The sequence below is a fragment of the Cinclus cinclus genome, chromosome 17 (assembly GCF_963662255.1).
Source record: "Cinclus cinclus chromosome 17, bCinCin1.1, whole genome shotgun sequence".
NCBI classification, from domain to species: domain Eukaryota; kingdom Metazoa; phylum Chordata; class Aves; order Passeriformes; family Cinclidae; genus Cinclus; species Cinclus cinclus.
Genome location: NC_085062.1, coordinates 10,617,060 through 10,679,558, shown reverse-complemented (window position 1 = coordinate 10,679,558; position 62,499 = coordinate 10,617,060). Strand labels below are relative to the sequence as shown.

Genomic DNA, 62,499 nt, shown 5'->3' with positions numbered 1-62,499 from the left:
TAAGGATACCAGATCTTATGCTCAGTATGTGAGACTTGGCATGGCCTTGAACTCCTAGAAGCTGCATTTTGCTGTGAGTGGTAGATTCCTAGAAACTGTACGCAGCAGTCTCTAAGCTTAGGTAAGAGACAGATGTATGCAACACAGTCAGTACCTATATGATGTATTACTTAAGGAAAAAAAGGCTATCTACTTATGTAAATTTACATTCAATCCCAAGATTTTTTGTTTAGTATAGTTAGACTGTGAGCCCTGTCCTCATGTATATCTGCAAATCATTACCACAGTGCTGGAGCAGTGTGTGCAAGGAAGAGGAACTGATTCACCAGGTCCAGAGCATCACAGTGCCATGGCCATTGAATCTCTCAGAGTGTGTCTCCAGCAATGTGTCAGGATCCAAAAAGGGGATGCAGGCTGGATGGAAACTTAGTTGCAGAAAAGAGATCAGAAGCCTGAGAGAGCAGGCAAAAGGGAAGTGTTCAGCAGAGAAAGATGAAAACACTGTTCCCCTGGACTCAGTGGGAGCAGCCATCTATGCTTCCCAGGCTTTGCATTGCCAACAGGAGGTTTTCTACCAGGCTGCCAGGGAGGAGGATGTGAGGTCTGTGTGTGCTCTCCCTGTGACATCCCTGTTATTACTGTCACTTGCAGGTGGCTGACACCCACCATGACAGAGGCAACCAAGGGTCTGGTGTTGTGCTGTACACCAAAGACAACTTGTCTCATGTCTGATAGTCAGGCTGTCCTGCCTGTGGGAGGAGATTTAGAGAGCACTGCTGCATTTTAGTATGTATGTGGGTTTTCTCCTCCAAAAATAGCTACCTGCTGAAGTGGGAGTATTTCAGAAGGGTAAAGGATTAGCAGTGGTGACATGGATGGTCATATTTCAGGGCAAACACCTGTAAATCAGTCTAAGCCTGTAAGTAGCAACCTATTAAACTGAGTTCACCTCAGCAGCACTCACCCTGTGTCTGCTTGACAAGGCTGGATCCAGTTACCCAGCCCTCAGAGTACAGCTGCTGTTCCAAGCTCAGCTTTTTCCTGTCTTCTGTACCACTGCAAATGGAGCAGCTATGGATGTTAACAGCTGACAAGACAAAACACACTAAAGAGGTGATGACATCTTTTTAATACATCATCTGTATTTCTACTTCTCTCTTATCCCATTTCTGGCTCCTCTTGGAACTCTGAAATGTTTTTCCTTCTTGTTTTGTTTTTATGGGCTTTTTAGTAGAGAAATTCTTTTAACATTAGAGATGTTAGATCAAGTCTTCTGGTGCTGTCCCTTCTGTTCAGCAGAAAAGCTGCCAGCAGGGATGTGTTGCTTGGTTTTCTAGAGGGGAAGCACACAGCTGTTGTATTATCCCATGCCCTTTCCAACCTGCAGGTGTGCAATGAGAAATCAGAATATTAATTTGAATCTTCTGTTATTGCCACTGTCTTCTGGTCTTTTAAAAAGGACTTGACCATGTGGAATTTCTGAATGAACTGCTGCAAACTCCCTTTTAATGAACTTTGCAAAACAAAGTGCTAGGAACACATTTGCTATAGATATATGGCTTAACCACAAAGTATTAAAAATTACTTCGTGAACAAACATTCCATACCTGTGACCTGGCAGTGAAAATGCTACAGGGTCACAGAGCTCAGTCCAGTTCTCTCAGCAACTTCCAGGGTGATTTCTGATATTACAGTATTTTGTCCTTGGGTTCTATTGTTCCATTATCTTAGAAAAGAACAACCACCTCACCAAGGCTCTGAAGACATGTGAGATCTTTGTCTAGTTCCTGTGTGCAACTGAGATTGTATAAGGAAAGTATCTTTGGTTTTTTTCTGATATTTAAATATTCTGTTAGTCACTCTCCTTTTCATATCTTATGTGTGTGTGTATATATATATATATATATGCACTTTTATATAATTTACTTATTATAACTTACAATCTATGATGAACTTGCAAAGTTCTTAGGAGTCACTATTTCTTCAGGTCAGTTACATGCACCCTTCTCCTAAGAAAATTAAAAATCAGCATTCAAAAAATTTGCATCCAAATTATTCAAAGTGAATATCATCCCTTGTTTACAGATTCAGAAAGTAAAATTTCAGCAAGGATTTATACATGTGAGAGAAGAATAGGAGTCAAATGTTATATAAGGATATTTCTGTAAGTATGTGTCCTGTGTTTACAGCAAGTGTTCAGAGATCCTTCTGACTTTGAAGTTTGGGAATTACTGAGAACAGTCAGTGTGCCTCTGAGATGCTGCATTTGTCCCTTCAGGACTGTGCTGATAGTCACTTTCCTTACTGAAACACCTCGCCCTAGTTTCCTTCCAGGAACTAAGGGTGCTAATTTCTTAAGAAATTTTTGCTAATTGTAACATAAGCAGTCTGGGGAGAGTGGAAGACTCATCTGCATCAGACAGAAGATCCACTTCTGCTTGTGCAGAACAATGAAGGTTTGGCTGTGTCAAAACAATGTTCCCAAATTTTCTTTGGTGTTTTTGGGAAAGACTTCATGGCTTTGGGAAGCACTGTTGGCCTGGGTGAGTTGCTGGCATAAAGCTGTTGATAAAAAATGCACTCTGTGCCATTGCCTGGGTAAAGAACATTTCATTTTCTAGTGGGCATGAGGAGTTGTCAGTGTCATTGAAATTTTATAGCTCTGAATAGTTGCTGTAAATTTCATCTGGGCAATATCCCCAATTGTGTTAGATATAATTACATTCAAAGTTCTTTTTAATCATTTATTTGGAACATGTCCCAAGATTCAGCAGTTTTGGACTGGGACAGAAATTGAATTATTTATTATCAATTAGAGGTTGTCAGAGCCTTTGACACCACGTTGAGCTGGCATTGTTTGGTATCTGTATTAATGATCGTATAGATAAAAGCATGAAATTATTGGTTGGAAAGCTTTTATTCTAGGCTGAGAAGGCTAGTTAGCATACTTGGCTGGATGCTTCCCTACACTCACAGTCATTATGGCTCTGTTTAATCAAGTAAACGTTGCCTGTGGAATTGCTTGCCCATAAATTGATGAATTGAGTGTAAGAATAATTCCTCCTAGATTGAACCCAGTTGTGACTTCCCTTGCCATCCCAGCCCAGCACATTTAGACTCTTCTGCTTTGGCTGTGGTCTGCTACAGACCCTGGAACAATCTTTGTCACATCTGTTCTTTTCTTAGAAGAGCAATTTATTGATGGCTGCTGGTGCCATGGCAATGCTGGATGCTGAGCCTTTGTTCCCCCAGGTGAGGGGATGGAGCACGTAACCTCACATGTGTTCCTGAGCTCTCTCACAGCTCTCTTGTGCACCCTTCTTTCATCCATGTCAGTCTTAACAGTTATTTTTCTTACTGTGCTCTGGCACTTGCAAGAAACCTCAGCTTAAGAGGGAGATCACATTACAGAGGAGCATAGTGTGGTCCCAGAAACATCACTGCAGAAAGGGAAACTGTCATGGAGTCAGAGGAAAGGAGCATGGAGAAGATGCCACTTGTCTCCTTGAGTGACTGAGGAGAGAGGATGCTCGTGTGAAATTATCTCATCCCCATATCTTCTCAATTTTGTTGCCAAGGTTAGTATAGTCTTAGTGGGAAAAGAGGGGGGGGAACCTTCTGAGGACATACTTGCTCCATTTTTGTAGCAAATATATATTTTTTCTGCCTGTACTCCGAGCTGCTGGAAGCTGTGTGCATTAGCCCTGAACAGAAACTGATCCAGCATATTACAGGATGTGATTTGAACAAGGTTATAAGAAGTTACATGCTAGATCTGCAGAGAGAGTGGGAACTTTTAATGTGATAACAACAATAATTCATAATTCCCTCACCAGTTTTACTCCCCATTGGAGTCAGCTTCCAGTGTCTTCTGAGAATTCCAGTTTCTTGAAATGTATGTAAATTTCTCAGTGGGATCACTGATCTGGGGCTTTTCTTCTTCTGATTTTCCTCTTCCTGCTTCACAGCACACTTATCCAAAGCAGGGTTTTTTTACTGTCACAAGGAAATTTTTCACATACACAACTTTTCCATTTACTTCATTGCAGCAAAGGAAATTAGGACTAGAGAAAGAGAGAAGTTCACATTTTACTGGGAAATGTTGAGATTTCAAAACCTTTCGAGAGTGTATCACATATTAGATCAAGTTTTTTTTCAAAATTAAACTCTGAAAGCATTGTCTTCTTTTGATCAGAGCAGTTACTCTGATTTCAGTGTCTTTAAACTGAAAAAAATAATTATTTTATATAGCTTCCTCTAACTTTTTATATAATTGTATATATTTTTTTTGAAAGCTTTTCTCAGCTATGTGCAGTACATCAGAAATGCCAAAATAGGCCTTTTTGACATTATTTAAATACCTCATTAATTTGGTTAAACATATAAATCATAAAGTTTTTCAAAACAGTTGGGCTTCAACAAACATTTTTTCCTTTAGCATTCATCCACACACAAACACTCATTATCTAGACAAATATTTTAATACTATGTAACTCTCATTCTTTTCAAATTGGTGGCTGTGTGGTAAGAAGTACCTCCTCCAGTGATCTCACTTGGAAAAGCTGAGGCTGCATGTATCCAGCCTCTCAGGCTCAGTACTGACTTCCACAAAGGAAAGTATGCAACTGGAATTCCTGGAACAGACCTCTCTTGAAGTGCGTGCTTTGTATCAAAGATGCTATTTCTCAAGGTAAACCAAAACAAAACAAAAACCAAGCCAACCAAAGCCTAGCCCATAACAACAAATCAGCAAAAGTAAAGTCACTTTTGTTATAAATTAGCTTTTGTCTTGACTTGCAGAAGGTGCAATGGCCCCTTCATTTGCTCAAATCCTTGTAGTTAGGAAATAAAAAGAAAAATTGGGAATGTGGCCTGTCCAGCTGTAGTATAATGCACCTCAAACCCTGCAAGCGACCTTTCTTTCGGTCTGGTAGTGATGTTTCTGACTCCCAGCCTCCCTCTCCAGAAGCTGACAAGCAGCAGCAACTCTCAACCGAGGCAGACTTGGGAAATGACTAATTAAACAGTGATTGCAGGATTGCTTCCTGCCCTGGGTATCAGACCACAAGGGTGAAGCTTCATAAAGATGGAGTGACTTCAGGAAGCGGTGCTGTGCATACTTCCACAATGGGGGCATTATGGAGACATGCCCCGGAGGCTGCCGGAGACCTCGCTGAATGGATCCTGATACCATCGGGGAATGGAGTACCTGCTAGTTCAAAGCGAGCCTGAATGCAGGTTTTAATCCTTTCTGACAATTGTTGAGAGGAAATGGCCTTTCCTCTGACCTTATCGTTGTAAACAACAACTAGTCATCAGGTTTGTCCTGCCGAGGGAATAGTCAAGGTCTATGCAAGGATTTTACTTCATATTTTTTCTTCTCTGATTACAATGGTTTAATTCTCTAGATCTGAAATGTATTCTCATCCCTTAATATACTGACTTCATGTACATTCTTTCTTAATTATTGAGTCCATACAGCTCGGCCTGGTTCAAATTAGCTCCTTGGAGCTGTGGGCAGACATCCCATGGCCAGTTTCGGTACTCAGCCCTGTGGCTGTTTTTATGATGGGCTGTTGAGAGATGCCTTTTGCATACACCAGTATCCCCAGAGCTGGGTGTGAGACAAGCTGACAAACTCTTCTAGCACGACAGAACTATTTTCACACTGGCCAAGAGGCAGGATGGGGAATTGCTTCTAGGCACCATTAGTGTGGCAGTTTTAATATGATAGAAAGATGCAAACGCTTCCGGAATAGCAGAGGTGGGTGGATTTATGCCTGTGGATTCAGATGGCTTTTAGAGCTAAGGCAATACAGATGACAGAGGAAATGGGACAGTGGCTTTTGCTGCTTCTGGAGTTCAAGCAAACTGTCTGTTAACAGCTGGACAGAGTGACAGTGCAGAAGAGGGCTGACCTGCTGCACTGTAGGAGTGATGAAATCCACTTCCCCCCCAGATCTGTGCAGGACTTTGCCTCTGGCAGGGCCGCAGCATTGAGATGCACATCACGGTGGCCACCTCTAAACATCTCCTTCCGGGTTGCTGCTCATCAGGTGCTAAGTGCTGTAGCAGTGATCAGCTGTCAGTGCTTTTCTGAAAGGGAATTTGCAGAGCCATTAGGGGGACATTTCTGTGCCTGGTCATAGACCTTGGCAGGTAACCTTAGAAGGTTACTGATGGCTTTGTATGAATGGCTTTTGAATTCTAGTGGAGTTTATGGATAGTACTAGAATATCTGCCCTTTGGTGCCCTGTTCTAAGACAGAGAGCAAGCCTGAAGATTTCTCCCTGGCATTGCACAACCTGGCTGATCACTGCAAAATAAGGGATGGGCTACACAAGTCAGTGTGCCTAAGCTCTCTGCAGCTCACAGCTTTTTTTTTGCTGGAACTAAGGAACATTTCTTCCCTTTAATCTTTTCTTGTCTCGGTTGACCCAGCTTAATATCTGCTTCTCCAGCTTGTAAAGATTCTTGCCACATGCTTGACAACAGGAATGTGGTGTATTTGCAGCAGGCTAGAAGTCACAGTGTATAGGTCCAGATTTCTAGTGAAAATCCTGTAAGGATCTGCAAATAAGAACAGGTTAAAAACCACTTTCCTTGGGTTTGTAGGAATGTCTGAGCAGGCCGTGGCAGGCTAAAGGGGAGCTGGTGGATCTTCATAGAGAGGATGCCTGGTGTTCACAGCTATGAAAGCCTGTGGTAACTTTGGGCTGTGTTTTGTGTAACATACTTGTGAGCAAAGACAAAAGCCTGAACACTGCAGAGAGCAACCTCTGAACACCACATACATCTCTGCCAAGTGAATGATCAAGGTCAGGGTCTCAAGTGGTGAAGTAAACAGGGCTAGATCTGCCCTGTGCTTTGTCTCTGGCACCCACATGTGTTGTGGCCAAGAACAGGCTGTACCCAAGGCATGGGTTTCTCTGATTTTCATCAGGATGTGGGGCTGTGGGTGGAAAAGGGTATTATAGTAAACATTTGCAGTCTGTCCTGTAGCCATGTGAAGTTGTTTTTCTTCCTCCTACCAAAAGGAGTTGGAATCATTTTGCTTCCAGTTTTGCTCAGAAAACAACTATACAAGGCTGTGGCACATGTGTACCAGTGGGGCTGAGACTTGATTAAGTGGGAAGGATCTCAAGAAGCTCTCATACGATAAGCTCAAAGGAATTTCCTCTCCTGGGAGTTGAGCCCTGTGGCAAGGTTGTGTAAGTAGGCTGTTGGGAGGTCTGGTCACTGGGTATGGTGTGTACTCCGTAATTTGCAGGAGGACAGGAGGTTGGTGGGGGCAGTACCACGGTCCCAGGTGTCCTGTGTGTGCTCTCTCCATCACCGGTGCACTGTCTGCATAAGGGTCACATTGTCACAAAACTGAAAGAAAGCCTGTTAGAGGGAGTATTCCCCTTTCAATTGGGATGAACACAGTATTTTGTGAGAGAAATGCTCTCTTTCCATCCCACTCCTTCTCCCTTTGAGAATTACTTGTTTATATGGTTGCAGGAGTTAGCTCTTTGCCTTGTTGTGGTATTACCTGTGCTAAGGAGGATCATAAAAAGCTCAAGCACTTATTGATTCAGTTGTGGGAGCTGTTTCAACAGTGATAAAATGGTGCCTCTCCCTCAGTTATGGAATACCTGTCAGGTTTTCTCTTTCCACCCTGAGGTTCCCTTTAAGACTTTTTGAATTATCTCCTCTGCTTTATAGAGCTGTAACAAAGGATGAGTGGCTACATCACTGTGCCAGCTTTACCTGAGTAAAAGGGGCCACAGACAGGCTGAAAGGGCTCCTGTCAGCAGGCTACTAATTGCATGTGTCCATCAGCAGGTTGTCCTTCTACCAAAGAATGTTATCTTGAGATGAATCCATAGGCAGCACAGAAGGATCTTGTTGAGAGAGACAGAGCAGGGAGCTGTAGAGTGCTGCTACTTACTGGGATGGTGTCTTCACAGCAGGTGCAGGAGTGAGAGCAGCACCACCTCTGTGAGAACTGCTCTGCCTTATAGTGACTGTGTAAAGAGGGAGTACGCTTTGCTTTTCTTCTTCACATGGGACCATTTGCATTGTGTTTTGCACTGCTTTGCAATATTTCTGGAAGTCTGCAGTGACTGCTTGGAATTCTGTGGGGAATGAATGCTGCTTTTCCTGCTTGTTTTGTCCATGAACATTACACCATGCACTGTGTGTAAAGAAGAGCAATCTCTGTTTCAGAATTTAATGAATGCCATAATGGACTGTCTTGGCAGTCTGCATACCTGAGGATTTTTTTTTTTCTGCATAGGAGCAGCCCATTTTACTGTTCTGCACAACCCCAGTTCTGGACTTGTTTAAGTTTTCTTGTGCAGTTCAAATGTTACCTGTGGCCTGTCCTGGAAGCTTCTCACTGGGACCAGGGAAAAGGACAATTACTTAAAAATATTTGCTCGTGATTAGACTTTTTTCTGATCTACTGAGAAATAATCACAATCACTTCCAGATTATTTGACTCAAAGAAAGTATCACCAGAGCTGACAAGGTCTCATTCTCAATATGTTATATATTGTAATTAGGTTGTGTATGGCCATCAGCACCCTGAGACCTCAGGAGAACACGAGCTAAGGATTTTGTGAGCTAACCTCACTGAATGCATCTGAGTCTCATGAATATTTTTGAAGCAGGTCAAATACTTGCCACTGCAAATCTCTATAGGCAATGAAAGCAATCTCTTGGGCAGGAGTGAAGATGGATTCCTCCTTCCTTACAAAAATGCTCAAGGAACACCAGAATAAGTTTGAAGGGGTAGGTAATGTCTGTGGAGTTAGTTTTCTCTCTGAAGTTGTGGAGGGGAGGCTCCTATTCATTCAGCTGCAGATTGGCACTTAGCACATGTCTGGGGGCAGTAGAAGAGCCAGGCAGGTCTGGGACAACAGTGATATAGTCGATATGGAAATTGAGACACTTCCCCAAAGCAAATTTGCTGATAATATGGAAGCAAACACCTTGGTGTTAAGGGGTAGGGTAGAGTAGAATCCTCTTTTTTAGTAATTGTAATTATTATTATTTAGAGGCAATTGCATTCTTAAATGAACACATCATGAACATTATTAGCCATCAAAGCATGGTGCTATGATGCTGTGGGAAGGTGAGGAAAACAGTGAAACTGAGGTATGACACCCCCTTGATACCTCCAGAATGAGGCAGAAGAAACCCCAACACTGCTGAAATTCAGCTTTTGTACAAAATTGTTTGTGGGATCCTCTTTAACCTTCCTGTATGGATGTGCCTGAACCCCCAAAGGAGAGGGCTGCATAGAGAAGCAGGGTGTCAAGTGCAATTCAGGTGGAGTGATGTTGGAAGTGGATAAGGCTACAAGTCCTATCCTTATCACTTCAGATCCTGACTGCCAAAATGTCTGGTCCAATATTGGTCCCACTGATTGACTGAGACACCAGACTACTGAGGACCCAAGAGGTCCTGAGCTCAGTGTAAATCCTGGGAATAGAAGGAGATGTTGACAGAAGAACTTGCTGCCCTGCTGGACAGTCTGGAACATGTGTCCACGAGGAGCCTGTATTTAGCTATTAGTGTCTTTGGATTTTGAAAGTGGGCAGGAATTTTCCTGTGCTGTTGAACCAAGGCTACATCAATGATTAGGACCAAGGTTCATTCTATTTCCTTGAGCTCATGCTGCCATTCACTGACTTACACTGCTGGAGCTCCTTTTCTTGGTTTGGTTTCAGCTTGTCACTAACTCTGACCAAAAGCCTGGTGAGATCCCAAACGTTGCCATGATCACTAAAGAAGTTCCCTCCTCCTAAGACACATGCAGGATCATTAGTCTTTTTCCTGCACTCGTGTTTCTCAGGAGGCTGGAGCTGAGTTGCTGCAGTCCTGTCTGCTTGGGGATGGAGTTGTTTACAGGAAGGGGAAATGTGTTTTGGTGGAGGTGTGGAGAAGGCAGATGTCCTGCCTCCTGTTCTTCAGCAACCAGAAGGTTTCTCTGTTCTTCAGGGCTACATACATTCAGTTAGACTTCTTTCTAAAAAAGAGACCAAATGACCTCTCCTCTGGCCTCAGTGCAGGAAAGCTTACCCCCAGATTTCCTCTCCTGTTACTTTGCTTGGTGATGCCTTTGAGCCAGGGAGGACCTTTCCTGTAAACTCCTGCACAAGAGGCGGCCTGTCCCTGTGAACTCTTGCATAGTAATTAGAGGAAACAACTTTGGGCTCCCACCACTGGTTATGCAACAGGGCTGGATTGTTTGTCACCACACAGCACAGCACCAGCACGATGGTGCCTCTGTTCTGACACCCCTCCTTTGCTTCCATCTCCTCTCTAAGCATCTGCTTTGCAGATTGCAGGAGTTTCTGTCCCATGGTCAGTTCCCAGGTAAATCCTGTCTGGGACATTTCAAGGGAAACTGTAGCTCCACAGCAGAAATGGCCCCAGTTTCCAAGGCAACTGTCCCCTCACCCTGGCTGCCTTGTTCCCATAGAAAGTTGCCCGTTAGTCTCATCAGCAGCTGCTGCAGGAGCACGCCGCCTCCAGAGAAGCTGTCCTGGACTTTATTCCTGTAATGAGCGGGCAGGGGGCCACGGGTGGCCTGTGCTGCAGCCCCCGAGCAGGGCAGCGCGTCCAGCACAGAGCTGCTCTTGAGTGGGTGAGGGGGTGGTTGTGCCTTTCTACCTTCCCAGGGAGAACGTGGTGCTTGGGGCTCCTGGGAGGTGCATGGAGCAGGAGGCTGAAGTGCTGATGGGGCTGCTCTTGGGGGTTTTTTGGCGAGCGGGAAGGTGACAAGTGAATAAGAAGGACAGGGCATTTTATTTAATTAGAAAAACCAAACTCCCTAAAACTAGCCTCCGAAGGGCCTCCGTTGTCATCAGCCACACAAAGAGCTGTGACAAATGAAAGGAACTGAGCAGAGAAAAGGCTGCTTTCTCTTTGTGTCTCTTTCCCAGCTTCTGTTTGCTTTGCTGTCTCCCTTGCTCCCATTGATCAGGCATGTGGAAACATTCCTCCTCCTGCACTCCCATTGTGGCCGCCCGGTTGCCAGGCTGCCGTTGGCTTGAATAACTTCACTAAGCCAGGCCTCTCCAAAACCATGCCATCCGGCTCGCTGGATGCAGAGCCAGACACGGCCCTCCCATCCTCCTCCCCTCCCTCCCCCCTCCCCAGCAGCGCAGGGGTGCAGTGAGAAAATGTGCCAAAGAACGAGGGAGGTAACTCGGAGCCCCAGCTGTCCCTATGCGGAGGAGAAGCTTGCCCTAAGAAAATAGGGGCAAAAGGAGAGGACAATGGCCAGCCTGGGTTGCTGCCTTAAAAAGAAGGTGGGTGGCAGTGGTGGTGAGGGCTGTTAGCCCAAAGTTTCTGAGCAGAGAGGAGACAAAATGGTATGTTTCCCAGGGATACAAGCTAGTAAAGTGCAGTGAGGTAAACCCCAGCCTTGTTTCCCGTGGAGGGGAGAGGTGGAGAGAACAAAACGGGAGGCAGCAGGCAGCCGGCTGGGAGCAATTCATGGCCAACTCTCACTGGCTGTGCCACAAACATGTCCTTACAGCACACGGGGCACCTTGGGCCAAGCACGCCACTGCTGCTGGCTTGTTCAGCACCTCTTGTTGAGGTGACACCACTGTCTGGTGCAGGTGACAGCTCTGGCACACAGTGTGGCTGCATTCCTGGAGAGAGTTCGGGGCAGGCTGGGGGCTGTACCCCCAGGGGTTGCTCCAGGGATTAATTTGGGGTAGTTCCTGTTCGGAAGACAGTGAACTGGAGCAGTAGCCAATGGGCCAGGGACCTCGGGGGCTTGTGCTGCTGTTGCAGAGGGGCTGACACCGGTCTGCAGTCCTGCTGCCTACAGCCATTATTATGCCAAATAAGAATTTGGCCTGTTGTTCTTAACGCTATTTTTCATCGGTGAAATAGCAGTAAACAATCTGTTCTTTCAGACATGCTTTTGACTCAGCAGGGCTGGGGTTGGGCCCTCCGATGGTGTAAAGCAGCCCTGGCCCATCAGCTCACAGCATCACCTGTGACTCCCATTTAGTGCTCCCACAGCTGGCAGTTGTGTCCCGGCGCTCTGGATCAGAGGAGCTGTAGGAGCTGTATGACCACGGGCTCAGGCCGTGGCCAGCAGAGGATCCTTTCCAGGTGCTAGGCCTGTCCACAGCGGTGTCCCCTGCATCCCAGGAGGTGGAGGGAGATGTCCTGGGGCAGCTGAAGCCTGAGCTAGGCTGGGTTTGCTTTGCAGAGAGGTCCTGGGTTTGCACCGGGTTTGTGCTTGTTTGAAGGGCAGGGACTGCTGAGCTCAGGTGATTAACATAACAATCCAGGAGCTCTGCCTTCATCCTGCGGCTAAAGCCTGGTTTGCTCAATCCAATTTCCAGCCTCTGCCCTTTCTTTAGCAGGCTAATTACAGCGGCAGGACAGTGGAAATGACCTTCTTAAAGTCACAGTGCCCCTCATCTACTTACCTGTCAAAACACAGGAGACCGAGCACTGGTATAATTCAGAGAAATAACATGTTTAGATACAATGAGTGAGTGTACCAAAGTGCACTGAAGTTCCCTGAGGTTCCCAGTGGGAACTTGTGCGTTGTTACCAGTAGTGAAGTGCATTTGTAAAGCTCTTTCCAAGCAAGGTCCACTAATCAGCAGAGCAATGGCGGTGCAGGTTTGTTCAAATTTAAAGAAGAGTAAGTGTGCACTATTACACTGATAAATGTGGAAATGCTATCATCTCACACAAAAACCTGTGAGGGCACTGGGCTGGAAAGCTTCTGCAGTGCTGGCTTCTCTCATTAGTCATCCTAGCCTCATTCTGTCTGTAACACAGAGTGCCTGGCTCCAGTGCAGCTTTGGCCTCCTCCTGCACAAACTTGGATGTGGCCCGTGGGCCCAGAGAAGCTGCGGAGTGCCCTGGTGGTTGGTCCTGCAGGTGCTACAGCCCTGGCCTGGGCTGGAGCAGGAGCCTGTGTCCAGAGCCTGCCTGGGGGCTGGAGCTTCAGATGAAGTACCATGAGAAGCTGCAATCTGCAGGAAACCCTTGGGCTCAGCACACGATGCTGATGTGGCCATTGACAGAGCACAGTTCTTCCAAGGGCTTGTCCATTGGAGCAAAAACAAGTGATTTCCAAGGATGGCAGGGCTTCTTTCTGTTTGAACATTCTAACCAGCCTCGTAAAGACCTGTGCTGTAGGTGGCCTTCATATTCTTGAAATTATGTCAGCAGCCACACAAATCAGTCCCTTCCCAGAGGATAACAGAAAGTAAAAGTTTGTGCCTGACCAGTAGCTTGGCACAGGATATTTCTGTTGTGGTCCTGTTGAAATTGTCAGTGATACATTGTTAAAGCTAAGTTTTGCTTAAGATTGGCTTCATTTTGTGATTCTAGTACTCAAAAAGAAAGAGGTAATCTCCTGGTTGCAGGAGGACCTGTGAGGTGAAGCCAGTCTAATTGGTGGAGTAGCCGTAGCTAAGCTGCTTCTGGAGCTGAAAGGATGGTTTTGCTATATCTCCTGCTTGGAAAGAAGGAAATATGGTGAGCATCATGAGACTTAACATAATGAAACAGGCCAGGAATAAAATTAACTGGATAGCTGATACAGATGTGTCAGTCACATTTTGCCCCAAAGCCACTGCTGATTGCTGAGATACCTGTCCCATCAGGCTTTGAGAAGAGGTAGCAAAACAATTTTCAATTCATGGCAGTCTTGGAGACCTGCTGCACACAGCAAATTTGATGCTGTGATAACTGACACTGTTTGTGACAGACAAATCTGTGGCTTGTGTAGTGAAGCAGTTCAGAAGTGCCTGCTGTCGCATACCAAGAGGTTGTGGAAATAGTACTTGCTAGTAAATACATTGCAAGAGGATCCCAACTACCAAAGGCATCTACTGAAAGCCATAGGAGAGCAATGAGATATTTGAGAATACTGGGAGTTAGGGTTTTTTGTGCCCTGTTATTTTTCTTTCCAAAGGCATAAATGGTCTGATTCTATTGAAATCTACAAAATAGAGGATTCTTGAGAAACAAGGAGAAATCATGGAAACGAATACTCCAGCACTGAAGTATAAACTAAACATATCTTAAAGAGAAGAAAACAATTACAGGAAAGGCTGTTACTAGCAAACTGCTGGGAGGAGGACAAATGCATTCAGGGCAACAAGTCCAGGACAAATACAGGGACCAGTCTTGGAGGCATGACCTTGCCCATCCTTACTACAACAGCCTTTTCCTATGTTTTGCTGCTGGGAAGATAGTAACAGGAGTTGTTCTAGCTCTAGCGTGGGATGCAGGGTTGTAGGAAAACAGTACAATTGCTTAGTCCTGTGTAGAGCAATGTGGCTTTCCAACAGGGCAGGGATCCTGTTTAGAACTATGCACAATAAGATGGACTCACCATGTTACTGTTGCTGATGGAGAGCAGCTGGTTGCTTTAAGTGAGTCAGATATAATTTGAAATTATGCCTGGAATTATATGGAGTATTTAAAACCCTTAAGATAAAAACTGAAATAAATCTGTTACCCATAATGCAGGTGCACTCTGAGAAGAGACAAGCTGAAGCACACAGGAAACATTTATTGAAAAGAAAAAATAATGTCTCTCTAACAGGATCTTTTGTTGTTTGTATTTTCCTATGTGAGCTGTCCAGAGGAGACTTCCTTGTTGGAGGAAAGCCCTGCTGCTGCTGAAGGGCAGGGCTCTTGTGGGTTGTCACTGGTCAAGTGGTGACAGTAGGCAGCTTGGCAGAGTCTGCATGTAAACTTTGGAGTACTAAAAACCAAGGCAAGGGGTGTTAGCTCTTCTCCATGTGTGGTTAAATGCTTTCTCTGTAGCTGATGCCAGGCACTGTTGCAGCCCACTGCTCACAAATGCCTTTGCCAGGTGGAGACCACATCTGCTTTTAGCTGGAGTTAAGGACCAAATGAGGCTTTGTTTTCTGTGTCACTTCTAAATGATACTTAGGCTCCTGTGTCAGGTAGGAGGTTTAGAAAATTGAATCCTAGGACACTTTCAATGGGGGAATTCACCAATCTCTTCCCCTGTGCTCTGAAATACTTGAATAACCTAAGTATATGAGAGCTATCCTGTACTGCAGCTATGTCAGTGGAGGATCTTGTGTTTCCTTCAGATTTCACAACACAGAAAGTTACTTGGATCAGTCTCTCAGAGAGAAGCCACCATGGCAATGCTGTTTTCAACATCCCACACCATCCTCAAACAGAAGTCAGAGAGCTCCTATTTGAGTTTGTATAGTAATTGGTTGCAGTGCCACTGTTTTAGTGCCATGGTGTCTACAAGCAGAGATCGTGAAGTCTAATTTTGTAATGAAGAATTATAATAAAACAGTAGGCAGTGCTTCCTGCAAAAAATATCTCCCGTGTGTGGCTTTGTACAGGATAAACTGTCTGGCTTAAATATAGAAACAGTGTTCTGTCAGGAATTCTGAAAGAAAATGCATTTGAGTTGGTGTTTGCTGGCAGTGCATTTGGCATGTCATTCACTTACCTATCTAAATTCCAAGTGTAGTAGTTAAACCAACATTACTTCATTCTCCTGTGATGTATTGGACTGATGGAAATCATTACACATTTGTGAGATGTGTGTTCCACATCACAGCATAGCAGTTGTCTCTCAGGGTCTGCCTTGCAGGTACCCAGGGTCCCCTCCATACCCTAGGCAGCATGCTGAACTTACTGCAATGTTGGCTGTGCAATCTCCGTAGCTCCTGATTACTCCCTTACTTTTTCAAGGACCTTGAGTCACCTATGTCTGTGGCAGGCTCTTAGTAGCAAAAGTTCTGCTTGAAAAGTGCTATGTCTGGCAAAACAAGCAGCAGCTCTTGTGAGGTCCTTCCAAGCAGGTTTCTCTCACTGCTGTCATTCCCCTTGCACATGCACCATGCACCCCATACCCATCCCAGGGTTTGCTTGCTTCCTTCTGGTGATTGACTCTGTTATTTTGGAGCACAGGCTTACAGAGCCAAGATAGAGGATCTCTAAGGGAAGTTTTAAATGTTCAATAAAAGAAGGAATGCAGGGAGAAAAGAAAGCACCGACTCTAATGGCATCATTTTATTTTCCACATCCCTTTGAGATTCTCCTATCTTCCCTGCCTGCGTGTGACCTCCCTCCTCTTCCAACCAGCCTCTTTCTTTTTTCAGTCTTACTCCTGCCCCTCACCCTCCTTTTTCATTGATCTCCCTTTAGGCTTTATTAGTGACTCTCCCTCCCACCCTTTCTCTCCCTCAGTTTTTCTGATTCTCTAACATGAGACAATTGAATGAGGCCAGACTCCTAAGCCGAAGCTGGGGGTGAGAGGGAAGAGGCGTTAAGATTTAATGATATTGCCTCTTTAAGGAATCCCTAATTCCTCACACCCATCTCCTCCCCCACCTGAGAACCAATTAAAACTCAATGAATTCAAGTGGAGGCTTTTGTGCATCACATGTGCTTGACTAACAAAGCCTTCTCCATGCTGGAATAAAAGCTTCTATTCAGCAGCCAGTTTGTTCTAATTCAAATCACTTCCACTCCAGCATCCTCTCCTTCCTTGCTGCTCCTGAGTTCCCAGGCTGGGTTGCCACCCGCACAGCCCTGCCCAGAGCTTCATGCTCCACCTTGCAGAGTCCTACTTCGGTGGCACTGAAGCAGAGGATGGGAGATGACCTCCGTATGGTTAACTGGGCAGTCCATGCTCATTGTGTCCTTGTTCCCAGGAGCCTCCTAGGCTGGGGATGAGCCCACGTGGTGCCTTGCAGGAGCTCCAGCCTTGGCAGCTGTCTCGAAAGGATCTCTTGCTGTGCCCTTGGGAAACAGCTCCTGTGTCAGAGTCCTCTGTGTGTAGAGAGAAACTTACCTTATCTATGGACAGAGCTCAACCTTCCTTGAAATGAGTGAAACCCCTCTCCTTTTCCTGTTGCTGCAGGGGGTCATGCAGATGTAGTGACACCTGAAGTAGCAGGGGAGTCCAAAAGCACACGAAGTCTAAGTGAGTAGTTTGTACTTTCATCTTCCTTAGGGTATAAATTGCACTGCCTGGGAACCTGAGGGTAACTTCTGTCCTTTATTGTGCCCTGAAAATGAGCTTGGGTAAGGTCATCTGGGGGATAGAATACAGTTCATACTATTCAACACCCAAATTTAAAAACCTCACTCAAAAGCTTTGCAGCTGAAGATCTGGAGCTTGAGTGACTTTAAGTAGGGAGGCATTTCTCTGTCCAGATGTCAGTCAGGTAATCTTCCAGGTGTAAAACAGGCTCTGCTCAGAGCTTCTGCCTGTCCTTTAATGATCAGTGTTGCCTGAGCTGGTAGCAAAGCTGTGTGTATGACATTAACTAGGTTATCTTTTCTCTGTTCCTGCAGCCTCCTATTTGTAGAGATACTTTTGGAATTTTTTTGCTCTTGTGAGAAGTCTCTGGTAGAAGCAGGTTGAGCGCTTTGCTGTGATTGCAATGAGGTTTTTACTCCTCTAATCTCTCCTGGGAATGAGCTCCAACATTGCAGGCCAGCTGCCAAGGAAGCTATCTGCTCTGCTCCAGAGCCTTGTTCTGTGTATGGCAATTCCATTGCCCCTGAAACACATGGTTTTCTCAGGGAGTCATGAGGGAGATACCCAGCTCTTGGGTAGCTGGGACCTGTCCCACAAAGAGCTCTGGCAATTGTGATGAGCTCTTGGAAGTTGGCTTCATATTTCTAGAGGCACCAATGCTTAGAGGAGTGGTTTGGGTGTACAGGCAGTTAGGGAACTGGGATGTCTGACAGCAGGAATATTGCCTTTTGGACTCATCTGTAGTTTGTGGTGCTGGTAATTCTTCCTGCCATACTGCTTTGCAGCTGTCCAGCATGGCAGGGAACAAGTGTTAACACACCTCAGGGTGTGTTGCAGTCTTCTAGTCCACTTCTGTGGAAGAAAGATTTGAATATCCCTTAGAGGTGCTGTTCTTTGCTATGGCTGTGGTCTCTCACATCTTACCAGCAACCCCAACTCTGGCCATCAACTACAGCTGAATATATTTTACTGTTCCCAAAAAGTATGATTGGGTCTGGACTTGTCTGTCTCACTTGTGTGTTTATAGATTTGGACATGGAACCTTCCTTTGACATCAAAAACCTCTTACTATTTTGTAAATTGGCACCAATATTTCCATCCAGATGTTTTTTTCTTTAAGTTGCCTTCTTGTTGCAGTGATGTGCAGAGTTAAAAATTTTAAAAAAAAAGTGCTGTGGATGAATTTTCCCTTAGCAAACCAAATAATGTAAAAGAACAGGGACTCTGACAATATGCAAAATGCTTAGTGTGCTCAGATTAGCACATAAATTGTAAAGAACTGTTCATTAAAAGACAAGTTAATTTCAGGTAATGCCATGTGGCATCATGACAGTAGAATCTCTGTCCATCAATATGGTGAAGGGGAAGAAGGTCAGAATCAAAATGTGTTTTTCTGTTAAAAAGATACTACTTTCCTTTGAGTTAGGGCTGATTATTTGGGGAAGATAAAGCCTTGCCCTTTACAGCTTTGACTTATTTTCTGCAACATGTTCTCTCTGAAGATGTTGAAACTTTTTTGTTTTGTTTTGTTTTGAGATAGGGAGAAAACCCCTTGGTTTTTCAAGTAGTAAAAGAGAATTTTCTTGGCCCAAATCACCTGGCCAATTTGTGAGAAGGACAAACAACTTATGAAGCTCGCTCCTCTGGAGCCTCCTGTGAAACGCAGCAACCGTGTAGCAGTGCTCTATGGAGGGGCCTGACAGTGCTATTGCCTACTCAGGGCCTGGCACAGATTAGTTGGTCCCTAGGCCTGTCTGTAATAAACTTGCTTAATTGAACAGAGCAGAAGATCTGAGCTCCTGTGGTTGTGAGGCTCAGTGGGCAGAACAGCTCCTTCCTTCACGATGCAGCTGAACTCTCCCTGTGTCGAACACTGACCTTCGTCTCAGGGGCTCTGCACTTTGTTCCTGTTTCTTGTTAGTGAAATGAGTTTGATGGTCTCAGACTTACTAGTAAATGGTCTCTACTTCAAAACAAGATGCAGTTAGTTTGGCAGGAGGGTCCCAGGTCTGACCTGAAACTAAATTACAGCTGACCCTGAGACAGTGAGGCCCCTCCAGGTCAGGGACAAGGGCATTGTCAGGACACTGGCAGCTTGCACTCTAATTAGCAGCAAAGGTATCAAATACCTCTGTTTCCAGCATTCCTGTCCTTAAAGCAACACATGCATTAAATCTTGAAATTTCCTACTGCAACCTTACTAAAATCAAACCAAAAGGGAAGTAAGGCTGAACAAACTTTCATCGATTTGCTTTTTCTCTGTAAATCCCTCCCCATCTTACACTGTCTCCCACAATCCCTTGTTCTCCCAGCATCTGGGAGTGAGCTTACCAGCCACTACATTGCTTTCAAGGCTCCAGAATGACCAACACACTTGAGCATGCTTCGCCTGACAGCAGGAGTGTATAAGAGCAGCTTTCCTACTTCAAAAACTTGTTTTACTCCAGAGCTGCTCTACTAGCAGCTGTCTGTTCTATTCCCAGGTTTCTTCAAACACCAGAGAGGCCCTTTTAGATTCACCCTTAAAAATGTGATTTAAATACACTTTCTGTTACAGGAACATTTGAGAGAGGAAAAACATTCCTATTGGTTTCCTGGGTGTCCAGCAGAGTGCCAGTAAACAGAGGCCAGGATGCATTGCAGCTAAAAACATGGAGAAAGTATAAATCACTGAGCCTTATGCTTTCGACCTGGTCACCTGTGCTGCTAACAAACCCAGACCTTGTGTGTGCACCATGGGACACCACAAGCTTGTTTTGTAGAAAATGCGGTGTGCTGAGGGCTTTCCCAGGCCTTCTTTGGAATAGGAATGTTTACTCATTTCCAGCTTCTTGACTCAAACATCTAAAATCAGTGGGAAGTTTTGGAAGATGCCCCACTATTTCCATCCATCACAAGTGGGCAGTTTGCAAACTCTAAGGGTGTTTGTGAAGGAGTAAACCTGGCTGCCTCCAGAAGGGAAAGGTTCGAGTAAGGCAGGACATACTGCCCAGGGATTCCAAAACACCCGTATAATCAGATTACAAGTCCAGTGAGTCAAGATGTCTTAAACCAGAGTGTGATCCCTCTATTTCACGTGTAACTCATGCAAGTCCTTTCTTCTGATGTCTCTAAAAAGGTCATTCCTGCTAAAAGGAGTGCAGAATTACTCATTGAATAATTGGGAATATGGCAGGGAGATGAACCTAAAATCTTAAGCATATTTTTGCCTGAGCCTTAAGAGCTTTTTAATGTTACTAATGTTTACTTTAATGTTTAATGTTACTATTCCCCATTTTGATTCATGTATCTGACAGAAACTTTGAATTGTACAGGTTTCTGTTTCTTTCATACTTTTACTAAAGGGATGGTTTCAATATACATTTTGCACCTCCACTGTGGAAGAGGTTTCCTGCTGCTCCTCTGTGTTCCTCCTTTTGAAGGAATATCTCCATATTGTCTGTCTTAGCCTTATCCTAAATAATGCCTTGGGCAGCTACTGTGGATGGAGCTGGTCCTTAGCTGTTGCAGTGCCTTGGCCACCAGCCAGCTGGGAGCTCTGAGGAATAGTTTGTGAATCACTGCTTGCTCCTGGTGGGAAAACGGTCAGTGACTCGGTTTACTTCAGCTCATGGACATGAGGTAGGTTGAGAAATTTCTGCCTGGAACAAAAAAAAACAAAAAAATCAAAAAAAAAAACCAAAAAACCACCCACCAGTAAACCCCAAACCCCTAAGGTAGTAAAAATCCACATCAGGCAAAGGTGTGAAAAGATAAATGCTTAAAGGCTGTGAAAAGTGAGAAAAAGATGGGCAAGAATGGACAAGTAGCAGCATGAGCAAAGTATTTCCCACAAGAGTTTGAGCAGTGCAGAATGAGAGCTTCTCTTCAGTTAGAGGTCAGCTCACAGGGTGTGTGGGCAGGGGAATCGCTGTGTCTTGGGACCAAAGAACAGATTTTGAGCCTTTTCTAGCTCCAAACACATTTAAAAGCTGGTGAAGGTTGCTGAAACTAGAGTATTTAGTAACAGCCATCTCATTTCACATTCCCTAGACTTGGAAGGACTGGGAGCCTATAAGCCTGAGTGCAGATGTACCCTGGGGTGATGAAAGCCCTCCCTCTCTAGTGGACACCATTCTTGCTCCGGAGCATCTGTGCTGGGTGCACTGCTGGAGAAAAGCAGTTCTGAGTATAACACACACTGGGTGGGTTTGTACCTTGCAGTATCCTGTTTTACAGCAAACAGGAGAATGAGCAGATGTCTGACCACAAGGGCACCTGGACCCTGGCAGCCTCTCGCCTCCTCTCCCCTTCAGCAGGGAGGAGGCTCAGGCAGCAGTGACGTGTATGGAGCAGCTAAGCCTCTCCTGCAATCTGAGGATGGGAGCTTTGCCTGGGAAGACACTGGTGTCCGTCTTGATTAGGATGTGATGCCTGATGTAAGTCATGTGACAAGTACAAACAAAATACCTTGACAAAACCTTGAGGAACCAGGACAGGCTGAGCTGCTTAGGGAGATTTACAGTGTGTATTTCTGTCCTGTATACTTCCCTTGGTCTGAACCTTTCTCATCTCAGGAGCTCCAGCATGCACCCTGGATTTTAAAGATACTCTTCTGTTCTTTCCTCCAAATACTCGGCAAACCTTCTCAATGTTTTGCTATTAAGTTTAACAGTTACTTAGCCCCAGTTACTTTACAGCATCATAGTACCTGAATGCTATAATGTCATCCTCTGAGAAGTGCTGCTGGGATTTGTGGACCAGAGGTCCCATCATCTTAGATTAGAAAATAAGTCTTGAAGAAATGGGAGTTAAAAGCCAGTGCGAGTGCTATAGTAGAGGTAGGAAATGGATTATGTCCTGAAAGAGAAGGGATGAAGAAGCAGTTTCTGCTTGCTCAGCTCCTGTTCATGTGTTGAGCCAAAAGTTCTCTGTTTGCTCCTCTGAGTGCTTCCTTCTGGTGTTGCTCTGGGACAGTGCCAGGACCCAGATTTCTGCCTCCTGCAAGCATCTCAGCAGGGAATCCAGTCTTTCCTCTGAGTCCTGTTCTGCCCTTGTTCCTCTGTTCTCTTGGACTCTACCTTCTTTAAGACAGATTTTAGAGGTCGTTGACATGGTGCTGACTTCATCCCTAGATTAATAATTCACACATGCATCAGACGTGCAGAGGATGTGCAGGTCCACAGATAGTGCAGCATCACTGCCTGAGGAGCTGGTGCTAGAGACCCAGCACACTGGGCAGCCAGGCACCAGCAGTGTCACTGCAAGGAGACATTGGAAGTGCTGTGTTGGCTGTGGTGGTGTAGTTTGGGGTTCACCTTGCCTCTTTTCCACTGGGATACAGGATTTTATTTTACATTCAGAACTTTAATACTTTTTAAAAATGTTAGTACAGAAATCCCTTTTGTATAAGGGTCTTGAGGCTCTCAAACCTGACCCAGAACTTTTTCTGTTACCCCTCTTCACCCAGCTCATTCCCAGGTGTCTTCTCAGTCTGGTGGTATTTGGTCAGCCCAGACCCATGCTGCGCTGTTTCTTGCCCTGATATGAACCCATGGACCAAAGCCTTTAAATTTCTCTGTTATTTCTATTCTCTGGGCTCCATCTATGCATATGGGATATTCTTGCACACATGCATAACACATATTATAATATATATATAATATTATGTAATATAATGTGCAAGAACAAAAGAGGATGTAATCACCATACTGACATTTATTTAATTTATTCTTAAAAATTTTCATGAGTGGGAGTTCCCTGGCCTTCCTGGCTCCCCTGTCCCATTTTTAGCCAGCCTTATAGTTGCTAGTTTCTCCTGATATCTAACATTTATCTCTTGCTGTGTCAACTAAACCTATTGCTTTACCTTCAGTGAGCACAAGAAACAATTCAATCAATCTTCTTTAAAAGAGTCCAGCACATCTGATGGATTTTAGTTGCATTCTTCCTTATCTCTCTTTTCTAATGGTGGGGAAATGAGTCCCTCTGTATCCCACCATGGGAAGCTCTGAGCTTCCAGGTGAGGAGGGGAAGAACAGGAGGCAATGCTCTGCTTCTCAGCTAGGGAACATGGATGCTCTAAGAAAGGTTCCTTTTCCATAGGAAGACTGGGAAGGGGTTACATAGGAGAAAGGGCAGTGACTGATGGAAGGGTGGGACAAATAAGAGGTTAGAGGCAAGGTGGAGCTCAGGGCACTTTCAAGGAGAGAGGTCTCATTTTACATCTGTTATTGCTTTCTGTCTCTTTATTTGCAATCTTTGGAGTATTAAAAAAAAAAGGTATTGGGAAATTAAAATGTTTCCATCTCCTCTTTGGGGAGGGGGATCCTTTGCAGGTTGCTGTGGAGAGGTGGCACCTGGGCTGGGCTGCTGTGGTGCTGGGCACACTCCGTGAATGGAACAGCTCCTGTGTTAAGAGCTGAACAGCCAGGGCTTCCTCCCTCGTTTGCTGGGCTGATTTAGATAGGATCATGGAGACTAGATGCCACGTAGTAGTTTTTAGAGTTTGTAGACTGGGAGAATAGCAGGCAGGGCTCTCTGATTTTTCCCTTAGCCATCATTTCCAGGACAGCGGGTGGAAGCCTTCAATCTCCTACTGTCCTTCAGAGATCTCTCTGGTTTTGCTATTTTATGCTGAACCTCTGCACTGAATTTACTATGCTGCAAGTTCTCTTGATGCTTTATTTTTCATTGCCTGCAGACTTCTTTCCCTTTTTTGTCCCCATGAGGCTCCAATCTCTCTTGCTGCTTTGTGGTAATTGGGGTAGTCTCCTCCTCTTTCCTCCCTCACTCCTTTTTCAGTTATCCCAGTTGTCTCTATTTACTCTTCCTGCAGCTTTCTCCTGCTCTTTATTAACACCTATGTTTCTCTTGCATGCCACCCTGCTCCTCTTCTGTATTCCCATCCATCCTGTTCCTCAGTGCTCTGCACCATGTAAACAGTTTTACCCCCCATGAATCTTGCTCCCTGAGGTTTTTTACATGAAGTAAAGAAATCCTTGGTGCATTTGCAGTAATTTGTCTCTTTCCTATTGCTGAGTCTGTCCCTCTACCCCCTCCCCACCCCCCCACCTGAGTGGAATCTAAATAATTTAGTTTCCCTAAATAGTTCCTCTCTGCCTGTGTGCCTGACTCTTGCCCCAAGCCAGGTCCTGCCAGGCTGATGGTTGCTTGGGCAGTGGGTTCCCTTCGAGGTAGCCACCCCTGGCTGCCTCACACATGGGCTAGCAGGGTTTTGCCATCAGCCTTTCTAGAGGGTCAGCATTCTTCCTAAAGCAGGCGTGAGAACCACCAGAAGCCCCTGCCAGAGCCAGGCAACGTCCCCAGGCTGCTTATGGAGTCACAGCTAATACCTTTTGGGTTTGCATCTTCAGCATTGTAATGCAAATGTTACAAAAATTATTTTAATTCCTGCTCAAATTTGTTTATTAACTGTCTCAACAAAAAGTGAAACTTTTCGTAGTTCCTGACTGTCAAAACCTCCCAGCTAGAGACGGGTCTCCAAGACAATCTCTCCTTAAGCTTTATATGATGAGGGAGGAAAAGAGGCGGCTGCTTTCCCTGACCCTCCCCTAACCTCCACTTTTTGGAACCTCCCTCTCACCATGAATAACTCCAGTGTCTGCCACTGGTGCTGGGCAGAGTTTTGCCAATCATCCTCCTCAGCAGGAAGTGGACATGATTTTGATAGTGTCACTCTACCACACATGAGGCCCTGAATAGCAGCAAGAAAACTGAGCAGTTTTGTTAATCTCGCTGGTGTTTGGCAACCTCTCAGCAGCAGCCACAGAAGCACTACAGCTGTCTGTCTGCAGCCACAGGAATACAATGCTGCATTATTTTATATTCGGCAGATCATCTTTCCAATCATAAGGTCTGGAATGTTTTATATATTTACTTCTCTGTGAGGAAAGCTTCCTACTGTCACTAATCAGCAGATTTTTCAAGACCCAATGTCCTGTGCATAAGGGAGAGAAATGAATTGATACTTTCAAAGCACTTTGGGGTCCTAAGGTGGAAATACAAAATATCATGGGTATGTTTCGGAAACAACCTCGGAATAAGTTACATGGTAGCTTACTGTGTCATTGCCAGTGATGCAAGTCCAACCACATCCTCCATGCAAATCTTCCTGAAGGCTCATTTTTTTTCCTCTGATCTTCACAGATGTTAACTCACATTGATCCTGTTCTCCCCTCTTCAGTATTATTTTGATGGAGAAAAAGTGAATAAAATAATAAACATAAAAAAGACACAGTGAAGCATTTTAACAGTGTCCCTCAGAGTGCTCAACTTGTACTGTCTTAAAAAGAACACGTTTAAAATTATAGTAATGCATTGGTAGCAAACCAAGAGATGTTATCCTTTAGTGAATCCAGCACTGAGCTCTTGTTTCTTTTTTTCCTCTTTCTTGTTTTTAATTGGCATTGCTAGTGAGCCTAGGTTGGGCAATTATGGAACATAAAACCTGTGCCAGGTGACTTGAAACTGTTAGTTGGTACTCCTCTTAAAGTATTTGCCCTCCAAATGGGAGAGAGTGGGCGCTGGGAAGGAACAAAACATCAGTGAGTTTGGGCAGTGTGGCAGATGGCTGTGGTGGCCCTTGTAGCCCAGCTTTCTCAGGATGTGCAAGGGGAGATGACTGGGATGCTGCCTCAGCACCACTACTTCCACTGGCTCTGCACTCCTGCCCATCACTGCCAGCTGCAGTACCACCTCTGCATGTCATTATTTATATTTCCCTGCTGCACCAGCCCTGCTGCTTCTCAGGGCACCTCCACCCAAAGTGATGACTTCAGCCCCGTGGAATGAAGAATGGGTTATTCTGGAGAAGCAGCTCAGCCTGGACCAGTGGCAGCAGGAACTGGGATGCTGTGTAGCTCAGTGCCCAGGACCAGATACCAAGTCTCTGGTGTTGAGTGTGTTGCTGTGCCCAAGCACAGGGCCAGGACACAGGAGAGGATCCTGAACCAGCTCAGGAAATGGGATGGGTAAAGAGTGGTTTGGCAGAGCTAATGGGCAGAGGATTAATTTAACTCAGAGTTGCAGCCCATGTAACAAAAGACACTACCACAAAATATTGTCAAAACAAAGGTGTAGTGGTTCCTCTCCAGGAAAGAGAGGATGTGTATTGGGATATGGCAAAACAGTCATGAGAGAAGGGGAAGAAAGGTCAAATGAGGATGGCACTGACCTGAGCTGTCAATACCTTGCTTAGGCAAGAGAGGGTACAAGGGGGAACGCATGCTGGAAGGAGTAGAGTCAGGGATGCCTGTGGGGAGTATTTGGCAGCACAGCAGCATATGCCTGGAATCCAGTGATACCCTCTTGCCATGAGAAGGGATCACAGCACTGTCACCAGAAGTTTTGAGCACCGCTCTGTTCTGATATGCCATAGATGTAAACAAGTGCCTTCTCCCAGACAGATGCTTGGTGCAGTCATGCAAGGTTTCAGCTCTCCTCTTGACTCCAACTTTACAGGTATTTCATTTGTTTCTCGCTGAGCTCCTCCAGCCACCCGGGCTAGGTTGCCCAAGAGCAGAGACAGAGTACGCTGACCTGCTCGAGAAGCAGCATGTGAATGAACTTGTGTGGCAGTGGAACTCGAATGGAGCCCGGCACGAGTCTGTCAGCCTGAGTGAGCAAGAAACTGCACGGTGCCTTGGGGACCAGCCTGCCCTCTTCCCAGTGAGCCGCGGGGAGACGAGAGCGGCTGGGATGTGCATACCTGGTGCTGCGGGGCTCTACGGGGCTCCGCGGTGCCCGGCAGCAGCTCTGCCCCGCGTCCTGCAGCCTGGGCATTGCCGTGCGGGGCAGCAAACAGCGAGGCCGAGAAGCCCCTGACCCCCGCAGGGTCCCCGTGGGCTGCCAGGGGGCACAGAGGTACCAAGGCTCTGGGAAGGCGCCTCGACTCCCCGCTGCCCGGTCGGGGTCCCGGGGTGAGCAGGGCAGTCCTGGTCCCGACCTGGAAGCGCCCTCGGCGGCGGCGAAACACTGGGAGGAACAGGGCCGGGGTGTCCAGGGTCCGCCGCAGCGAGCCCGAGCGCCCCGGGCTGGGCTCCGTCGCCCTTTGTCCACCGCCCCGGGGCAGGTGCGGACGGCGCGGCCGGGGACAAAGCGGCCTCGAGCTCCCGGGCTGCTCTCGTCGCCACCGCGTTCGGAGTCGGGCGCTCTCCCCCAGCGCGGTGCGGGCGCGGCTCCCAACGCTCGGCCCCGGTGCCGCCGGCGGGTTTTATGCGCAGGGCGGCCGGCGGGCCGGCGGGGGTGGGAGGAGCCGGGCAGGTTGTGCCCGCCGGGCCCTCCTCCCTCGCTCCCTCCCCGCCCGGCGGAGAGGGGTCGGGGGAGGGGGCAGCATGGCCTGTCCGTCCGGCCCCTTTTCCAGCGCTCATCTGCCCCGGGAGTGCGGCGCCGCTCCTCGCAGGGAGAAGAGGTCCGAATGGAGACAGACGGCAGCCAGCCCGGCCTCGCCTCCCCGGACTCCCCACACGACCCTTGGTACCTCCGCGGCGGCCGCCGCTGGCCGCCCCCACCGCCCCCCCGGGTCCGGCCGTGGCCGCCCCCTCCCCCGGCCCCGGCCGGGCGGCCCGGGCAGGCGCGGCGGCGGCGGCAGCGGCGGCGGTGCCGCTGCCAACATGGCCGATCCGCGCCCTCCCCTCCCCGCGCGGCCCCGCCGCCGCCGCCACCCCCGCGGGGTGCCGCGGCCCCCCGGCGCGGCCCCGCTCACGGCTCTCCTCTTCCTCCCGCAGCAAAATGTTCATCGGAGGACTGAGCTGGCAGACCACGCAAGGTGAGCGCCGCGGGGCCCCGCACCTGCCGCCGGGGCCGGGGGTGGCGGAGCTGGGGCTGAGCCCGGGGGGGGGGGGGGGGGGGGGGGTGGTGGTGGGGCCGGGCCGGACTGGGCCGGGCCGGGACACCCACGGTGGGTGATGTGCTTGCAGAGGGCTTGCGGGAGTACTTCAGCCAGTTCGGCGAGGTGAAGGAGTGCCTGGTGATGCGGGACCCGCTGACAAAGAGATCCAGGTGAGAGGCCGGGCCCGCGCCTCCCTTCGCTCCCGCCGCGGCCCGACCGCCACTTTAACCAACTTTCTCTCTTCTCTCTGCATTCCCTCTTCTGCCTGGGCTGCGGGGCTCAGGGGCTTCGGGTTCGTCACGTTCATGGACCAGGCTGGCGTCGACAAGGTCCTGGCCCAATCCAGACATGAACTGGACTCCAAGACGGTGAGATGACTTCTCTCATCTCAGGGGTGTATTTGCCAGCAGAACGGCTGTGCTCGGAACAGCTGTCGATTGTAGTGTTTGATTTCCAGTTAGAGGTTGTAAACTATTGATTCCTGATATGGATCGATAGTTCCCTTTTCTGTCCCACTTGCCGGTAACCTAGCTGCCGCCCAAGCAGCGGGCTCACCGTGTGCCGATTCCTGGTGTGGGGTCTGTGGATCCTGGTGATGATTTTCGTCTCGCCCGTTGGTTGTAAGGCCGATCCGGGCAGTGACCGTAGCCCTCTTGAAGCCGGGACAGCTGAACGCGTTTGGGATGAGGATTTACCCCGGGGAATAAGATGTGGCTGCGTTTGGAGAGAGGGAGGCCGCCCTTTCATCCTGTGTGCTGCCGAGTACCGATCCCTCCTCAGGGCTGCTGTTCCCCAGCGCCCAGGCCCTGCTTCCCTGGCCCTGGTGGCCTGTGCATCCCTTCTTCCTGGTAGGGAGCTCTCGATCTGTGCACCCCAGACTCTGTTGTGGCTTCCCAGGTGAAGTTTTTGTAACGGTCACGGAGGTTCAGGACTTTATTGTCTCCGAATGTGGCCAGTGCCTGCCCATGTGAGCCATCATCGGCCTCTTAGAGTGGCTGTGGCTCTAGCCCTCACTCTGCAAGTCTGGGTGATGAGGAGCCCCAGGCGGGCCAGCAGAAAGATTTGGTGGCTCACTGGACTAGTGGCATAATATGGTGGGTCCTGTTTTGTGAATCAGGAGATGTGCAGTCTGTTTTGAGGTGTGGGGGTGAGATGTCTGAGTGGGAGGTCCCTTCTCTTCAGTTTTAGTGACTTGCCTTCCCCTGAATTCCTTTCTCTTATTGCTGCCCTGGGGTGAAGGTGAGGGTAGGGATGGGGGAGTGGCGGGGACTGCAAGGGGATGGCATGGTGAAGGGGGTATGTTCTGGCTCCAGGCAAGGGCTGCTGAGGAGTCCAAATGCAGAGTTTTATTTCTTGCAGCGCGTGGCCCAGGCGTCCTAGTCTTTATCTTGGTAGAAGGAGAGGGCGGGAGAGCGAGACCCTCTTTCTTAGGGTTTACGGCATGAGTTGCAGCAAGATTTATGTCTGTTCCTGTTTAACTGCCTGGATCACTCCCTTTGATGTGCACAGGTCCTTCCTCCCCACGGGAGCTCCTGGTTAAACCCACCCCAGCCTACCATGCTGAGGCTGGGTCCCCATGACTCCCAGCCCTCCTCCTTCGTGTGTTACAGTAATGACTTTTGAGCAGGGCCCAGGGTTTTCTTTTTTTTTTTTTTTTTTTTTTTTTTCTTAACTAGTCTGTGTAAACACAGCATCTGATCAGCTACTCTTGTCATGAGTCTGTGGGCTGGCATAGACCCCTCTTGAAAAGGCAAGTGATGGATGTCTGTTGTAGCACTAATCCTGGAAGTGTTTCAGGGCTAGGAGCGAACTGAAATCCATGTTGTCCATTCTTCTCTGCGAGCCGCCGCTGCCGGCCGTGTGAAGGTGCTGTGAAGGTGCTGTGCAGCCCACGGTGCAGCCCACGCAGGCAGGGAGGGACAGTGGGTACTGCAGGAGAACAGAGGAGCCTCGTGCTCTTGGTGCAGGGCGTGTGGGGACCGGCCAGCCCTTCAAATTCTCTGCTGCATCTGCTCTGCTCGTCCCGCCGGCACGGCACGAATGGGGATAGTTTCACCAGGGCTTTCTTTGTTAGGAACTTTGATCCTCTTCCCCATTCCTTCTTGTTTTTTGTTTGGTGCAGTTTTCAGCTGGGTGGGCTGTTTTGGGGTGTTTTTACCTTGTGAGAGGTTGGTCTTGTGGGAGCACATGGAACCTCCATATGCCTTTTCTCTGCTGAAGTTAAAGGCTCTGCTGTGAGTCATGGGTTAAATGACACAAAGTCATCTAAATCTTAATTTAGGGTTTTATGGAACTTTGCAGGAAAAGGCCTGGTGTCCTGTAAGGACAGCCTTCTCACAGGGCTTGGTGTCTCCTGGAAAACAGTATTTGATAGACAGTCTCTCCTCAACTTGTTGCTTCATTGTTTTCTGATTCTTCCTACCCTAATGAAGGCAGTTGGCCCAATTCTTTGGGGCAGTCTTGTTCTTTTCAGACTCCTCTTTGTTTGTAAGCTAGATAGCAGCAGACTACAGGGTTATCTTTGGAAATACTTGATATGAGAATTGGCTTTACAGTCTCAAGGTAAAAGATTTGCATGACTTTGTAAAGCTGCAGCTGGCTGCTGCCTTGAGCTGCTTCTTTACACACTCTGGGATGAGCACTTGGCAGTGCTGGGTCGTCCCATCATTTCTTTGTTGCCGTTTTTGAGTTTTTGCTAGGTTTGTCTGTTGTGGTGAGGCACTGGTCTGCAGCTCCCCAGCAGTGCAGACCAGCAGGGCTGAGGTAGGGACAGAGGTACAATGAAGGAGCAAACCTGGACCTAATGCCTCACCAGTCCTTCCTAGCCCTCCCTGTGCTTTGGGACACTGATACCAGCTAGGCTAACACAGGAGTTATGTGACCTGAGCTATGAAATGGGGCTGTAGGTGACCTGAAGAGTGTTACTAAGGACCTGGCTGGCCTGTTGGTCCACCTGCAAGTTCAGTGGGATTCCTTATCCCCAAAGCCTTGTGGGCTGAACTGGAAGCAGTTTTGAGTTCAGGTGACTTCCATTCACTGCAGCCTGATCTGGGGTTTTGTTTTTTGGATACAATCTGAGCAGTTCTGAATGCTCTTAGCAGATTTTTATCTGGGTTTGTAAAAAGGATCCATTACGTCAGTGGGTGACACTGAAACACAAATCCTCCGTAGCTATGTGTTTTAACACCAGAAATGAGGGAATAAGGTACCAGTGCCTTTGCTTTAATTAGGAAAGACTCCAGCCACCAAGGAGCAGTCCAGTTTGAGTAACTTGAGTCCGGCACCGAACTCTCTCCCCTCTGCATGTTCCCAGGGCTGCGCCTGCAGTCGGTCACCCCAGCCTCTCTCTACCTGCAACAATAGCTGGTTGTGCAGAAGAATTTGTGAAATGACTGCCTGCTCTCTCCAGCCAGGAGGACACGTTATCTCTGCCCAGTTGATCACACTCAGGGTAATGAGAAAATGAGGCTGAGCTTAGCATTGCTGAGTATGAAAGCATCTTATTGGCAGGAGCTGAATGACACTGGCTGAGAAGTAAGAGACAGTAGATTATTGTTTTTGCTTATTATCTGCCATCAACCTCCTGGTCTCCTGCCGTCCCCTGTCCTCAGAATTCGCTGTGGGTGTCTGCACTAGCCAGGAAGCAGTGGCGGGAGGGGGGGGGGGGGCTGTGCCCGGAGAGGGGAGGTCCTGGATGGTTCCTATGCCCCAGGGAGGCACTGGAGGGTATGCTAATCTGCTGGCACTTGGAGCTTGGGGAGTGAGGTTTATTTTTGAATTTATTTGTGCTCTTCAGTTTTGCCTGTGTTTACCTACGTGCTGAGTTTATTTATGTTGTAAGCTGTGAGTCAGGGTGGAGGTGGGAAGGCAGGCAGAGGAGCTGGTAGAAGGGCACACAGGGGGGCCAAGCTCCAAGGCTGTGAGACAAGTAAAGGGATGTGGGACAGGAGGGCAGCCAGGCTGGAAAGCTGAACAAAGCAGTGAGAGGAGCTGGAGAAACACAGCTTCTTTTTGGGCTGTTGGAGCTGCTGGGCTGATGGGACAACACTCCAGGCTGCCCTCCCAGCTGCAGCCTGTCCAAGTGTGGGGATGAGCCAAACTTGCCTTTACCACAGGTCTTTCTAAGCTGATTTGCAGGTCTGGATCATCCCCGATGTGATGTAACTTTACAGGAGTTGCTGTAAAAATAGGCTGTAAAGAAAGAGGTGGTGGCTGAGGAGGAGAGAAGGCTTTGTGGGTGTTTGGCTTGCAGCAGCTGCATTAGTGTTGTCCCAGCTTTTGTGGTGGTATTGGTGATGGTGTGAGGCCAATGTAGGAACGCGCTCATCCGTGCTGAGCCCGGCACAACACGCGGCACCTGGATGGCGGCGTGGGGCCGGCTGCTCCGGCCAGCAGCAGGTTTATAGGGAAGCTGAACAGGCACAATGGAGGCTCAGCCTGCGGAGGGAGGGAGGGAGGGAGGGAGGCATCACGGCTTTGTGTGCATTGCGGCCTGGGGAGAGGGGCAGCACGATCCCTGCGGCCGCAGCCTCCGCAGCCAGGGGGCCTGGGCTCCTCGGGTTAATTTGTGCCATCCTGTCTGCTCTTTTATTGCTTCTTTTTGTCTGCTCTTCAGTCTGTGTTTGAAGGGATGAAATGTTTGGGGATTTGTGTGCTGCTTCTTTTCTGTCTTGTTACTACCCAGATGAACCCTATACTTGTAGGCAGAGTGAAGGGTGAGAGCAGAAAAGGCAAAAGAAACCACTTTTCATATGAGGCTGGTGATGCAAGGCACCCAGGGGCTGGCCAAGCGGGAGGGCACAGCCCAGCCTGTTAATCCCAGCAAATGATGGGCTCTCAGTGCATCTGCCCAGCACTCAGCTGGAGATGGACCACTGCATGCTGGGACTTGTAGTCTCCCTGGTTTACACCTTACCAAGAGGGAAAGATGTCTGCTGCCAGCTTCATTTTATGTACCTCAGGTAGATTCTTTGGGTTTTTAGCAAGGTGCCACGTGGGCAGAGAGAGCCACACATAATGAGAAAACCGTGTGTCTTTAAATAGGTAGGAAAAGTGTGTTCACCTGTTCTTCCCCACATCTCTTTCAGATTGACCCGAAGGTAGCGTTCCCTCGCCGAGCACAGCCCAAGGTAAGCACTGTGGGCAGCCCTTGTGGCACAAAGGGCAAAATTTGTGGTGGTGAACCTTGTCCTTCTGTGCAAGGTGGCCAGTGCATGCAACAGATTTGATCACTGGGGTTTGCTCAGGACTCACCTGGACTGCAGTGCTGGGAGTTTGCATGGCACTGAAGGAACCAGGAAGCTCCTTGGTACTTTTGGATGCACTAGATAGAGCTGGTGGATAAAACGCGGTCCAGGGTGAACTTAGTCCTTCCGAGGTTGCAGACAATGGTTGGAAGTTCCAGGCCTTAGGACATACGGAACAGCTCCATGCTGTGATGTGACGCAGGTGGTGCAGTATGTGCGTACCTGTGTGTGATGAATGGGTGTATGGCAGGGAAGGGGAGAAGGACTTCACTTTGTGAAATGCCCTTGTGTGCTTCAGCACTGGAAAAGGCAAAAGGAATTTGGTGTTGGATCTTATCTACAAGAGGCTCTGGCATTAAAATGCACAGTGGCAGGAACTTTTTCCAGGTTTGCAACTAGAAACTTTTAGCTGAGGAGCCAGCAGCATGCTGGAGACTGCCTTTAGACTTTGGGTCTTCCTTTAACTTGGCTCTCTGATGTGAGTTTTAAAGTTTTAGAGTCTCTATTCCAAGTGCTGTTAGGGGTGAAAGAGCTGGGGAGAAGCTGTGTTGGGAAGCAGAGAGCAAAGAGGAGACTGGTGCTGGGAGGGAAGTAAGGGGTTCAGGCCCTGAGAACAATTGGTGAGCAGGTATCCCAAGTAACTGGAGCCAGGAAGCACATGGTAGGAATTGGGTTAATTCCATTAAGCAGTTTGGTGACAGAAGGTGCTTTAGTGTTAGAACGGGCTGCTCTCCAAGCCAGGGAATTGCTGCGGATTAGCCCTATGCTCCTTGGGGTAATTAGGACCATGTGTTCCTCTGAGAGCAGGGGTGTAACCAAGCAGCTAAGGGGAGGATGCAGCTGGAGAGCTGGTTCAAAGGATGTCGGTGTGCCTCAGCCTGGCAGCCATGGCTCCTCTCAGGGTAGTTGGGTTTCTTCCTTGTCCCAGCTGTATCAGTGACAAGTGGCAGAGAGATCTTGTGTTTACTTCCTTGCAGAGGCAAAAGCAATTTAACTGGGTGTTGAATGGGCTCCATTTAAGTGACTGGTGAATGGTAGTGAAATGAAGCTTATTCCATTTCAGACTGGAATGCTGTGCAATTTGTGGGGTGGGAGGGCAAAGCCTGGGAAACCTGCCTGTGCTGGCAGGCCTCCTGCCCCCCTGGAAGTAGAGCAGGTACCTCTGGGGTTGCCTGGAGGAGACTGGCTGTGCAAAGTGGCAGGACAGGGGAAGGAAGAGCTGTGCCCCACACATTTGGGGTGGTGTCACAGTGCCAAGGGAGGGGTGGCAGGTTGGTGAGGGGAGAGTTGGTAGTTGTTTGATGAGGAAGTGGTGGCTGGTTGCTGGCACGTGTGTTGGGGTGTGTGAAGGCAAGAGCATGAATCTGGTGTGGGACAGATCTGCCAGCTGTTTTTGGCCAGAGGGCTTCAAGAAGTTAAAGCTCAGCTGCAGCAAAGGGAAAAGCACTTCCTGGCAGCAGAGGGGAGTTAGTGGCCTTTTGAGTCTTGTTCTCTGCTCACTCTGGGTTTATTTGGTGAATTCCTGTCCTTCCCTTTTCCAGATGGTGACCCGAACGAAGAAGATATTTGTGGGTGGTCTGTCTGTGAACACTACTGTGGAGGATGTGAAACAATATTTTGAGCAGTTCGGGAAGGTAAGTCTCTTGAGTGATGTTGGATCAAAGCTGTTGCTTGTGGGGCAAAAAGAGTTTTCTGAACTTTTGTGGGGGCGGGATTAGAAGCTTGAGTCTTTTGCAAGGGTTAAGTAGATTAAAGGTCAGTTACAGATGCTGGTTGGCTGTAATGTCCTTGTAGGGGCTACAGCCAGTGACTCCTGCCCTGTGGTGATTTGAAACAGAGTTTATCCTTGTTCCCAGTGTTGCTAGGACCTCAGCTGTGGGAAATGGTTTTCCAATTTTTCCCTATCCAGTAGCCTCTTGTGGCTCACAGATTTGCAGTTTGTTCAAATGCTGGGGGAATATTTGTAGACACTCCTAACAGAGCGGCTGCTTTATCAAACCTCTGATTTTGGCCTGTTTCTAACTCAAAATCTTGTGTTTTGTTTTTCAATAATCCTTCATTAAAAACAAGGCTTTTAGTCACAAAATCTCTCCTGTTATGTCTTGGGCAAGTGGTGGTGTAAGTTTTGTATAGTTGAAGAAAGTTCGGCACCAAGGCTGTCACTTGTGTTGGTCTGGCTCTTCTGTGGCTGGTGATGGCTCAGGGAAGGAAGGGTGGGCTGCTATGGTTGGAAGTCACTTGTGCCATGGTCCATGACAGCCAGGTGTGTGAACTGTGAGACTGGACCAAGTCTGAGGATTGAAGGGAGCTTGGTTGTGACCTTTCAGCTGAGGAGGTTGTCAGCATCCCCAGGAGTGATATCAGCAGGATTAGACTGAAGGATCCCAAGATTTTTAATGGGATTAGGAGCTGAAGGGGATCATCGTACCCAAGTGCCGAGTGTGGCCACCTCTGTGGCAGGACATTGTGACTGTTTCACTGTTGTTCAGTGGTGTTGTGCATAGATTTGCTCTTTGGGGCAGCAAGTGTTGGATTCTGCAGCTCTTGGAACTTTCCTGCCCAGATAGGAGGGAAGAACATGGTGGGTGATGACCCAGCCAGAACGCTGCTGTTAGAATCATGGTGGGGAGGGAAGTACCATGGGAACTGCAGTGTGGGGTTGGTGGGTTGGTATTAATTTTCTTTTGAAATTTCCTGCAAAAGGGTGATGTTAAGGCACACTAATTAATGAAAGGAAAGGGAGTTTTGTAACCAGATTTGCCATATTGCTGAAACTTTTGGGCAGAAAGTTTGGGACAAATATCTGCTCAGAACCTTTGTTCTGCTTCTGAAGTCAAACTTGCATCTCCTGGTGTGCAACGTGGGACTCTGTTCACTCCTAAGAGAAAGTGGTCAGATTTCCTTGTATTTGCCAGTTGGTAGCTCTGTGTGGTTTCATTTTCTATAAGAAATAGGAAAACTCTGTTGTGTCTCCAAGAGCTTTTACATGGTATTCTCAAGGGTACCACCACTAAGGATGGTGGTGTCCACGTGTCTGTACAGTCTGAAGACTGTTTGACCTGCAAGTTCTGTGATGCTGATGGATGTGTTTGATAGGAAAACAAATTGTCTTTGGCATAATCCCCTTTTAACCTTGACTGTATCCCTACTAATTCAAAGAAGCATGTCACAGAGCACTCAGTTCACAGGCAGTTACAGTTGCTCTAGTCTTTTGAGCAGTCCTTTCCAGCTCTTTTGGGGTGCTGTTATGTTTTTCTTGTTTAATGGTCGTGTGCTGAGAGGTGTTGTGACATCAGGCAAGGACTGGTTGTGTGAGACTGTTTTCTGGAGTGGGCAGGAGAGTTCTGCATAGCTTGGTGCGATTCATTTCTGAAGAACCAGTGTCCTAGACAACATCCAGTGCTCCAAATCTGTGTGAGGCTGGAGTAGCTGTCCCCTTGGTTCTGGGGTGTTTCCATGGGGAGATGTTAGGGCTGGTTAGATTGACTTGCTGTTTTCAGGGCAGCGTTCTGACTCATCTGTTCACTTCAGATGAGAGACTCCTCAGAGCTCTTGTGTAAAGCATTGTTCCTGGCCTGTAACCATCTTTCAGACTAAGCCTCAAATCATTCACCCATGGCCAGGAGAACTGTAGAGAGATTCTCCACAGCAGATAGCTTGGTTATGGCTGGCTTTCCCGGGATCAGTGGGAAAGTGCATTTCAGAAGAAAGCCTTGTGGCCTTCAGCTCTGGAGTTCTGAGCTCTGAATGTGCTGTTGTATGGTTTGTAGGGCTAAGAAAAGCCTGTTGCCTTCAATTTCAGCTGTGACTCATGAAAAGCATGATTTTGATACAGTCTTTTTTGGTGGTTCTTTATGATGTGCTGGGGCCTCCCAGGTTTCAGAGGTCTCCTAGAATCTCATCTTTATGGGTGTCCCAGACACCATGAGTGGTCGTCATCTCTGATTTATGGAATCTTTAAGTGAGAGGTGCTGAAGCTCCAGTCATGGCATCCACATCTCAGAAAATGTTTTTTTATTCAGATTTTTCAAGTCATTTGGGTCCAGTATTGCTTCTGGAATTGTATCAGGACTGTGTGAAAAGGAACTCTTAAGGATGCTCTTTGAAAGCATTTCTTTAGAGGACTTACCCTTTTAGGAAAGAGCTTTGTAACTACTCCCTTTTCTTTGAAGTGGCCCCACAGTTTCTTAGGATGTGGAAGGGGAAAAATTGTTCCTCCTTTCCTCCTGCCTGTCCAGGAAAGGCATGGGAACACTTAGGACCTAGAGAGGAGAGAGCCAAGAGCACCAAGTTATCCTGTCCTGATTCTTCAAGCTCAAGGTGCCGTGTTCCCAGCAGTGATTTTTAGTCAGTTCTTGACAATCCAGTGGCAAGATCATTTTGGATTGTGGCTTCAGGAGGAGATCATGCTCTGCTTCTGAGGACAGGGGAGTCCAGGCTGCTGGATGGCTTTTGCATGAAGGTTTGTACTTAACCCTCAGGCCACCAGCCTGAGTGTGTCTTAGATTTGCCACCACTTAAGGTCTTTAAATTAGGATAGATGCTTTTGAAAAATACATTTTAGCCCAGACAGAAAGCATGTACATGCTGAAGGAATTACAAGAGGAAGTGCTATGGCCTGCAGAACAGATGAGGTCAAATTAGATTATCATAATGTTCTCTCCAGTTCAAATCTGTGAACTGCAGCTCACAAGTCTACCAAGGTGGTTCATGTTGGTGCATCTCAGGTCAGAAGCAGCACACCTCCTACGTCCATTAACAGGAAAAAAGTGGAAGTTTAATTGGGCTGCAAAGGAAATGATTTTCTGTTTCATTAGACAAAATTCCCAAATGTGATTTTTCCATTTTTGGCATTTCTGCTTGTACTCCTATTTTTGTTTTGTTTTCTTTTCTTTCCTTGCTGTGTCCAAAACCTCCTCTCACCTTTGTAAATGGAAGTGGCAAAAGATAGGTGAAAATATGTGAAAAGGATACCCATGAGTAGTAATTAGCAATAAAGCAAGAGAGGGAGAGGCTGGCACCCCAGTTCTTCATATCAAAATGCTTGGTTTTAAGAGGCACAAAAGGTGAAGCTTCAAAGAGGATCCCAAATACAGTGTGAGTGTCTATGCTTCTAAGAGGAATCACTTTGGGGATTTTTTCCCTTCCAAAACTCTGACTAAAATATATGGGCTGCTGTTTTCCTGAGAAAGAAAATACAAAGGCTTTTTTTTTTTTTTTTTTTAATACAGAGAGAGAGACTGAGAAGTGATCTCAAGCTTGCTGTGGTTTGTCAGGTGCAGCTGTGAGGGCTTTGAGCATAGCGGGATCTCTAGGAAACACTTCTCTTGTTCCAAAACTTGAATCTCTCTGAGATCCAAGCTCAGGCTATGCACATGCTTTCTAAAGGAGATTATTTTTTCAACTGTAGGACAGAAGTCCTGGAAAGACTTTCATTCACAGAATGTGTAGCCAAGTAGTTTGGCTTAAGTTGGATGGTGTTGAAGATCTTCAGACAGCACAAGGAATCATTTCAACAGCTTCTCTAGATTCAGGCTACCACCCTCACTGAAACCTGCGACAGAAAGAGAGGAGGAAGGTGTCTTGCACCTACCACCTCAGGCACAGCTAGTCCTCTGTCTAATTCAACACATATGAGAATGCCAGAGGAGCTCAAGTTGCAACTTCCTCCTTTTCTACTTCTACCTGTGGGAACGTGTTGCTCTGTACTATTTCTGGGGAGGAAAAGGGGTTGTCCATCAGAGTAATTTCTTTGGACTGTTGGGTCTCTGATCTTGTAAGCAAGGTTATTTGTGTCAAATCAAAACTGAAAAAACTCAGATCATCTTTCTAAAGAAGAGTTGATCTGATGAAGTCTTGTGGTAGAGAAAGTCATATAAGTTGCAAGATAGGAGGAGGCTTAGAACAAATAAAGTCATTTCATCATGGAGCATATCTAAACTGTGAAATCTTTGCCTCAGGATGTTGTTGCTAAAATTTACATAGGCTCCAAAATGATTGGGCAAATTCATGGAAGGTCTTTTAACAAACACAGACAGCCCTTTAATTCAGAAAATGTCCAAGTCACAAATAGCTTGGGTGGGGATGTAGTGTTCTGGGCTCTGTCGTAATACCCTTACTTTATGTTCTTCCAAAGTTGTCTGTTGGTTGATATCTTGGGAGGTTTTGGGCAAGGCAGAGCTCTGCTCTAACTTGCTGCAGCTGGTCTTTTGTTTATCATCAGGAGAGAAGCTGTTCTTAACAGAAAATGGAAGTGCAGAGGTCCTGGAAGAAATGGGGGCCTGTACCTGAATCAGGTGTTTGAACTCATGGTTTTGTTGTGTGCTTTTGCTTTTGGTGAAGCAGCAGTGGAGGAAATACATTCACAATGACGTCTTTGCATGACTCACTAATCAGTTGCAGCACCAAGGGTGCTTGCAAAGTGCTTAAACCCAGTCTGCATCTCTCACTGGGCCTGAGGTAATTGTGTGTGGATGAGTCGGTCATGAAAGCTCTGCCTCTCTGTGAGGCAGCTCTTGCCCAGAGAGAGAGAGATCTCCTCTCTAAAAATACCCTGGAAGCAAACAAAAAAAAAGATCTGAGGTCTGAGGAGGGTTCTGACCTTTAGGCTGCCATATAATACTCCATCCAAATTCTGGACCTGAGAGGTCCTGAGATCTCACTGGGGTGATGGCTGTTACTGTTGTGATGAGGGAAAATCACAGTATCTGAGGTGCTGGATCGGATAATGGTTTGTAGGTCTGTCACAAATGCATATTCATGTACTCCTGCCAGAAGAATGGGGTTGTTGACTTGGGTGTATGAAATTAGTTTTCCCTGCTGACTATTGGGAGAACCTTCAGATACTGGTGGCAAGTATCTTTAAAGGAAGACTTGTTTCTGTGCTTACAGTGGCCATGATTTTCCTTTGGACTGGGAGAATGTTAATTAATTAATCCTTAATCTGCTGCTCTCTGGAAATTTCAGGGATCAAAGCTACTTGTCAACCTGCTGTGGATTTCTAAACTGGATTTTGGATTTTCTTCCACAGATCAGAGGGCAATTTATGTAAATTCTCACACATAACGTGGTTGCCATGAACAGATGGGGAGGGGAGGAGAAGGGGAATCTGATCACCTCTCTTGTGGCAGTAGGCAGTTTGGCCTGTGGTAACAATGCCTCTGGAACAAAGGGTTCTCTGTGCTCTGCATCTGGTAGGCACATAGCCAAAAACACTCTAGCAGTAATGGTCATTCAGGACTTTAGGGGTTCATCTGATATTTGCCAGGTGCCTGCGTGAGAGCGGGCAAGGACACCTGGACAGGCTGTTCTGCTCTCCTGTGGCATGAAACAGGCTCTGTCCCCTTGGCCAAGTCTCATTTCCAGAGTTCTGAGAGTGGGTCTGCAGAGTGGTATAAGAAGGGTCTTAATGGTACAGCACACCTGTTCTCTGGAGCCAGGCTCTCTGCCCATGCCTTGTCCTCCCTGGAAATGGCCTGTCCTGTTTGTGCAGCTGGGAGAAAGAACCTCACAGGGCTGTTAATGTTGTCTTTCTCTTGACAGGATGGCCAAGTGGTTCCTAGATAGTTTGGTTTCTATTTTCCATATGGAAGCTGTCTCAACAGTTACTATTTTTCTTCCTGACTTTACTACAAATATGTTGCTGTGATTCATTCTAAGACCAGCACAGACATTTATATTTGCAGTTAAGGTGGAAGATGTCCATTTCCACAAACCATTTGCTTTATTATTTAGAACTTTCAACACCTCCCTTTGGGAAAGTGCATTCAACATTTCCTGTCAAACTGGTATTAGAAATTATTATTTTTTAAATCTTCATGAGGATGTCATTGGCTTTCCCATAGCAGATAACTAGGAATGAAACAGGAAAATTGAAAGATATTAGAGTGGGATTAAACCTCTGGAAACCCCAGGTATTTTAACCAAGGCTGGATGGATCATTTGCGATTATGGCACCTTTAAGTGAGAGGTGCTGAAGCTTCAGTCATGGTATCCTCATCTCAGAAAATGGTTTTTCAGACAGGCTTTTTCTAAGTAATTTGGGTCTAGTACTACTTCTGGAATTGCACTGGGACTGTGTGAAAAGGAACTGTTGAGGATGCTCTTTTAAAGCATTTCTTTAAGGGAACTTAAACCCTCTGAGGAAAGGGCTTTATTTGAGTGAACCCTGATCACTCTTTTTCCAAGTTGCCTCACAGTTTTTTTAGCACCTGCCAAGACAAAAATTGCTCTTCTTCCCTCCTGCCTGTCCAGGAAAGGCATGGGAACACTTAGGATCTAGAGAGAAGACAGCAGATTCCTTAAGATCAAGGTGCCAGGTTGCTAGTGGAGATTTTTAGTCAGTTGTTGAGAGTCCATTGGCAAGCTCATTTTTGCATCGTGGCTTTAGGAGGAGATCATGCTCTGCTTCTGAGGACAGGGGAGTCCAGGCTGCTGGATGGCTTTTGCATGAAGGTTTGTACATAACCCTCAGGTCACAAGCCAGAGTGTGTCTTAGATTTGCCACCACTTAAGGTCTTTAAATTAGGATAGATGCTTTTGAAAAATACATTTTAGCCCAGACAGAAAGCATGCAAAGAAATCACTCCTCTTCCCCTCCCCCCCCCCCCCTTCTTATTTAGGGGAGGCATAAGAACACTTAGGATCTAGAAAGAAGGGAGCACCAAGTCATTCCTCCAGCTTAAGGCGCCAGGTTCCTGGGGTGATCATTTACATGAGCACGTAGTAACAGGACAGGGAGGAATGGCTTCAAACCGAAGGGGAGAGAGTAGGTTTAGATGAGCTCTTAGAATAAAGTTCTTCCCTGTGAGGCTGGCGAGGCCGTGGCACAGGTTACCCGGAGAGCCCGCGGCTGCCCCATGCAGGAGCAGGTTCAAGGCCAGGCTGGACGGGGTTTGCAGCAACCTCTGGTGGGAGGCGTCCGTGCGCGGAGCAGCGGGGCTGGAAGGAGGTGATGAATCCCTCGGGAATGCCGGTTCGCCTGTGGCGGGGTGCCGGAGGCCCCCGTTGGGTGCCCTCCCGCAGCCCGTCACAGGCCGCGGGCACCGAGCGCTGCGGGGCGGCTTTGTGAGCCGCTAATCCGGGCCCCAGCTGCCATGGCGGCCGCGTTGCCATCGCGACGGCCCCGCCGGCGGCCGCCTTTGTTGGGGCCCGGCGCGGCCCAGCCGGGAAAGGCCCGGCGCGGCGGGGGTGGGGGGCTGCGGTGGTTCACCGCCACAATAGCTGCCCAGCGATGGCTGGTGGTGGCTGTAGAGTCGGTGCAGGAACAGCTTTGTGGGTGCTGCACGTGGCGCCTCGGTGTGGGGCTCTGCCCGAGTCATGGAGATGTATGGGATGTGGGAGATACATCCGCTACAGCAGGGGTCAGGGGGATCTGGGCCCTGCTTTACCTCACAGGTGTGTGCTGAGGGCACCCACCTCAGCTCACAGGCTGCCTTGAAAGGAGACATAGAGATGGTCATGTGTAGGTTTAGATTAATAAAATATATCAGTTACACCGTACACAGAGTTGAAGCCCTGGAGTTGTATGCGTGTACACCTATATATATATATATGTATATATGCACTTACCTACTGTATAAGATTTAGTTTTTAGCAGGAAACAGCTATTGACTAGAGTACGTGTAATAAATACGTTTTTGTAAGGCAAGTACATTTTGGAGGGCTGGGTAGACACATCAAAGCAGAGCCATTGGAAAAAGCACAGAAGGAGGAAGGCTGCAGCTCTCCTCATAGTATACAGCGTGGTCTGGGATGAAGTGGTTGCACATCTTCTGTCTGAGTGCTTGAGCGCCATGCCAGTGCCCAACCATTGCCTGGGATACTGTTGTACCAGGGGTTTGTGTTGAAATGCTCTGGAATCTGCCGCTTGCTCCTGCTTCCCAGGCTCTGCAGAGAGGAGGGCTGGTCAGGCAGAATAAGTCAGCAGTGGGCCTGTGCTCATTGACACTAGTTCACTAGTTTTTTTTTTGTTTTGTTTTGTTTTTTTTTTGGTTTTTTTTTTTTTTGTTTCTCATGGCTATCTCTCATGGTGATGGGTTTGTGGTCTCCAGCTACCTGAGCTGGGAGTGGCACTGCTCAGAGTGCCTTTGACACAGCTTTCTCCCAGTGTTTACTGGGGTGGAGAACAACTATTTCTCCCATCTTCTTATGAACTGAATGGGGGAATGGATCTGCATTTTAAAATGAGCAAAACCAAATAATGAAACCTGTTGAACTATTTTTAAGCAACGTTGGGTCTCCCTCCAGTACATTGCAGTTGTGCTGTACCATGAAGAGAAATGGTGCAGATGTGGGAACAAGTGGTGATAGGAATGACAGTGTGAGGAGCTGCCCTCAGTGCCCATCTCCCTAACTGTGTGTTCTGGGAAGCTGCTGAGGAGTTGCTTCATGTCTGTGTTAAGTCTTATGTCCCCTGTGGCTCCAGGCTGGATGCTTGGCATGTTTCTCAGGTGTTTGTTTACTTGGCTGAGGGAGGCTGAGCCAGGATGGTAAGTTGTGAGATGAGCAGGAGCCAGGTTGTCTGTTGTCACCTGGAGTGGATGTGTTAGACAAGGCTAAGGGCATCAAATATGATCAGTCTGCTTATGATGGTACTGGAAATGTCAGCAAGGATTCCTTCCATCCACCTGGCCCTGGGTGTCCTGTGTAGTCCTGGGGGCCTGAGAGTAGGAGCCTCACCCTTTCCTGTCTGGAGTTGTGGGGTCTCCATGGGTAAAGCCTGTGGCTGCCTGTGCCTGGGCAGGGGCAGCGATCTACCCTCTCCAATGACTGTTCAGGAGGAGGCAGCAATGCAGGTTCGTCCCGGGGCGAGGCAAGGGAGTAATCCTGTAGAGTTGGGGGGTGTGCAGGGCTTGCTGCTCAGGGAGCGGCTGTCTCACATGGAGAAGGAGGAGGGCCGGGGCAGCTGCTGGCCGGAGACTGCTGCCACCTCCCCTGAGCACTTGCACGTCCAGTTTCATAATCGGATTAAGGCAGTGGTATTAGAGGAGGGATGGGTCAGTGGGACAGGTTTACACTGGGGCTTACACGGAGGGGATTGAAGTGTATTTTTTAACCCTGCTCGGGCTGACCTGTGGAGCGGATGCGGCTCCACAAGGCAACACCCGCGGGAAGATGGGGGGAAAAGTGGCACCAGGCGGTGATGTGCAGGGGAGGAGAGCAGCCCCAGGCCGGCTGGGGGATGGGATCCGGCTGCCCCTCCCCCCCGGGAAGGCAGCCCTGCTCAGGCCTTGCAGTAAATTTGCTCTAATTACAGCCTCCAGCAGTGGGAAACCTCACTTAGAGGAAAGGCTCCTCTGGTGTGGGGGTGGGGGCGCTTCCCCAGCTTTCCCAGGCAGGCTCTGTTGTCTGAGGCCTCCGCTTCCCCCGCCGCTGGGAGGCCCCTTATTCCTCTCCCCTCTCCAGCTTTGCTTCTCTGCCCCCCTTTGATTCTCTTCTCCTTTGAGGCCAGGATTTGGGAACAATGCTCTCCCTGCTCCTTGGCCCCTGGCTGGAGCTGCAGGCAAACAATCGGGGTCGATTGCTGCCAGGGGCTGGGTGAGGGGGCTCAGCTCAGCAGCACCTGCCCCAGGGCTGGTGGTGGGACCAGGACCATGCTGGTTGTGGCTTGGGGAAGTGCCTGGTGTGATAGCTTATGTGTAATGCATATGTGTGCACACCCTGTTTCCTTCTTGGGGACAGGATGTCTCATCTTTACCCACTCAGGTTTGGGGAGGCCAGGGAAGCTCTGAACAATTGTGTTGGAGGATGCTTGTTGCAGCAGTAATATCTGACTGCAGCCATTCTCTTTGCAGGTGGATGATGCGATGCTGATGTTTGACAAGACAACCAACCGACACCGAGGTGAGAGCTGTCTTCTGGCCCTAGCAGAGGTTACTGCAGAGGGTTTGCCTCCTGCTTTGCCTAGGGAGGGGTCAGTATTCCAGCAGCAGGGGATGCGGGTCGCAGCTGCTCTTTATCTTGCCTCCAGTTGCCCCATTCTTTTGCATCTGCATCCTTTACCAGTGGCCCTCGCAGCACAGAGAGCTTTTGTCCAGTGTGTTTCCTGTGCTGTAAACTTGTCGAGTTGCAGATATGTGAGAGGAGACGGCCCCCTCCTCTGTGTGCTCACCTCCGTGGCTCCAGCCTGCAGTGTGTGTCTTACCTTGTCCCGAGTAATCTGAGCTCTGGGAAAGCTGACACGAGAGCCTGAAAAGTGCCTGCTTCTCACCCCTTCCTCGGCCTGGAGCCCACTTGTGCTCCCAGGTCACCTTTTCTTACCAAGTCCTGCTGGTGGAGTCTGGTTACAGGATGGGAGCAAGGCTGTACTGTTTGTGCTATACAGACCCAGCCCATCCATGGGTGTCCCTGTCTTCCTGGTGAGTTCTCAGTCCGACTGCCTGGTGGTGTGGCAGGGCTTGACACTTGCATCCAACTCAGAGATTTAATGGCAACAATTTGACCTGCAAATTTAGCTTCAGCTTCTTCCCAGTCAGGGTCAGTAATAGCCCTGTGCTGGCTGCTCTCCTGTGTGTTGTTTGAAGCACTTCCAAGCACTCCTACCCCCAGAGCAGTGAGGGAACTCTCCCTTCTGCTCTTGCTACATTCTGTGCCCTTCAGATTTTTACTCTTTTGTAAAGTTATTAAATTTGCTCTGACTGCCAGGCCTCAGCAGTCTTAGGATGTCGTTCCAGCTTCATCTTGAAAGGGAAGAAGTGTTAACCCCTGTTCCTTCATGGGTGCCTTCCAGTCACTGGTCCAGTTGGAGCTATTGGGCATTTTGGGAGGCAGCCGGGAGAGCTGCCAGCCACTGTGTCAACAGAGGGGCTCAGCCAGGGCATAGCAGGCCTAGTGGGGGTCTGATGGGGCTCAGGACTGCTTTTGACATGAGGGTTTTTCTGCTGAATTCCTGAGCTCATCTGCTTGTGGGTGTTGAGGTGAGTGGTGTGAATCTACCTGGGCACAGACAGATGGAGGAGTTTATAGTGATGTGTTTCTGGCAGTGTGGAGAAAAGGTGGGGTTCTGGGCAGCGGATTCCCATCTGCTTTTAAATGTTATTTTACAGTGCCATGGAATTGGCCAGCTCTGGAAAGCGGAAAGTTCTGCTTAATCCCAGCTTGCTTGCACAGCAAGCTTTAAGACATCCTCCCACCTGCCTCAGTTCTCCGGAAACGGTTGCAGTCAGCTTAGAGGAGTTCAGTCTGCCCACCCGAGCTGGGCTTTGCCAAAACTGTCAGCAAAGGGGTTGGTGAGAGAAAGGAGGTGTGAGCGTGGGCCAGGGGCCAGGAACACGCTGTCCTGTCTTACCCCAGATACAAACCTTACTTTGGTGAAACTCTGCAAATCACTGTGCCTGTATCTGCCTTGCTGTGTGCAGCTGCACTGCTGATATGTGCCTGTTCACACGAGGCTTTATAGCCAGTGCCTGCAAGGGAGCTGCAGGGTGTTCCTGCTGGTGTGGTGCATTTAGTGAGGATGGTGATGTCCTGGTAAGCAGCTGTTGGTTTCCCCACTGATTCTTTGTGTGAGCATCTGCCCAGATCCTCCCCAGTGTTACCAGCCATGTGGTCTGCCTTGGAAATAACAAAGTTAAAAAAATACAAAACAAAACAAAAACAAAAAAAACCAACCAAAAAAAAAAAAAAAAACCAGACAAAAAAAAAAAAAAAACAGACCTGGGTTTGAGACCAGTTGGGTTCAGAGTGGGTGGGAAGTATGGGATGAGTAGGAGAGGAGAATCTATAAGAGGACAGTCCTATTCTTGTGCATAAAAGTAGAATTTACTGGAGAGGGAAGATGAGTGACAGCTGTTTTCGAAAGGGCTGATTGTACTCTCCTTTTCTCCTGCCAATAAAAGGCTGTGAGTAGAGGGTTCAAACTGTGAGAGGTCTGACCTGATAAGGGAGTTTTGCTTTTTCTGCAGGATTTGGATTTGTCACATTTGAAAGCGAAGACATTGTGGAAAAAGTGTGTGAAATCCACTTCCATGAGATCAACAACAAAATGGTGAGTGCATGGGGGAGAACCTGGGGGAGCAGGGATAGAGGTGTAGGAGAGAGCAGGGCAGTGGCACAGAGGCAGAGTGCAAGGCACTTGGGTCCTGATGCATCTTCTCTGCAGTGGGGAATCAGATTGAGTTTTTCCCCAAAAATCACAGAAGTCGGTCTGGGGAAGAAACTCATGGTATGGAGGTGAACAGACATAATACTGAGCTCTCAAGGAGGAGAGCTAACTAAACAAGGAATTGTGCTGTGCTTGGAGGTTTTGAAGTTACACAAAACCTTTGTATCGGCCTGGGAGGGGACGGGTTTTACTTTTATTCAGAAATGAGGAAAATTAGGCTTTGAGGCTCTGGTGCAGGATCAAGTAGAATATCAAGGGCAGCACCAGGAAGAGAGCTCAATGTTTGAGCTCCCCATTGCCTGTGGGGGCTGCAGAGCAAGAGGGAAGGCTGGCACCGTGTGGGCTGGCGGCAGCGATGCCAGGGAAGGGCAGCGGAGCGGGCAGATGGAGGTGCTGGAGCAGGGACGTGCTGTCACGCAGGCAGCCTTGCCCGGCCTGCCCGTGCTCTGTGGCCGTGTCCTGTGACAGCCTGTGATCCAGCCTGTGACAGCCGAGCCTGATCCTTACTTCCTTGTGGCAGGTGGAGTGTAAAAAAGCTCAGCCGAAGGAGGTGATGTCCCCAACGGGTTCTGCACGAGGGCGGTCCAGAGTAATGCCTTACGGGATGGATGCCTTCATGCTGGGGATCGGCATGCTGGGTAAGCCCCCGGTCAGCCCTGCTGTGCTCCCCCCGCTCCCGGCCGTGCCAGGCAGCAGCTTAGAGGTTTATTCCGGGAGCGGCGGGGCGGCCAAGGGCAGCGCTCCCCGTGCGGGGCCGCCGGGACCCGTTCGCGATCGCAACTTGCCCTCTGGTGGCACGTGGAAAAACTGCAAACGTGCCACCGCTGCCCTGCGGCAGCAGGACCGCCTGGGTACAGCCCCTCGGGGCGCTTCTGACCCTCAGCAACTCCTCTACGGTCCCGCGGTGCCATGGCACATGGACAGCAATTCCTTCATGTGGAATAGGATGTAACTGCGGAGCTGTGTGTGGAGTAATCTCTAACCAAGCATCTTTCTCCCATACTTCTACAGGCTTTCTGATGAATTAGTTGATTAAAGAGGCCCTAAGCTTCCACTTGAAACAGTGGTCTGTGTAAATATCCCCATTGCTATTTAAAGACTGTTCAAATGCCCTTAAAGTTCTAGTTGAGGGTTGTCTCACTTTGTTCTCTCCCCTTCAGGTACAGCAAATATCTGGTATTGCAGAGAAAATTATGCATTTATCATGGGACTGTCTTGTAAGGAGAAGTTGGTGACAAGTGAGAAGCAGGCTGAGGTTCATGTCTACCAATGCTCCCATGGCAAAAGCATTCAAATAAAAAAAAAAAAAGGAAAAAAAAAAAGTAATTTGTTGCCCTATCTTTTCGGTCCACAAAACCTTGTGCCTAGATCTGAGAGCCAGCATGATCCTTCCAGTGTGGGTGTTGGTCCTGGCTTCTCTCTCTTCTCACTTTCATTGGAACCAGGACTGAGCTGACCCAAGAGCAGTGTTTGCTCAGGATCATTGCTGGTGTTGCTGGGCAGGGTGTACTCAGCCTGGCTCTCAGTGCTAAGCCTGCTGAGTAGCAGTTAGTCACTGAACAAAACCCCCCAAAAGGGCATTTTTCCACCAATGTTTTCACTTGACTTATTGAAGGAAAATAAATCTCCAGCCTGTTGTTTTCGGTTTTGCCTTTTCTAAGCCATCCAAATTTTAAAGCAGCAAGACTCAAACTGAGTCACCAGGAAATCCATGGACTCTTGTCTTGGGAGATCTCAAATCAAATATTCATCTGTGAGTCAGTGCCCTGCATTCTCACAGGCTTGTTCCTATAGGTGGTCAGCTTCCCCAGGGAACAGCAGGAGTTGTGCTCCTGCTTGCGCCAGGAAGAAATGTTCTTTGTAACTGCATTCACCAACTCTTCTAGTGCAAAAGTGACTCAGAGCTATTCAGCTGTTCAAATGCCCCCTCCTCCCTGATCTCCTGTTTGTAAATCCAGCTGATGCATCAGAAAGCCTTAATCTGCAGAGCTTTGAGTCTGAGAAGGAAAACTCCATGTCCTTACATGTTTGGAGCAAGGAAAAATCAAATGGGCCTGCTAAAACTCCTGTGCAGGCTCGTGTTGTGCACTCTCCTGGGTTTCTGCTGCCGCCCCTCTTTCTGCTGTCTAATGCCAAAGGATGCTCCTGCTGCTCGTGAGCAGCCAGACCTTGCCAGCTTGCAGTAACAGAGTGCTTTTCTCTTCCCCAGGTTATCCAGGCTTCCAGGCTGCCACCTATGCGAGTCGAAGTTACACTGGCATTGCACCTGGTTACACTTACCAGTTCCCTGGTGAGTGGAGCTCCCTGCTCTGTTTCTTGGTCTGTCTTAAGGTGATGGGAGCCCCTGGCATGATCTATAACCCAGGCTCTGCCCCTTTCACCCTTTTGCCCTGTTTGGTCTTTCTTTAAATTGGAAATGGATATGGAAGGGGGATTGGAGAAGCCCTGGAATAGGTGGGAACAGCTTGTCCTTTGTTAGGATTATCCTCACACTGCAGTGGCAGGAAAAGCCCAAAGCTGCTCCGACATCCTTTCTGCTGGCCTCCTCTGCAGGGCTGCTGCTGTGACACAGAAGGGCCCCACAGCTCTGCCTGTCTCACTGCCTTTGTGTGTGTCTGTCTCTCTTTACCAGAGTTGCCACCACTGTGAAAGTAGCACAGAATGTTAAACCCCACGTGCCAGGGAGCTCCTGGGCACTCAAAAAGCAGGTGCCTGCAGCAGTGCAGTTGTGTTCTGCACAGTGTCTGGACCACTCACAGCCTTCACGAAGTATCTGCTGGGCCAGGGGGCTGCAGATACCCTGCAAACTGGGTGGTTTCAAGCTTCCAGCACTGCCATGTGCTCAGAACATGGATTCAGTGATCAGTGGCTGGAACCTGCTGTGCCGCAGCTGCTCAGAGCTGTGGGGCCTCTCTTCCCACTCTCTGTCAGGCTAGGGAATCAGGCAGAGCACACTTATGGGACACATTGTGCTATTGCTATTGCTATTTTCTAGAGCTGTGGCAACTCTGAGTATCCCTTCCTTACTCCATCCCTCAGTGTGATGGTTTGATTTATGACGTTTTGATATTAAGGGAATGGGAAGTTTCCCCTTCATCTGAGGTGAGCCCAGGCTGACTGGCTGAAAGTTGCTGTTGCCTCCTAGCTGTCTGGAAGCTCTCCATGAATCTAGCTGTAGTGGCTTCGAGTCCCTCATTGCAAACCTGTGCCAGGCTGAGTGTGGCACACAGTGAGCATCCACTGGCCTTGCTGCTGAGAGGTCAGATTGGCCAGGTCTCAGAGCAGTGCTCCTGGGCAGACCTGAGGCTACACAGTGGTTCTTGAACTCGCCCTGCCCTGGCCACATTTATTCCAAGGATAAATGGATCCTTTCAGCCTTCAGGGCAGGAGTCCAGCACCTTTCAGCACCAGTTATAAATCAATTTAAAGAAGACACTGGCCTGGTTGCAGTCTGGTTGAAGACTGCTCCCCTAGCAGACTCCAGCTGCTGTGTCTCTGGGGGTTTCCCTCGGGGCATTTGATGAGTTCCTAAGCTGTCTTGCATTTCATTTTTAGAGTTCCGTGTAGAGCGGACCCCTCTCCCGAGTGCCCCCGTCCTCCCTGAGCTCACAGGTCAGTCCCACTCATTTCCTAAACTCACAAGCTGGAAGGGGAGAAGGGGGCTTTGGGCTGTTTCAGTGGTGTTGCTGCTCCACACCCTGGTGCAGTTAGACTGGAAATGTGCCTTATTTCCTCTTTCATCTGGATAAGCTCCATCCAAAGCTGGGGATGGAAAGATGGAGAGGCAATCAGAGCTATGTGTATTGCCTCTGAAGAGGGCCATGCAAGTCCTTTCCTGCTGCTTGCCTCATTTTTAGCTCCTTGCCCCAGGCTGTATGTAAACCAGATATGGAAACTGCAGAGAGCAGGGTGACTTCCACAGGTCTACAAATGGCTTTAGCCTGAGCTGTTGCAAGGATGAAATTTGGAGTGCTGGGAGGAGGAAGAAGGCGTGGATGTACTCCTGGTTACTCTAATCCCATTTCCCTGAGCAGGAGGGGCTGCAGGGAATGCTTTCTCTGCTCTGGGTGGTAAAGCTCACCAGCTACTCCCACACAGGCTTCCCAGGTAGGAGTGTGGTGGGACCTTGCAAAGTCCTGCAGTGCTTGTAGGGAGCTGTGGGACAAAATGGGAGCAGAGGATCGTTCTCAGTGTCTTCAAAGTGCAAATACCCTCTGGATCCTCAGCCCCTGGGGTGTGTGCAGTGTATTCTCCCTACGTGATGTTCCTGCTGTCTACTCTCCTTTCCATGACCGTGTTTTCCCCAGCTCTGTCCTGTCCATGGTTTTTGTCATAGAAAAGCAGCTTTGTGTAGCACCCTGCTCCCTGTGTGCCATTTTATTTCCATGGTGTTCCTCCTTCCCAGTGCTTCCTTGCCCCCACCTGTTTCAGGGTTTGAATCTCTCTGCAAAGGGGTTTGGAAAACCTTCCTGGGAAGCTCTTCTGGAATTAGCAGTACAAACAGACTTGAAAGGGAGTTTACGTGGCACAAAACTATGTTAATCCTCATCGACTCTCTGTTTGTGAGGATGCTGAGATTGGCAGCCACCAACGAACAAATTTCCATGAGGGAGGTAGGGGAAAACGAAATCCTGTATCCCTCATAACAAAACCCTTCCCTGACACCATGTGTGCAGCTGCACAAGCACCTCTGAGCCTTCTGCTTGGCAAGCAAAGCAGATGTGGGTCTAGTTGTTTATTTACATGTGTATTTTCCTGCAAAACCCATCACATTTGTAGAGGAACCTTGGTGACTTGGTAGAAGTGGTTTTCCCTTCATGTCCACCTCCATCTGTCCTGTGCCTTTTCATAGCAGGCCCTCACCTGGGGCCTGTCACTGATGGTTGGGGTGCACCAGGGCTCTGCACAACAAGGAGTTATTAATGCTGCTGTCCTGGCTGGGTGCCATGTTAGCTTACAGTCCTGAGTGTCTCACTGAAGCACCAGCTGGGGATCGTGGCATTCTTCCCTCCCCGATACGCTTACCTCCTGTTAAGCAGGCCCTGTGCAGCCACTTGGCTGGGCTGTGGCTCCCACGTATAGGCTGGAGCTGGCCCTGCAGAGGGCAGGGCCCAGTGAGCTGTGTGCTCAAGGGCCCTTGTGCCTTCGAGTGGCTGCAGCACACACGGCTTGGTGAGGGGAGACAAGAGGAGGGGATGGCACAGGCAGAGATGCACACAGAGGTGCTTTGTCACCGCAACACAAACCTGGTGGCTCAGCAGATAAGATGGCAAAGGCAAGAAGGATTTTTATTGGAAAAAGAACTGGAGCTTTTGAGATGACCTTGCCTCCTTTCTCAGTAAAACCACATTCAGTCATGTGTTAGGGACTTGCAGTAGGGATGAGGCTGCAAGGAGGGTGGCTGCCAGCAGCTTTTCTTTCCTGGAACAGCATCTTTGGGGAGTGATGTGAAGCAGCAACTTACCTGCATTGGCCCAGGGCCTGTAGTGAGCAGCTAACCCAGATAGAAGCCTCATATGATGTTTGCTTGAAACAGACTGGTGCCTGCTACTAAATATTCCCTCCTAAGCTAGTCTGGGTTTCAGCCTTAACGCGATTGATTTGTTCTGACCTCTTTTTATGGTGCTCTAAACAGAATCACAGTGAATTTCACATTCAAGCATGAAATGCTGACCCAGTCATTTTAAGGGCAAAGAGAAACATACTGGCTAGATGCCTCCTGCCCTGAGGGCTGAATGCCTGTGGCAGTAGAGTTGGGAATTAGAACTGCTACATATAAATTAAGACTTACTGTTTTAATTAAGCCATTTCTAGTTCCTGCTCCCTAGGTATATGTTTCTTGCTTTTCTACTATGAACAATGAGGTTTTGAACAATTCAGGAGCAAAACTCAGTGTGGGAATATTGGTACATCTTGAGCAAAGAAGTAGGGAGAAAGAGGCTATTAAACTATTATTCAAGAATATTACCAAGAGATAGAGGAGGGGCTGAGCCTCAGGATATTAAGCTTCAGCTGCTGTCCCTGAGCTGTTGTGATTCTCCACGTTCACTCCCAAAATCTGGATCTGTAGCTCCATATTAACTGCATCTTGTAAGCTTAATAGTGTCAGGATACATCTGAAATTGCCCACTTCTCATTCAGCTCTTCCACACCATGCCTTTGGCCGCTCTGAAGCGTGGGCTTGTTAGAGCATGGCTCGTGCATTCCCCTGGACATTGGCTGTGCAAAAGAATACTGATAAATTCAGGGCTATGCACTTCCCTGTTGTCATCTTTTAATGTCCTCTGTGGTGCACGAAGCCAGTATGTATGTGTGAGCCCAGTATTTTGCAGCAGAAAATGAAGGCTCCTTTCAAGGCGTTTCCCATGTAGCCACAGTGCTCCTGAGATGCCTGTTCCTTCTTTTCCAGCAATCCCCCTCACTGCGTACGGACCGATGGCAGCAGCAGCGGCTGCAGCGGCCGTGGTGCGAGGGACAGGTAACTCCACTTTCCTCCCCAGCGTGGGTGGGGTCCTGTCACCGAGGTTTGCCAAGGGGCTGCGGGAGGGGGGTGGGACGGGGTTGCATTTTTGGGATCTTCACTACGTAGTTCTGCTGCCTGCTGTAGGTTCCACCCCCAGTCGCACCGGTGGGTTTCTGGGCACCACCAGTCCCGGGCCGATGGCAGAGCTTTATGGAGCCACCAACCAGGACTCAGGGGTCAGCAGTTACATCAGCGCTGCCAGTCCAGCCCCGAGCACCGGCTTTGGACACAGCCTAGGGGTGAGTGCTCCCTGTGCCCTCTGCGGGGGGAGGGAGATGGGAGTGGGCTGTGTCTCCACATGGTGAGGGAGGTGAGCAGCAGTGGGCAGTCCCCTCAGCCCACAGTCTGTTTTATGGTAATGAAATACCACCCACTGCAGCACTGGCTGTGCCACTGCTGAGCACCAGACCAAGATGGACGGTGCAGAGTGCAGCAGCTCACTTGGAGCCCACATCCTTGGTTTCTGCTGGCTCTTCCTGATCACTACTCAAGGTCCTGATCTCCAATCCTTTCCCTGATCTAGCTCAGGCTTTGCAAGAGCCCGTCTTGGCCCTGACACAGCATCCTGTAGGGTGATGTGCTCTTCAGAGCTGGCATCTCCAGCTGAAAACAATTACTCTGTTATCTGGGCCAGGACTGAATTTGTTGTGTTAGTAATTCTTTTTCACTGTTCTTTTGTTTAAGAGTAGGGTTTTAACTCTTTCTTTACAGGGTCCCTTGATTGCAACAGCTTTTACCAATGGGTATCACTGAAGCTGGGGACCAAGGAGGCAGGAGGTAAGAGAGCTTTGAACAGGCACAGGTAATGAGAGAGAGGAGTGGGGTTCTGAGCTGGTTCCTGTGCTCAGGCTCTCAGCTGAAGCTGTAGATGTTGCTGTGAGACTCCATGGTCTGGCCCAGCCTGTGGGAGGAGTCCCAGGCTCTCGCCTGCACCAGAGGCTTGGCAGGTTGGGTTCCTACTGAACACTCTCCAGGCTGGGAGTGGAGAATGTCTTAGAGTCTGGCACAAAGAGGAAGAAAATGAAGCGCTGACAAAAAGAAAAAACATCTGCAGGACTGGCCAGAGTCACAACCCAGTTGTGATCCTGAGAGACCAGCCTGGCTTTCCTGTGTGGTTGGGGAAGCCTCCACCATGCAGCTGGTTATTCTCACTGCTGCTGAGACCAGTCTCTGAGAAGTGAGTTTTTTCATCTCCTTCCTGAGAGAAGGGCAGAAAGAAATTCTGATTGGTTTCTGTTTTTGGTCCTTGGATGGGCTGAGAGGGAACTAGTGGATAGTCCTTGTTTGCTTTGCAAATGTGACTGAAGTTAGCTGGCTTAAAATTTGAAATTACAAAAGACAACAACCAGCTTTTCAAAAAGAAGAGAAAAAACTGGAGGGAATGGTATCCACAGACAGGAGGCCAGGGCAGCCTGGCAGGGCTGGTCTGAGCTGAGTGCTGGGGAAATCCTGGACTCTGCTATGTCCCAGCCCTCACAGGGGCCAGGCCACGTGGTGTGTGGGACCTTGCTTCCCAGGCCTGTGCGTTGGGCACACATCTCTGCTGTGCCCTGTCCCTGTTCCAGCAGAGCAAGACTATACTGGGGCAAAGTTTGGGTACTGGGTGTTTCTGTCAGATCACACAGGAAGAAAACCCCAGGAGGAAAGCTGTGGTTGTTCTAGATCATGTCCCTTCCCTCCCCTGCTGTGTCCCACAGATTCCCCAGTGATCTAACCGAGGACAGCGAGTGGCTGGAGGATCTGGTGAGCCTCGGGGGATGAGCCAAGGTTACCTTTCTCTTGAATCAAACTGCACACTGCCGGCTGGCTGCCAGGCTCCTGCCGCCCTGCCCGATCTCTCCCTTTGACCAGACCACACTGGACTGAACCCAAGGAGATCATCTCGCTTTCCTACTAACCACCGACGGTTTACGCTTCCCCCTCCCTGCCCCCAGCCCACTGATTCTTCTTTTATTTATTTTATTAGCTGTTAGTTTTATTTTTTTATTTTATTTTTTTATCTTTTTTGGGGGCTGCCCCTTCTTTTTGTTGTTTGCTCTTTCCCGAGCTAGTAGACATATTTTATGAATTGGCTTTGTGATTGTGTTAGGTAGTTTTCATTGAGGAGTATTTTTATTTGGCTTTGAAACTGTTTTGAATATTTTCAACTCTGTTGTTGTTGTCGTCAGTGTTTTTAAAGCACGGTATGTAACAAGAATGCAGTTCTGAAGGGAAGAAAGAGAGAGAGCAAAGGCTGAGAGGAACTGCTGTATTTCTATTTTTTTTAAAGAAACTGTTTTTAATTGTTTCTGTTTTGTAAATGTGAGGCTTTGAAAAGTGTGAAACTCCAAGGATCCGAAAATGTTGGACATCGCTATGGAACAAAACAAATGTATATTTTGCTAAGTGAAAAACACTATCCTTACAGCTGAAAGATTTTTTTTTTCCCCTAGGTTTAGTTTTATGTGGGGTTTTCTTTTTCCTCCTGTATAATATGTAAATATCGTGAGCTGAACCTGGCTGCTGCCTGCAGCCTGGCTCCAAGGAGCAGCTCCAGGTCCTGGACCTGGCGCCGCAGTGTGAGCAATACTCTCCAGCAGAATCCTGACAGGACTTCGTTCTTTTTTTGTACACCTTTTACTGTAAGATTTTAAGACCTCTGATGAGATAAGCTGAAAGGGGGGCGGGGGGTGGGCGGGTGTACCAGCCATCGGCTGTTTTGCTGAGCGGGTTAAAGCTGCTTCCAATTGCTTGATGTACAGACTCCATCCCTGGGCTCTGTAGCGCCAGCTCTGGGCTGGCTTAGGGAAAGGGCTTTGTCGCCGTTGCTTGTCTTGGTTACTTTGAAAGGAATTCACTCTCCAAACTTTATCGCTTGCGTCAAGATTTCCTGGGAAAGGGGATCCTCCTCCGGAGGCGAGGGTATCGAAGGGGTGGCAGCCAGGGGGAGATTTGGGTAGTCGTTCTCTGAAGGGCAGGGCTCTGGGATGGGGATTCATTAACAGGGGAGAAAAGCATTAGGGTGGTGATTTGGGGGCGGGTTAAGGGCTTCTCAGGGATTATATGAATTATAGAATTGCAGCTTCCCCTTTGCTTTACTCTGTGTTCTGAAGACTGTGGGAATTTGTCCGTTGTCCTGTGTGGGGCGATCTGGTCCCTTCTCCAGAAGCTGCTGGGATTTCCCCTGGTATGGTCCAGGCTCCTGCTAACCAGCACACTGCCAGGGGAGGCCTCCAGCAGGAATACATGGGGCAGGTTTGGGTCTGGATTTCAGTGAACCAAAGACCTTGTTAAGGGGGGTGATTAAGCCTTTTATTAAGATGCAGCCAAACTCTTTTCCCAGGGAAATAACAGCTTCATCTTAAGTTTTAAAAATCATTCCCTCTCTTCCCCCAAACTGAGCCTCTGTAAAGGAGATGGGCCTTTAGAAAAGGACTGGGAGGGCCACAGTGCCCACAGGGCCCTTTTTCTCTTCTATCTCTCCCCCATCTGCTGGAACTTGTCCTGGCCTGGGCGATGCGTTTGGAGAGTTCTGTTTAGGTAAGAAGGTACTTAACAGATCAGTACTGAAAACACAAAGCAATAATTTTTGTTACTGAGACAAGAGTCTGTATGTCTGTTTTTTTAAATATTTCCTAATTAAAGAAGAGCTGCATTTTATTGGGTTTATTTTTATTCTATATACTTCAAATTTGGGTCTGCAGACAGCGCTTTCCTCCCTCTTGGTGTATGCGCTGAGCTGCTTCCGTGCCCCCTCCAGACATCCCGGGCCAGCTGTGCTGCTGCTGGGCTGTGAGTCACTCTCTGGCCACTGCCTGGAGGCTGGGGCTCTGGTTTCAGGGTGGGCATTTTTTTAAAAAGAAATAAAGCTGTGTTTTTAAGCCAGTAAGTTATTACGCTCCAGTGTTTGTTCTCTCCACACCTGTAACCCTTTTTCCAGATTTCAGTTTTAAATTCCTAATAAATTATTTGAAAACTGTCCTTCTCTGTCATTATTTGGGGCTGCGAGATTTTCTGGTGGGGGAGACTTCAGGACCTGGCAGGACTTGCATGCTGCCTTAAAGATAAAAGCCCCAGGCAGGTCTCTGACTTGCTGTTCTGTTCCCACAATTCATCAGTGGCCCAATTTATAATGTGAGGCAGATCTGGTTTTAGTAGAGATTGTGTCTCTTCTTTACATTACAGAGGTTTTATGTAAGTATTTGTAGGTTCAGAAAAGGAGATAATGTGGTGTTTACAGGTTTGGCTCATACCCTGGATTCAATCAACGCTGGTGGACCAAGGATGCTAGATGTAAGGAAGTAAAATTTGGAGATGGGAAGTGAAGTCCTTAACAGACAAAAAAGAGAAAGGAGAATTTTAACAGTGTGGAACAGTAGGGAACTCTGCAATGGGACTTATAAAAAAGGTCTTAAATATAGTTGAAGGCTTCAGCCTGTAAGTTGGAACCAGTTACAAGTTGAAGTGTGCTCACAAGTGTGCCAGGAACCAGTGGCTTTGTATACAGCACAGGTTGGGGAAAACCAAAAATAGCATTGGTGGAAAAATCTTTACCCTGCTGGGATTTTTCTCATGAGGCACTCTTGTAATACTCATGTACTTGCTTTCCCACACTTGGTGATCCTTTCGTTGAACTAAAAATATAGGAAATTGTTGATTTCTGATTTTAAAAGGCCAGTTGACTGTAAACTTCCTAGGAAACATCAGTAATATATCAGATACTGAGAACGGAGGAAAAAGGAACCAGACTTCTAAGTTTCATAGATAAAATTTTTTATGGTAAAAGCAGAGAAGATAGAGAACTCTTAAGTGGATATTGAAGGGAAGGTTGGCAGAATGATCTGTGGGCAAAAGACAAAATTATTTTTTCTGAACTAGCTGTGATGCAGACTGTCCTTTACATCAGCCTTTAATGTTTGTTCAGTACTTGGTTAGAACAGTAAGAATCTTAAATCTGCAACTTAGCATCTGTTTGTAGGTAACCCATGAGTGGGGAACCCCAGAATGGGAGTGGTTGAAGAGATCAAAAAAGTCTGAATGGATCTGGTTGTTCAGCACCATGTCTAGCTTTACCTAGATGTCCTATGGATATGTCAACATCCATGTGGGTCCCCTGGTTTAGTTTCAGACCCTATGAGGAGGTAGGTGTCCTCATCGCCCCTTTTGGAGCCTACTGGTGGGTGGTGAGCCCAGTTTCCTGCATGAGCACTCTGGTGCATTGGGCTGCTGCAGAAAGGTGGCCTTTCTCTGGGTCTCCTGCTCTGCTCTTAAAAGCTGAGGGTTTGTTTGTGCTTCGGAAATCAATGCTGACTTTACAACCCTGTCTAGGAACCGTATCTTGAGTGTGCAAAAATATCAAACCTGTAGCCCTGAAAATGCCAGAGCCTCTGGGATCTGAGTGCAGTGTTTTTATTTACTCCTGACTGATTCCAGGAAGATTTTTCTTACCCATTTTTTTAACTTCTTTCAAGGTTCCCAACTCTACTCATCCCTTGGGATTGAGAACCAAAGGTTCTTAACTGGATTCTGCATTGGTGTTGGAGAAAGAGAAACTGCTCTAAGTCACTGAAATTTGCTGTGTATGTTGAAACTTCTAAGCCTGTTTAATTTACAGTGTAGATTGCTTAAGACCATATAAAACCAGACAGTACTCCTCGTTTAAGCCACATACAGAGGTTTTCCAGGTCACTTGGCTCCTGTTTCTTGCCTGGTAGTACCTCTTCCTCTGTGGTTTTAAATTAAAGAACAGCTTGATTTTTTTTTTTCAGTTGAGCTCATGCCAAATGGTCATTTGATATGAGTGGACAACCTCTACCTTATTCTCTGAATTATGCCATGAGAACCCATGGAGAGATACAGGATTAATGATAAGTGGGACACCATAAAAAGAAGATGCAAGTATTAATGGCAGGTGGTTATTAGTGTGCCAGAAACTTCCAACTTAACCACCACACTGTTATTAATTTTTAGTAGAGAGCCCTTTAAAATAACCAGATCTTTCAGGCTTACTTCTAATAGTAGCACTACAATAATTTAATAGCAAAAATCTAGAGAGCAAATATTTGCCTTTCCAGCTTTAATGGATTTAACTCAATTGGCCTTCAACTGGTCATGCCACAACCTGCTGCCCACAGTATCCGATGGAAAAAGTCTGCATTTAGTAACATAAATACCGGCTGTTTTATCTCATACCCGTGTCAAGGTGAGCCTGTTGTATAAAGACTCATCTCCTTTAGCACCAGTCTCTGTGTCAAGTGCTGCAAGAATGAAGTTCCTGGCCCTGCTTTTCCTGCTGTCAGGTATGTAGATGCCCTCATCCTCTCAGTGGTAACACTGAACCTGACTCTAACCACCCTGTGTGTCTCTCCCCAGTGGGCGCAGCCAGCGCCGAGGTCTCACCCCGGGCTGTGTGGCTGTTCCGTGAAATGATCAAGTGCACCCTGCCCAAGAGCCACCCACTGCTGGACTTCAACCACTATGGCTGCTACTGTGGCTTGGGGGGCAGCGGCACTCCAGTGGACGAGCTCGACAGGTTTATAAGACTCTGCTTTTACAAACTTCTTTCCTTGCTTGTACTTTCCTGCTTCAGCTTCATCTGAGCTGACCCTGCCTATTAACGTTTACAAAACTCTCTGGCTGCTGTGAACAAAGCTTTCTTTCACAGGTGGATTTAGGGGAAAAAGGATGTGTGCTATCACACCTTGATACCTTATTGCTAAGATAAAATATAATTACAGTAGCTCTTCTCTTCTATGGCAGCAGGGTGTGCTCATTACAGCTTTTTTTTTTTCTTTTTTTTTTCTTTTTTTTTTTTTTTTATTTTGCAGCAGTGCTGGGCCAGCAGCCTGGTCACAGCTCTGCACACTCTGCCCGGTGCTTGACCATCAACATGTACACAGCTGAGCTGCAAAATGCTAGGAAATGGCATGGACAACTTAGAGACACACAAATCTGGTAGCCAAAGCTTGGATTGTGTTGGCTGAGAGCTTGTCAGCTACCAGGCACTGAGGGCGAATGTAGGGTGGACACTGGCTTTTGCTTTCCCTGTGCCCAATAGGCAGCTGTGAAGATGCATTCATAAGTATGTATGTATGTACCAGACATGTCTTGGACCATGAGCTGGCACAGCTGTATCCCTTTGGAGGTCCTTTGTGTCCGCCCTCTTACTGCTGGGTATCTTTGTTTTATTGTCACGAGCCTTGTCAAAGCAAATCTAGCGTATTTGTGTGTCTTACAGGTCAGTTGAGCCTCTGATTCTGGTATTTTCTAACCTTTTTCTCCTTGTTTCCCAGGTGCTGCCAAGTACACGATAACTGCTACTCACAGGCGCAGAAACTAGAAGCCTGCAGATTCCTCCTGGACAACCCCTACACTAAATTTTACCGCTACAGCTGTTCTGATGGGGAGATCACATGTAGCAGTACGTCCATCTCCACTTCACTCCAGCTGTTCTCCAGCCTCTCTGAGGAAGGAGCAGGGTTGTGTTACACTCACACCTCTGTGGCAGGAAGGTGCAGCAGCGCCCAGTTCCTGCCAGGGGACCTGGTTGTTAGAAAGAGGGTACCTCACACAGGGACTGGAATGAGTATTCTCTATATAGCCCACAATTTAAAGTTTATGAAGATATATGGTATGGCAGGATATAGAGAAGCCTGTCTAGCTTTTGGGGGATTGAGTACTTTTCTTGGAGGCCTTCTAGTGGCAGTAGCCAAGAGATCAGCATGTTAACTTGGCATTGATTCCTAGTTTCTGCCGGACACCTCTTATGAATAATGGCACCTTTACAGGGCTCCTGGAATGGAGGTAAAGAGCAGACAGGCCGGCAAATAGGGCTGCAGGGAAAGGAGGAAGGGACAAGGAGAGAGACGGCTTGGCTGGCACACACAGTGCGTTAGCCCGTGGGTTAGCGGGCAGGAGCCTGTGCGCCCCCAAAACGATGGCAGCACTGAAACGGGTACACCGCGACAGCAGAAGTGCCAGCATGAGCCACTGCAGCGCGGGGCAAAGGAGCCGCAGGCTCTGACCGCCCCTCTCTCTCCTCCAGGCAAGAACAAGGAGTGCGCCATGTTTATCTGCAACTGCGACCGCGCCGCTGCCAAGTGCTTCGCCACGGCACCCTACAACCCCGAGTACAAGCACCTGGACACCAAAAAATACTGCAAATAATCGCCCTCGTGCACGTCAGGGCGGCCGTAGGACCAAATAAACAAATAAATAATCTAAACTGTCACTCCCGAACGCCGTCCACCGCCGCGCTGAGGGGATGGGGTGGCGGGAACGGCGTGACGGAGGCTCCGCCCCCTCTGCCCACGGCCGCGGACGGCGCCCCCGCGCTCGCTGATTGGTCCTCGGAGGCGGCGGGGGCGGGGCGCACCCGTTCGCGGCCTCGCGTGCCCCGCCCCTCCCCTCAGGTACCCGCGGGCTGGGGCTGCTGAGGGCCGGCTGGTGCCTTCCTGCCTCAGCCTCCCGGGGCCCCTCAGGGCGACCATCCCTGCCCGCCCTCAGCCTCCGGGGGCCCCTCAGGGCCACCGTCCCTGCTCGCCCTCGCCCTCCCGGGGATTTTCAGTGCTGCCCTCTCGCCCTCCCGGGACTCCTCAGGGCATCCGTTCCGCCCGCCGTTACCCTCAGGGCCGCCCTCCCTTCCCCGCACTCCACGCCTTCCCTCAGCCGCCCTCGCCTCGGGCTGCCCACGCCACAGCACAGCTGTCCATCTCCCCGGGGCATCGCTGCGTCAGGGGCTTGAGCCGTTTGGCGCTCCTTTCTCCTGAAGGTCTCCTGTGTGCTCAC

The 62,499-nt window shown here is 48.3% G+C and overlaps 2 protein-coding genes across 5 annotated transcripts; both read left to right on the top strand.

The window, feature by feature from the left end:
* Positions 1 to 27,446: 27,446 nt before the first annotated feature.
* MSI1 (musashi RNA binding protein 1) lies at positions 27,447 to 54,486 on the top strand. 4 transcript variants are annotated; one of them, XM_062504131.1, is made up of 14 exons: positions 27,447 to 27,505; positions 27,757 to 27,797; positions 27,949 to 28,030; positions 28,144 to 28,228; positions 32,948 to 32,989; positions 34,648 to 34,740; positions 44,902 to 44,950; positions 47,011 to 47,093; positions 47,731 to 47,848; positions 49,420 to 49,500; positions 50,766 to 50,822; positions 53,620 to 53,688; positions 53,818 to 53,972; positions 54,445 to 54,486. In XM_062504131.1, exons 1-14 carry the CDS (start codon positions 27,447 to 27,449, stop codon positions 54,484 to 54,486), a joined length of 1,056 nt encoding a protein of 351 aa, XP_062360115.1. The 4 variants fall into 4 exon arrangements, with proteins under 4 accessions (XP_062360115.1, XP_062360114.1, XP_062360117.1 ...); XM_062504130.1 differs by having other exon boundaries at positions 53,620 to 53,715; XM_062504133.1 differs by lacking the exon at positions 50,766 to 50,822.
* A 5,491-nt stretch (positions 54,487 to 59,977) lies between these two features.
* Positions 59,978 to 61,878, top strand: PLA2G1B (phospholipase A2 group IB). Its single transcript, XM_062504566.1, has 4 exons — positions 59,978 to 60,011; positions 60,085 to 60,244; positions 61,005 to 61,132; positions 61,757 to 61,878. The coding sequence occupies exons 1-4, from the start codon at positions 59,978 to 59,980 to the stop codon at positions 61,876 to 61,878; spliced, it is 444 nt and encodes a 147-aa protein (XP_062360550.1).
* Positions 61,879 to 62,499: the final 621 nt, after the last annotated feature.

What these genes read in the sequence shown, in the direction of transcription:
- PLA2G1B (XM_062504566.1), top strand. Translation starts at nt 59,978, where the DNA reads ATGAAGTTCCTGGCCCTGCTTTTCCTGCTGTCAG. An exon ending in CCTGCTTTTCCTGCTGTCAG is followed by an intron (nt 60,012 to 60,084) that starts GTATGTAGATGC and finishes GTCTCTCCCCAG; the next exon opens with TGGGCGCAGCCAGCGCCGAG. An exon ending in CCAGTGGACGAGCTCGACAG is followed by an intron (nt 60,245 to 61,004) that starts GTTTATAAGACT and finishes CTTGTTTCCCAG; the next exon opens with GTGCTGCCAAGTACACGATA.
- MSI1 (XM_062504130.1), top strand. Translation starts at nt 27,447, where the DNA reads ATGGAGACAGACGGCAGCCAGCCCGGCCTCGCCTCCCCGGACTCCCCA. An exon ending in GACTCCCCACACGACCCTTG is followed by an intron (nt 27,506 to 27,756) that starts GTACCTCCGCGG and finishes TTCCTCCCGCAG; the next exon opens with CAAAATGTTCATCGGAGGAC. An exon ending in CACTTTCCTCCCCAGCGTGG is followed by an intron (nt 53,716 to 53,817) that starts GTGGGGTCCTGT and finishes TGCCTGCTGTAG; the next exon opens with GTTCCACCCCCAGTCGCACC.